The sequence below is a fragment of the Ictidomys tridecemlineatus genome, chromosome 8 (genome assembly GCF_052094955.1).
Source record: "Ictidomys tridecemlineatus isolate mIctTri1 chromosome 8, mIctTri1.hap1, whole genome shotgun sequence".
Lineage (NCBI taxonomy): Eukaryota > Metazoa > Chordata > Mammalia > Rodentia > Sciuridae > Ictidomys > Ictidomys tridecemlineatus.
In genome coordinates this window covers 90,144,801-90,216,889 of record NC_135484.1, presented here as the reverse complement: position 1 = coordinate 90,216,889, position 72,089 = coordinate 90,144,801, and the positions used below count along the sequence as shown (strand labels likewise).

Here is a 72,089-nt window from a genome sequence, read left to right as displayed (position 1 = left end):
CAAATATAATATAAACCTAAAGTCTTAGAAAGCAAGGGGTAAGTTATTGTTAATTTAAGAATGAATTTTTTTTCTGAGAATAAAAATAATTATTCAACAGTTATGAAAACACCTTGAAAATGCTCAACTTTAAAGTTAAAATGATCCATAATTTTCTCCTCTACATCCACAAAGTGTCACTTGTGTAAATCATTAGTGTATTCATTGGTAATTTATGTGTAAATTATAAAAATTAATAGGTTTTTAAAGAAAATTAACTTCACATAAATCATTATCAAATGAATATTACTCAAAAGCCACTAAAAAATTATTTCATAGTGTGCCAAAATAAAATAATGATGCAATTAAGAGGTTGTCCTCCATGTTTTAAAAGACAATGAAGAAATCAATTTGTTCTAAGGTGATCTAAAAGAAAAATTTGTTCAGAATATAATTTGTTTTCCTATTAATAGAAAGCAGTGCATCTTATTCTCCAGTTTTCCTTCAAGTTTTCAAAAAAAAGGGAAAGTGAATTTGAAACACAAATGCTTAAAAATTAATATATTTTATATATGAATATAAATCATAGTGAATTATTTACATATTACAAATAACCATTTTTACAAAACTACCTAATTTTGAAATATTATAAAAATGAAAATTAGCAAGCACAAATGATGAAATGATGAAGAAAAATGGGACATGTTTAGGTATTTATCCATTCAAAAATAAATAATAGCTGATTCATATGACAGTTCCAGTAACAATCTTTTGAGGAATATCAATATTGCTTTTCAAAGTGGTTGTGTACAGTTCCATCAAGAATATATGAGTTTTCTTATATTTCCACTACCTCACCTATTGTGTTCTTGATGTTTTACCATTCTGAAATTTCAGTGGAGTTTATACTTTGCCTTTCCATGATTGCTAATGATTTTGAACATGTTTTCAAATTCTGACTATTTTCATTTATTCTATTGAGATATGTCTATTTAGATCATTTTGCATTTTTTAATTTTTTTTTAGAATTGAGTTTTTAAGTTTTGTTTAATCTTATGGATATAAATCTTCTGTTGGGTTAGTAGGTAATAAGGACTCTCTCCCATTCTGTAGGCTCTTTCTTCATGCTCTTATTTGTTTTCTTTGCTATGTGAAAGCTGTTTAATTTGAAACCATTTCACTTATTGATTTTGGTTTTATTTCTTGAGCTTTAGCTATTTTAAAATCAATGTACTATAAAGATATATGCATACCTGATCTCTTAGCAAATTCACAATAGTCAAGTTGCGGAACCAGACTAGGTGGCCATCAAAAGACAAACTGATGAAGAAAATGTGCTATATATATACAATGAAGTTTCACCCAGCCAACCCATAAAAGATAAAGTTACATCATTTGCTGGTAAAATGGATGGAACTGGAGAACATCATGCTAAGTAAAATAACTAGGACTCAGAAAGCCAAGGGCTGAATGTTTATTTTCTCTTATGTGGAAATTAGAGAAAAATAAGGAATTAAAAAGGTGGGGTGGTTCTCAGAATGGTGGGGGGCGATAGGGAAGAATAAATTTATTTTTTATGAGTACAGGAGAAGGGAGGGGAGGGGATTACTGCATGACTGATATGATTATACAACATGTATAATCAGAAAAATGAGAAATTATACCTCATTTATGTATGATATATCAAAGTGCATAAATGCATTCTACTGTCATGTATAACTAATTGATACAAATAAAAAATTATTTTAAAAATGGAGGATCTCAGGAACATCTAAAGGGGAACAGTGGAGTAAGGGCAGGAGATGGAGAGGAAGTGAGAAGGGATGGGAAATGGGAAGAACCACAGACTGAAATTGACCAAATTATGCATGTATGAATATATCACAATGAACTTCATATTTATGTATTCATATAATGCAACAATTGAAAATCATAACTAATAAGTAGAAGGAAGACCAGTAGAGAAGAGGAAGGGTGGGAGAGGGAGGACAGGAGAGAAAGCAAAAATACTGTAGATTTAAGTGAGTAAATTACATTATAAAATTTATAAACATATTAAAATAAGCCCTGCTATTATGTATAACTGTAATGCACTAATAAAAACACTAAAAATAACATAATATCTTTGTGCTTTGAACTAAATTCTATTCTAAACAGTGTATATACAGCAGCAAAACAATTGTTGAATTCTTGCTGTGGAAGCTTGTTTTAATGTGGAAAGAATCAGGTAATGAAAAAAATTTAAAATATGAAATATTTCCTAAGGTTAAATATGCCATTGGTAAATATACCAGACTGAGGGGAACAGAGAATTCTGAAAACAAGGAAGATTCCTTCAAAAGGTGGCTGAAGTAACGGGGGAAATGCAGCATTTGGATATCTGGCATAAACATGTTCTATTGGGAAGGTGGCTAATTCATACCTTCTTAGACTGGGGGATGCTTGAAGATTGCAATAAACACCAGAGGCCATTATAAGCTTATCAAAAAAAAAAACAAGAAAAAAATACTGGCTTGGACATCAGTCTTAGCCTTAGTGTGCATAAAAAAAGATAGGTGTTAATACACTAAAACTGTGCTGATTTTTTATTTGATAGTTACATAGTTCAGAATGTACATTATCACAGAGAGCAGCTCTAATATCAACTTGCTATCTACTTACTGATCCTGAAAGATTGAATCATTATTTACATATTTCTAATCTTGTTTTAAATACAATTAATAAATTGAGCAATATTTTAATAAATGATTGATGGAAAATATAATTTGAAAATAATTATAGCCAGGTGAGGTGGCACATGCCTGTAATCTCAACAGCTTGGGGAGCTGAGGCAGGAGGATCACAAGTTCAAAGGCAACCACAGCAAAAGCAAGGCACTAAGCAAATCAGTCTCTAAATAAAATACAAAATCTCTAAATAAAATACAAAACAGGGCTGGGGATTTTGCTCCGTGGTCAAGTGTCCCAAATTCAATTCCCAATACACACCTCAAAATAAATAAATGAATAAAAATAATTATGAAGAGAAAAAAGAAGGAAGTGTGGGTATGCATATACACACTTTTAAAAGAAGTATAAATAGAGACTCAATGGCATATTATTTGTAGTAGCATAAGTATTTAGTGTATATTTAGATTTGTTTATGTCATACCATCACTAATAAAATGGCCATTACTTAAAATCATCAGCAAAACTCATTTATAAAACAGGGAAATTTTCTTATAATTACAAAAAAATAATAAATAATTAAATATAATTTTAATAATCTTTTTTGCTATTTCATTTAATATGTAACAAGACCAAAACCTGGATTTATAATGCATATTTGAAATAAATAGTATATATCACAAATCAGCAGTTTGCCTTATTTAAAATATTTTTTTCCCAATACTCAATATGGAAGGAATTAACAAAAGCTTTTTTTTTTTTTTAATACACAAAGACACAAATGAAAAACAGTCTCTTAATCAAGCTAGATGCTTCATGGAATAATGGAAAGAACATCAATCAGTTTGTGATTAGGCATTTAAATGCTGTCTCCAACAGTAATATATATATATATATATGGTAATATGCTTGATTTTAACATCATTTGAAAAATTGCGATATTAAATATCTGTGATAATACGTATCATGATAAAATGATACAAATATTAGTAACAACACATGAACTATCAAGCATATGTCAAACACATAATATACTTTCAGTTAAGATTTGTTATTAGTATTTTACTGTGCACTAGTTATGCTATAAAAATAAGTCATATACTTAGCTTCCAATTATACACACATGGAACAAGTGATCAAAATTCTTTAGAGAAACCCCATCATCTATGATTATTATGGAAACAATTTTTGTCATGTTACTATGGGTCATATAGAAAATAATTTAGAGGATTTCTTGGTTTTCTTGATATCCAATATTAAAGTATAAGGAATATAGCACTTTTTAAAAATCCATATTTTACTGAATTTTTAACACTGGAGTGTTAGGAATTGTTCAATAAATGATAAATTAATAAATAAATTCAAATTGTAATAAACACATGTTTACCTGAGATATATGTTAAATATCTCTAAAGAATCTTTAAATGTTTAATTTATGATGTAATTTTCAAGTAAAAATTAAAATAATTCATTATTTTTTCCATCATATTTGGTCCAATGTAATGCAATATAGAATACATTGAACTTAGAGTCCTGTTTTTATTATAATTCTAAATTATTTCATAAATGTTTGCTTCTTTTGTGGCAAAAATGTCAAAAATAGAGTTGGTGTCTTCAAAACAAAAATATAAAGATTATCTTATGAGTTATTTCCAAGTTGCATAACATGATAGTGTATTATTTCTAATTAAATAGATATCTGCAATTTTTTCTAGTGCTCTTTCTTATATATTGAAAAGTTATTTTTTTCACATAAGTGGTATCAAAGTGATGACAACACTAAAAGGAAAGGAATTAAAACATTCTTCTCTTGAGTTAAAAAACAAATGAAGGGTATACCAGTTAATTTGCTTTTTAAATTAATTAGCAAATTTGAAAATTGTTTTAACTTTTCTAATACTCTCTGATACTTTTATTCTTTCATTAACTCTTTTTACATATACTTCATGCACGCAATACAGACATATACTCACAAATTTACACAAATCCTCTCACATACACTCTTGAGTCACCAAGACCAGAACTACTAATGATAGTGTCCTCCAAGGTAATTAGTTGTCTCTGATGATAAGAAAGTTGATACAAGTGTATGACTAAGATTCTAATATGGCTTATGTAATAATTACTTGTACTGCATATCTTTAGAGAGAAATTCGCTGTTTAATTTATATTTTATAGTAGTGATTTGGGTACCTGCCTTAAACACTACAGAGTACAGTATTATTCAAAACATCAGGAAACATTACTTATTGCTCAATACTTCCTTGTGTATAATCAATTACAATGAATTCTTTAAAATCAACTTATATGTGTCAGTCGCCTTTGTGTATCCTTATACTTGAATCTATTCTTTTTCCAAAGTAGCAGATTCTTAATAAGTAATTACTGAACGAAGAATACATCATTCTGCTCCTAGAAAACTTGCCTAACTTCTGTATTCTTCACCATGTATTTCATAAGCCTTTATTTATTATTATCTATCTCACTGCAGTCTGAGAACAGGATCAATGAAATTTTTTTAAACTAGTAAAAAAACAAAGTAATTAATATGTTTTTAAAAGTATATGCATTATGTAAAAGTTTCATTTCTTTTAACAATTTTGCAACATATATTTCAATTGTTAGCAAATCAAGTTTAAAACATATTGTTATGTTTCATATCCCATGTCTTTAAATAAAGAGACAGAAACAGATTTGACAAAGAAGACAATGAAATTCTCTCATGAAAGGCAGAGATTGGTGTGATGTGATCCTTAGCCAAAGAACGAAGCCAACCATCACAAGCTGAAACAAAACAAAGAATGGATTCTCCCCTGGAGCCTGCAGTGGATGTGTGGTCATGCTCACAGCTTAATTTGAGCCCAGTAAAATTGGTTTTGATTTTTGGGCTCAAAAATATTGGTAGAATAAATCTCTGTTTTTTATAAGGAATATACAAATTAACAGCAATGATAAATCACCCACTATGAAAGATACCCTGAATAACCAAGGAGACTAAATTAATTGGCCAGTTGTTTTTGCACCCAGAACTGGCAAAGTGGATGCAAAAATACAATAGCCATGGTGACAGATGGAAGCTACATATGGGACCAAAAGCATACATTCTCACTAATTCCAGGCTCATCAATTCTTTCTGACAATATCCATGAAAATTATTCTCTTGGTTGCTTTTTTGTTTACTCTCTATTGACACTACTATGTGTGTACATGCGTGAGTTTGTTAGAAGTGTGATTATGAATAACAGAAATGCTCGAGTGAAAATTTATCTGTTTCTTTTTTGTCTGCTATTATCAGAGTAATAATTGTCATCACTCACTTTTTTCATGTGCTATATATCTTTTTAAATAACATGATATTTTTGAAAATTCTTTCTGAAGGTCTAAATATTTTGTAGCAGAATTTGATTATCATTGGTAGCTAGCATCTTTGATTCACTGTTGCTTCCACTTCCTGGGCAGAACTCAGTCTAACACAGTCTACGTTCAGCATTATCCATCTCTCTTATAGGTGCAAACATATGCATCCAGGCAGGGACCAACACTTCTCTCAGGCATTATAACTATTCGTATCTCCTTCCTATAAGAAACAATAATAGTTTGCTTGTTTTGGTTTTGGTTTTCTGCTATAATCATAATTTCTCATCATTCTCTACTGGGAATGTGATACTCAGCTTAAAGTGTTAAACTGGGAGACTACCATAATATTCTTTGGTTCCCCTAATTATGAATTATACACAGTTCGAAAGTTCATTAAATTGTAATAGAATCAATATTTCTATTCCTCAAATTTCTTTAACCTCCAATGTGATAGGGCTGGTAGGTAGAAACTTTGGCAAATGATTAGGTCATAAAGCATGGGGCCTCATGAATGGGATTAGCATTTTACAAAGAAGATTCTGGAGAACTCCAGTATTCTTTAAGCCTTTGAAGACACAGGAAAAAAGTAGCCATATCAAACCAAGAAAGTGGACCTCCACCAGACACTGAGTATCTCACTGCTTAGTCCTTGAATTTCCCAGACTTCAGACTGTGAGTTTTAAATTTCTTTGAATATAAATTCCTAAGTGCACAATACTATATTATAGCAATTCTGAATTACTGAGCCAACATTGTTATTTTTCTTTTAGTGTTTACCAATTTTTATTTAAATGAATTCTAAAAAGAATCATGCATTGCTTAGTATTAGACACTTTCCTATTGCTATAACAAAATCCACAGGCTGGATAATTTATAATGAAAAAGGGGTTATTTAGCTCACAGTTCTGGGTGTCAAGTTCTGGATGCTAGGTTCTGCTTGGCTCTGGTGGGGACTTCATGGTACAGGACAACACAATGGCAGGAGTGTATGTGCAAGAGGTCAGATGGTGAGACATGAAGTCAGAGAGATTTCAGGGGTCACACTCACTTTTTTAACAACATATTGTTTAAAGGAACTAACTCAGTCTGTGAAACCATCACTGATCCCTTCTGAGATTGATGCCAGCTATAACCTAATTAACTTCTACATTACCTACCCCTTTAATGTCTCACCATTTTCCAATATTGCCATACTGGGACCAAGCATCCAACACAGGGATCTTTGGAAGACACACTCAAATCATATCCTAATCATACATCATAAAAATGTACAATGAAGCGGCCATGTTGAAGCATGTCTGTAATTCCAACAACTAGAAGGGTGAGACAAGCAAATCATAAGTTCCCGACCAGCCTTGGCCATTTAGTGAGAGCCCCAGTAATATAGTGAGACCCTGTCTCAAAATATACAAACTAACCAATAAAAAGGATTGAGGATGTAACTTTGTGGTAAAACATCCCTGAGTTCGATACCTAGTACCAAAAAAAAAAAAAAAAAAAAAAACTACATATAAATACAGTTTTCAGACTAGAGTTGATATATATTTACAACAGTTATCATGCTATACCAGGGATTATTACTTTCTCTTCTCTTAGACTTTGTTAAGGAAACAAACCCATAGAATCTATGCCTAACTTCTTTTAAATGAATTTTCTCCTAAAAAGGTTACTGATAGTGTATGAAAGTAGAATCAGTCAAGACTCAAATTGCCATTTTCCAGGTAATATCACACATGAATCTAAATAACTTAGAGTTTGATTTCTAATTAGCACAATCCCTATAAAGCATTATATATAAAAATAGTGTAAGTTTTGATTATATTATGAATGACTCACTAGAAGATAATTCTACGTGTAAAATATGAATATTTGACTGTCCAAATTAAATTATTTTACCTGTATTTTCAGGTTATCATTAATAATATCTTTATGAACTTGCTCCAAATCTTTTAGATAATTTGATCAGTTTTATCTTCAGTCTTCAACCTTGGAAGTAGTTTCTAAGCACATTCTTGAACTACTTTTGAGGTTAAATCATTATGTCATTAATATTTTAAAAAGACTAAATGGAAAGAGATGCTCATAAAGTCCAGACATCTTTGTCACTGATATAATAGGACAATGAGACAATTTCCCGCCTAAGAACCGGAAGATAGTTCTGTCTGTTCTCTGTTGGCTCATTTATCTCTGTTACATTGATGAATTCATTTTCATGACAATACTTGTTCTGAATAATGAAAAGCTGGAAGAGAGTCTGATGGTCAAGATGGAATATTTAAAATTTTCTTTCCAATTATGGCTAAGCATCGCTTTGCGATTCACCATTGAAATGATCCATCATTTTGGATGAACAAAAATTGTTACATGATATTTTTCAGCTATATTACAAGTCATTTACTGATTTAATCTTTTTTTAATCTTCAAGTCATTATATATTTTACAAACAAATGCATAGAATATTACATGTTTTTCATCTTTTAATTTGCTAATAATTTAAATATGTGCTAGAAACATGGCTTTTGAATGTTAATCTTTACAAAAATGAAATGTTTTTTTCTTACATGCTCGTGTCCACATATGTTCATGAGTTAAATGAATTCATTGGCTCTGTTCTTAGTCAGCATTGAGGCAGATTGTTTCTACAAGATTATTTAAAGTAGTCTCCTCTCTTCTGGAGATCTTGGTGGTGTCAAAAACTCCATTTTTAACAAGTTCTCTCCGTGAATATGATGACCAGTCAAACAGGATGCCAAGTCCTCTACAAAAGAAGGTTATATGTTTGCAGATGATTCTGTTCTATGACAGTTAAAATGCACATTATACTGTAAGAAATAATACTTTAAATTGTGTGACAAATTGTGTCAATTTTTATGACAACCTATGTTTAAATTTAGATTAATTGTGAGATAAGTTGAAACAACTTTCAGCTATAAGTTTTAGAAGACAAATAAGATTAATCTACTCTTCTAATTATTATAACAGAAAATAGTTGTTTTTTTGTTCTTGGTGGTGGTGGTGGTGCCAGAAATTTTTTCTAAGGCTTTACATATGCAAAGTCATTCCACTCTCATGAAAATATTATTAATTTGTCACAATCATTACATCTGCTTCAAGAATTATGTAAATGAGGCAGAGTGTGGCTAAATAATATGGCTAAGATCATAGAAATACAATAAATAAATCAGGGAACCAGGATTCAGACTTTAGTTCTCTAAACTCTAAATCCTTATGCTCTTTTGTGAAATGTTTGTGCATTAAAATGAAAAAATTCCAGTTATTTTAATTTTTTTTAAAGTCAATAAACTAAGGAGTAGAATGAGAAAAAAATGTAAGAGGAATATAGGGGATATAGAAAGATACTCTTTGGGAAATTCTATGGATACTCTAGTCTGAAACTCATTCACTTCTTAACAGTTTCACACAAAAGGGATTTCTTCAAACCTAAGCATAAACTTTCAGTATGTTAGATATTGCTAAATTAAGTTGATAATCAAAGTCATGTTAACTGAATGGATAAAAGACTTAAATGAATTTCTTGTCCTAGATATATAGATTTCTAAGTGAAATCTCATCAGACTATAAACCATCAGCCTATCTTCTTCCAGAGCCATTGCACAAGTTCCATATCTCCCCCAGCCTTTAAGACTCCCAACAGTTAATATTTCATTTATCACTGAGACTGGGCCAAAGGACAGGTAGCTAGCTGATCATCAAGTGGAGAGCATTCCCAATCACCTGGTTGCTAACAGCTTCGGTGTGGGGGTGGGGGGATGGAGGGAGAAATGCACTTACCAACACCAGCACTGCCTGTGACTCTCTTCCTTTCTTTTGGTCATGTAGGCATGAGAAGAAAAGAAACCCAAAATCTATAAGAGCCAGAATATCCCCACTCTCTTGAGCACCAGCCTTGGGTTCCCTCCTCTCCAGAAAAGTCTCTCTCTCTCTCTCTCTCTCTCTCTCTCTCTCTCTCTCTCTCTCTCTCTCTCTCTCTCTCTCTCTCTCTCCTATCCTTTGAATAAAACTTGTTTTCTTGCCTCCAAGTTTCTCTAGTATTTAATCTTCAACCAAGGAAACAGAGGACTTGATCCTGATTTTCAAGACTGGTTTCATTAAAGTGACAACTGCATGAATTAAGTTACTCAGAATTTTTTTTTCCTTCTAACAATATACATACAAAATATATATCTAACCATACTCATAAATTTCCTTTAATATTGAGTAAAAACAAAGGACAGGTAGTCAGTATAGATATATGATTAAGTTGGGTTGAGAAGATGGAGGATGGTTTAAAAAGAAACTAAAGGCTAATACCTCCAGAACACTTTCCTCTCCTCCTCATTTGTTGCCAGGGTCACCTACCTTCAGGGAATTATTCTTCCCAGCAAGAAACTGTTAATGAATACCACCAGGGTGCTCCCTTCCAGCCTTTGTAGGCAAATATGGAAAACAGGGAGAGATAGCTCCTCAACAGCTCTCTTCCTGACGTTTAACAGGTGGGAGGAGAAGAGGGGGCATGAGAAGAAAAGAAATCTGAAACCTGAAGAGGAACAGATATACCTCCTCCCATGGATACCAGTCCCAGATTCCCTTCTCTAAAGCCCCCGCCCCAAAAGTCTGTCTCTGTTCTACCCTTTAAATAAAACTTATTTTCTGTGCTTTCCTTGGTATTTCTCAGGTATTGAATCTTCAACACTAGGGGAATGGTACTCAATCCTGATTTTCAAAACTGATATCATCATTGCATCCTTCACATTTTTTCATACCACTGAATTTTTTTCCCTATTATTATTATTTAAAACAATACAAGGAAGTCATTATTTATTTAATCAATTTTTCAGTTCAGATAATTTTTTTTACCTTTTTGATGTTGAAAGAAAAATGGAAATAAGTCATAAGTCTAATTAGGGCTGTTTTATGGAAATATGTTAAATTATTTATATTTTTTCTTAAATTATGTAGATGCTAAATTAAGGTTTGCCAAATAAAGATTTGATGCTTAATTTTAATTCATTTTTATTTTTTAGTGGTAGTAGGGTCAATCAAGTTAAACTCAGTCAACATATATCTTCTTAAAAACAATCTCCTTGTTTTCACTCAAATTTAAATATTATATGTGCTTTAGTCAGTTTTTTGCTGCTGTGACAACAAGAAAAAATTTTGAGGAAAACTGTTAGAGTCTGTAAACAAGTCAAAATAACACCTGGCATTTTGCCAGGGTAATGTTAGAGTTCATAAACAAGTCTGCATGGTGCCTGGCAAAATGCCAGAGGGAGTGGTTTGAGAAGTAACAAAAGCGAGCCATTAAGTGTGGAGATTCCTTATTGGTTGACTGATGTATCTAGTTTATGCTAATTAAGATAAGCTGTGAAAAATGTATAAATACCTCTGTTGTCCTACAATAAACGGCTCCTACTCCTGCTGTATCAAGTTGTTCGTCACCCCACCCCCCCACCCCCACCCCCGCCCCATTTCAAAGGTCTCAGTCCATAGTCAGCTAATTCCTTCCTCAGAGCTCCAGGTAAGGCAGAACATCATGGTGCATTGGTGGAGGAAAGTGGCTCAAGATATAACACAGAAAGCAGAGAATAAGAGATCCACTCTCCTGGGACAGATACATGCAAAGGCACATCCCCAGTGACCCATCTCCTCTAGTCAAACCCTACCTGCCTACAGTTACCATCCACTTAATCCCTATTTAGTGGATTAACACACTGCTAAAAGTTAAGACTCCAGTAACTCAATCATTTCATCTCTAAGCTCTCTTACATGGTTTCACAGGTGAGGTTTTGGGAGACAGCTCATATCTAAAGCATAACAATATAATTGTAATTAGTTATTTAACTGAATTCACCAAGTAATTGGCAAACCATTTTAAAGATAGTTGAGTTATGCTGTAGCCAAATTCTTATGTTAAAACTAAGTGAACCAACCAAAGATGCATCCACAGTCTTGATAAATTTAAGAATATTCAATTTAGTGAATTAATTATAGTATTTTCCCAGCACACATGAAATAATGTATGCTAGAGTTTAGTAGTTAGGGTATTTGTAATTTTCTAGCAATATGGTTTATTCACGTATTTTCTTAAATTTATATAAGGCAAATCATAAATCAGTACCATGATCATTAATGACAATTGTTCTTGTTAATAACATGAGTACTATTGCCAAGATGTTAACAGAAATAAACTATCTACATCTTAGTGTCTTTTGGCCAATAAGCATATTTTAAAATTATTCAATGGTATGCCTCATCAAACCATTGCTTTATTTTTTCCTGCATAATTTTGACAGGATTGTTTGGAAAATCAATGCCTCAGAGCTGTGTTTGGATTTACTGCTGAATCCAATTACAGTGTATTATCATAAAAAGCATCAAAGTGAAAATTATTGATGGAGATTGTTTTGTGAGCATGCAACTGTTAATTCTAAATATAAATATTTTAATGGCACAATTTCTCACTATTATGGAAAAGAAAAAAGAAATAAAATTTCCAATATGAAACAATAAACCACTTAAATTTAAACAAAGTTCTCACTTAAAAAAATATATGCAAAGCATTTTATACACATTTCCACAGAAAAGAATGCTGCTTCAAATAGCTATGATTAATAATACTTGGCTAAAATTGTTTAAGAATACTATTATGCTAAGGCAATATTTTGGGTGGGGTTGCTTTTAAAATGAATGTCTCATCTACACTTATGATTTAAAGCAGAGTTTGGCACAAATGTACAGTTCTTGGGCCAAAGCTAGTTCCTCCCACTCATTTACTTTTAAACTATGGCTATTTGCTCCACAATAGCAGAGTTGATATTTGTGACAGAGACCATATGGCTAGCAAAGACTAAAGTATTTACTATTGGAATTTTGGAAAGGAAACAAAACAGTATATTAGTCCTTATATAAAAGATTAAATATAGATTTATAGATTTAAAAATATATTTAATATTTCAAGGAAGTCTTGATCCTTTAAATTATCTTAAACTCGTAAGAAGTATACAACTGAGATGTCAAAATTTTCATTATTAAAATTAATGAAGCGTATCATATATATTGTTTCTCTAAATTAGAAATTATTTTATACACAACGAATATTCACAATGGTTATTTATAGAAATGGTTAACTCCTCATGAACACTTCTTAGTTTTATTGGGAAGGTATATTTTGAAAAATACAAAGTAAAATAAAAAATAATTACTCGGATAAAATGGTTATGGAAAGAAATTGTGTTGGACTCAAATGCATGAATTCTAGGACCTGCTGGTTCACTAAAGGCAGTGTGCAGATATGAGAACAGAGTTCCAGAGATTCTAAGTCTAAATAAATCTCCATAATTTTCTCAAGTCTAGTTTTTTTGTAATGTAAAATGTACTGCATATCCCAGCTTCATCTTTGATTAACATTAGTGTAAATGGTGTCTCCTATGGGGAAGGTGGCATTAAGAGCTTTAGCAAAGGCAAGTTCACCGAAAAACTGTCTAATTTGTCACAAAATGTTTTGGCATAAGGAAGTTCCATTTCACATTTAAAAGACAAAGAGCAAAGTTCTGTGAGAATAGGTATGCACAATTTATCAAAGGAATCATTTTTTTTGTATTTTATTATTTTTATTATTTTAAATAATCTATCAGAAAGCAACACATAGCATTAGCACTATTTGCTTGAATTTTTTTGTTCTAATTTCAGCATAGAGCACTTTAAAGTACTTCCCCTCTGAGAGGCAATGGCATTTATTAAGTGTGTAAATTAATCCTGTAATGTAATTTCAGTCTTAGTCTTTGGAGTTAATTCAAACTCATTTTCTCTGGTTTGCTGTTTTGTAATTTGTCTGCTCTGTGTGTGTATGTGTGTGTGTGTGTGTGTGTGTGTGTGTGTGTTCTCTTTTTTTGGTTTTAAATATTAATCAATCTTTCTGCATTCTTGTAGACTAACTTATAGGGAAACATAAAGAGCCTTGACTTAAAGTAAGACGTTAATTTCTTTTAGAGGGTCAAACTGTTTTCTTTTTACCTCCAAGAATGCAAAACTAAAAATAAAGATTGTTAAGTGTAGATATGTCAGCCTTTTGCTGAATATACTCAGACTGTGGAACTTGCATAATATGGGCAAAGTCAATGGTGTTTTTGATCTTTCATTGTCTATATGATACAGCAGATATTATATGGCAATTGATTATCTCATAAAATAAAAAAAATATGTGATTCATAATGTTACATCTTTAATATTTTCTATTGTTCATTTATTAAATATTAAAATTTAAATTTATTTTTTTCTTCTTTGCTACAATAGCCTTAGCAAGACTGCACAAAGGATGCAAATGCTTATCTAATAGTACTAGCTAACAATCTTATTGATACACATTTTTCATCCAATATTTAAGAAGTCTTTTTGTCTCTCTCTTTCTCTCTCTCTCTCTCTCTCTCTCTGCAATATATATTTTGTATGATTAATCTGCTAAGTTCTGAAACAAGAGTTTCACAGTAGGCTACAGGGACCCTCAAAATCTGTTTGAATTTTTGAATTTTAAGCATCTTCCAAGCAGGTATTATCATAGTTATTTAAATGCTATAGAATTATTATTTTAGGAATAGACATTTTTATCTGTTCCTCATGTTTTTTTTAATTGAGTATGTGTTCCAAAAGAGAGCTCATGAAGTTTTGTATGTGGTTCTCATGTTCATATATCATTTAATTCATTTTAAGAATCTGACTGATTTGAGCCAATAACAGCAATATATTTGCTAAAGTTAGAAAATTAATGATTCCTTTAATCATGCTTCTCTAAATTGAACAAACCCAGCAGGGAAACATTAACATTCTATTTGATAATGACAATTTAGATAATTAGAGAATTTTAATTCAAGAGACAAATCATAGAAAAAAAAAATCCAGATTCTTAATTCTCCAAAAAAAGAAAAAGTTAAGGCTGGTTTAGCTGTTAGTTTGTGTTTATATTTTGCTTGTAGAAATAAAAGTAAAACTCCTTTGAATAAATATGTCCCTTTATTATTTCCTGTTTTCTAGGAAGAATCTCCCATAAGCAATGTGTATCCATAATGTTTCCAGGAAAAATTGCCATGAACACTGATTTCCTTCCATATTAATATTAATTAATTAATTAAAAGCTATAAGGACATAATCATATGCTTTATAATATTCATAATGATATAAATATTAGCATCATAATTTATAAAATTCTATTAATAAATTTAAGAAATTAATATACTCAAAGCACACATTAAGTAGCTGAATACCTGAGAAGAATAATGTTGAAAAGAAAAACAATTTAGGCTTTAATTTCTGCTGTGTTTTCATGTATATATTCAGCAATCTTCAAATCATAACAGTTGGAAGAAATTGGACTTGTAAATGGAAAATGAAAGATTCCTCTTCAATGTTTTTTTGACAGGTTAATCGGGCTGCTGAACTCATTATATATTCACAAGAAACTTGTGGTATCCAGGAGCAGGTATGCTAATTCATGTTTCTATTCACATGAAAGCACTGAGGTTACCAGAAGTTTTAGAGTTATGATTTTCAAAAAATGAATTTGATAAATGAGCAGATATTATTATCATAACTGGTCAAAAGTCTTTGAATTCAATTGAACTAAAATTGCTAAGCAATTTCTATGCACAAATTATTTTGCCAAGTATTGTGAAATATAAAATATGAGGAAATAATAATTCACATTTTTAGGAACTTATCAGCATAAATATCCAAAACTCAAGACAAGAATGGGATCAGATTGAAAACAAAAATTCCCTGGTCTGTGCATTTTATTTTGTATTTGGGGGGCTGAATAGTCCCAAAGTTTGAAATAAAAGCTTTAGCTGAGTCTTTATTTCCTTTCCTTTTTGTTTTATTACATAAGTCCCACTTTTTAATTGAAAGTTTTCAAAATTTTTTATAGTTTAATTGATTTTTTTCTATCAGGCTTATATTTTATAAATATATCACAAGATCCACATTTAAATACTATGTTTTAGAAGCTGGTAAATATTTTATAAAAATATAATTGATAATTTTGAACATCTTTGAAACTTAACATCCATTCTCCATTCTTATGGTAGAATCATTTTCCAGGACCAAGAGCAGCATCAATGATTCAACCATCAAATCTGGTACACTTCAGCATATAGATTGAGGTTGTAGATTTATTTCCAAGCTTGAACATCATGATTTTATCTTTTTCTACTTTATAACTTAAGATTTGTTATTGCTAACCATTTTATGCATTAAATGATTATTAGAATGATACATGATGATCAAACAACACCTTTATTGATGATAAACTGTATCATTAACTACATACACCAACTCACAAAGCTAAACACATGATTGAGTATAAGTGTTTCAATTTATACTGCCTTCTATATCCCTAAGGATGGCATTGCTTATGGGGAATAAAATCAGATGTAAGCCATGGATAAAATTTCACTACTCAATTGAAATACTATGTAAGTGTGGAATAGTCAATTATTTTTTAGCACCTTCAGCATTTACCCAACTCAAGAGTAGTTCCTTGGGGTAGGGTAGAGTTAAACTGCAAGGCTTGTAATGCTTGAGTCATTCCATTGTGTCTTGTTTAAATAACATTTTTTTCCCAGTTGTATTAAGACTGATATTTGTAGTCTAAATTTAAAATACATTGGGTTTTTCTTATGTACTAAGTAAACACTGAAAACATTAGACACTGCTTTCTGTATACCAATGCCTTACATTCTTTCAACTACTTTTAGTTACTATTTGGACTTTATTTTATGTATAGTGAAAGAAGATACAAAAAATTAATTTACTATTATGTGAGCAAAGTATGAATTTGATCACTCTTAAACCTCATTCTTTAAAAGCTCTCCATCGGGTCTGATATAATACAAATTGAAGGAGCAATGTAAATCATATGGGTAAATTTTTGGATATTTGAATTATTCACATGCTGATAGTGAACTTGGCTATTCAGGGAAGGCAAAGAACAGTGCAACAGAAGTCTCCAAGCCTAAAATCCTGACTTTGTATTATAAATAAATAAATTAAAAAAATAACTCATTCTGTAAATTCTGGTAAGGTTCTATTAAAGGTTATTTTTTTATTGATGTACATATATAATAATGGAATTCATTAAGCCATATCTGCATATGAACATAACATATTTTGATCAGTCTAATTCTCTTTTGCCTTTTCTTTCTTTCAGGAATCAGCATCATCTTGTGTTTTGATGTGATGGGATTAGAAAGTTATTCTCTTTCTGTTGTCTTCCTTCACAAACCCACAACCCTAGTCAAATCATGGAAAGACTTCACAGAAATTCATATTTAATATAATCTGTAAAGTACCTGAGCAGTACTTTATCCTGAAAACTATTAAGGTCATAAAAACAGAACATCTAAGAAAGTATCACACAGACAAGGAGTGTGGCAATGCCTACTACATAATGAGATTCTCTGGTATAGCCCTGTAATCCTAGTTGCTTGGGCTACTAAAACGGGAGGATTGCAAGTTCAAGTATAGCCTAGAAAACTTTGGGAGACCTTGTTTACCATGTGAACATTTTATGTAGAAATAAATATTAATCACATAATTAAGAATATTTTTAAGATTTGGGGAGTTTACTTGGATATTTTAAATTTTGAAGTGGATAATATATATGTCTGGAGTAATATCTTCTGTTAAAAATGGCAAATATTGGGCTGGCGGTCCAGTAAGTGGGAGGCTCCAGGTTTAATCCTCAGCATAGCAAAAACAAAACAACCCCAAAACATAATTGATTTCATTTTTGTTGAAATTCCTAAGTTTTCTAAAGTTATAATTTTTCACAGATCCTGTCAACTATTTTTCTACTCATTCTAAGTTGGAAATAAATGAAAAACCAGCCTCTACCTCAGAGCAAAGCCTGTCCAAGGAAAGGGGTGTGACCTTTGTCCTTGGAAAGACCCACAGAGCACTCCTAGGCACATATCCTTGTTTATCTACAAATAACAGAAGAGACCTGCTGAGCCAAGTGTCCCTGATTCAGTGAGGCTAGGTGGCGACCCATAGCAACCCCTTAGCAGCCACCAATCAGCATGAGGCCAGAAAAATACCTGGGATGCCAGATGACCCTCCCAGTAGTTTATAGCGGTTGATAACATGTTGGGAGACCATGTAGTTTAGCACCCCTCGTGTCTAAACCAATCAGTTTAAAGGAATCCCCCTCTTGCACTAACCAATCACCCCTATCCAACTTGTTCCCTCCAGTGAATGTGCTAATCATGTTTTAGAGTTGTTGTTTGATTTTCCCGCAGTGTGTGATGATTTGCTAAGAGATGCTATGATGCATGTGTGTGATGATTTGCTAAGAGATGCTATGATGCAAGTGGGGTCAATGCCTTCCCCAAAGAGTGTATAAAATTGCTGCAAACCCTGCTGTGTGCACACAGAGGACAGAGCTAGCACACAATAAATACCTCTTTGGTGCTTACATATATCTTGGTCTCTGGTAGTCTTTTGGGGCTCCCGAATTCGAGCATAACAATAACACCCATCATGCATTGAGCAAGTATCACAATGCATACTTAGAAAATATTCAAATCACCGAGTAAAAACATTAGGGGAAATTATCAGAAAATTGCTCATAATTCACAAAGCAATAGTTATTAATTAACTATTAGTTGCAGGATGTTTATTTGTAAACTTTTTTTATTTATTGCAAAGTTATGTCATACAAGTCAAAACACATTTATGAGATATTTTAGAATAATGTTATTATATTTATAAGGTTAAATTTGAATTATTTTAGAGGAAGGACAAAAGATAAAGGCAATGAATTATTAATGGTTAGTGAGCTCCTCTGAACTGACTGAGAGGCAACACATTTGAATCAGTGTAATGGAGTGGCTCAGGATGACAGTCTTATATATTCAGCCTTCGAAGATCAATCCTACAAAAGAAAGAAAGAAAGAAAGAAAGAAAGAAAGAAAGAAAGAAAGAAAGAAAGAAAGAAAGAAAGAAAGAAAGAAAGAAAGAGAGAGAGAGAGAAATAGAAAGAAAGAAAGAGAAAGAGAAAGAAAGAAAGAAAGAAAGAAAGAAAGAAAGAAAGAAAGAAAGAAAGAAGAAAAGAAAAGAAAAGAAAGAGGCAGAAGGGGAGAGAGACAAGAGAGAAAGATAAAAGGAAGAGATGAGGGAGTGACAGAGGATGGAAGGAAGAAGAAGAGAAAAGGAATATCATATGGTATCAAAGAAATTGGAGGCACACTAGGTCATCTCAGTGTAATAGTATACTTTTTATGAAAATTCAATCTTCATCATTAAAAAGACAAAAAGATAGGGAGAGATTGGAGGTATAGAATGCTTGATTAGCATTCACAGAGCCCTGGATTGGATCTCAAGAACTACTAAAAAAAGTGTGTGTGTCGGGGGTGACATAAGTGAGACTTCTAATAAATCTTAAATTATGCTACTAATTTGGTTATAAAAGACCAGATCGATTTACACCGATTTTCACCAGTTTTTAGTGTAAATTTTGTGCTATAACAAATAACCATAAATGGATTGCTTAAAAATAGACATGTTTTCTCACCATTTTGGAGGCTGTGAAACCCAAGCTCAAGATGCAGGACTACTGGATTCATGGTGAAGAACCTCTTCTGGGATTGCAAATAGCTGTATCCTTTATCCTGAAAAGTTAGAGTGGAGAAAGGAAAAAAGAAATAAAAACTCTCAGGTCTATTTTTTTATTTTGCTGGGGAAGGGGGAGGAGTTAGGGGGTAGGGGGGATGGGTGTGATTTGTACTGGGGATTGAACCCAAGGTTGCTCTACTCCTGAGCTAAATCTGCAGCCCTTTTTATTTTATTTTTTTGAGAAAATCAAGACACAGTTGTCTCCCTAAATTGTCCAGGTTGGACTAAATTTAATTGCTTCCAAAAGTCCCATCTCCAAAGACCATCCTACTAGAAATTAAAGCTTCAACATACAAATTTTGAAGCAGTAAAATATTTGGTCTGTAAGAATTGTGGATTTGTTATTTTTTTAAATAAACAATAACAGCAATTGTTGCTATCTGTTATAGAAGATATGCTGGAAAAGAAGAATCAATGTAATTCCTTTTATGGTAAACTGAATAAATACTAAGGCTGTTTCATTTTTAAATTTTTTAATTTATGTTTTATTTATTATCTGTATAGTTTAGTATTCAATTTCTCTAAAAATGTGGTAAATTATGATTGATAAATATAAATGTTCAATATTTTGGCTGAGATATGCATTATGTCTTTCAAGGAATTATTAAGTCTATAACATCTCAGTTAAAAAGCACATTAATTTTTTAAAACACAACAACAATAAATAATTCAGACACTTGAAGTGTTTAAAGTTCCACACACAAAAAAAAATTTGAGAACCTTTGTGTCTGTTTACCACTGTGTGGAAAAGATGACTGACCCCTTCCAGTTATAATTGCCAAGGCCAAATATGACAAACTAATTTGATTCCCCCATTTTTTTTTTGAGGCAATTGTTGAATGGGGTAGTTTTCCTAATTTCTCTTTCAGAGGATTCATCATTGATATATAGAAATGCATTTGTTTTATGGTATTAATTTTATATCCTACTACTTGTGATGAATTCATTTATTAATTCTAGAAATTTTCTTGTGGACTTTTTTGGATTCTCTAAGCATAGAATCCTGTCCTCAGCAAATAATAATAGTTTGAGATCTTCTTTATTTGGATCCTTTTAATTCTTTCTTCTGTGTAATTGCTTTGGCAAGAGTTTCAAGGACTATGTTGAGTAGAAGTAGTGAAAAAGGCCATCCCTGTCTTGTTCCAATTTTTAGAGGAAATGCTTTCATTTTTTTCTTCATTTAAACTGATATTGGCCTTAGATTTAGAAAGATAGCTTTAACAATGTAAATTGTAGAGGTGAAGACTTCTACAATGAAAGTCACAGAAAACTAAAGAAAGAAATTGAACAAAACCTTAGAAGATGGAAAGATCTCCCATGCTCCTGAGTAGACAAAATTAATATTGCCCAAATGGCCATACTACTATACAGATTCAATGCAATTCCACTTAAAATACCATCAGCATTCCTTATAGAAATATATAGGAAGTAGAAAAAGCAATCATGAAATTCATTTGGAAAAGTTAGAGATCTAGAATAGCTAAAGAAATCGTTAGCAAAAAGAGTGAAGCAGGAGGCATCACAATATCAGAACTTAAAACTTAAAACTACTAAGCTATAGTAACAAAACCCACATGGTATTGGCATCAAAATAGACATGCAGACCAATGATACAGAATAGAAGACAAAGAAAAGCCTACATAAATACAGTTGTCTATATTAGACAAAGACATCAAAAACATACATTGGAGAAAAGATAGCCTCTTCAACAAATGGTACTGGTAGAACTGGAAATTCATATGCAGCAAAGTGAAAATCTCTCACCATGCACAAAATCCAACTCAAAGTGGATCAAGGAGCTAGGAATTAGTCCAGAGACCTTGGACTTAATAGAGGAAAAAGTAGTCCTAAATCTTCATCACATCTGATTAGGCCCCAACTTCCTTAACAAAACTCCTAAAGTGCAAGCAATAAAATTAAGAATTAATAAATAGAATATGGACTCAAACTAAAAAGCTTTTTCTCAGCAAAACAAACAACCCCAATGAGGTGAAGAGAGAGCCTACATTTGGAAGCAAATTTTTGTCACATGCACATAAGAGAGAACACTAATCGGTAGGATATATAAAGAACTCAAAAAACTTAACACCAAAAAAACAAACAAATACAATCAGTAAATGGGCTAAAGACCTGAACAGACAATTCTCAGAAGAAGATAAACTTTCAATCAACAAATATATGAAAAAATGTTTAACATCTCTAGTAATTAGAGAAATGCAAATCAAAACTACTCTAAGATTTCATCTTATGCCAGTCAGAATGGCAGTTTTCAAAAATACAGACAATAATATATGTTAGTGAGGATGTGGGGGAAAAGATACACTTATACATTGCTGGTCAGGCTGCAGATTTGTGCAATCAATCTGGAAAGCAGAATGGAAAATCCTCAGAAAACTCAGGATGGAATTACCATTTGACCCAGCTATCCCACTCCTCAATCTATACCCAAAGGACTTAAAATCAGCATATTATAGTCATGCAGCCACATTAGTGTTTATAGCAGCTCAATTCACAATGGCTAAACTGTGGAAGCAACATAGATGTCCTCCAATAAATGAATGGATAAAAGTACTGTGAACTATTACTTAGCATTAAAAGAGAATAAAATTATGGCATTTGAATATAAATGGATAGAGTTGGAGATTTCATAATAAGTGAATTAAACCAATCTCAAAAAACAAAAGGCCAAATGTTCTCTGATAAGTGGATACTGATCCATAATTAGTGGGAGCAGGGGAAAAATGGAGGAACTTTGATTGGGCAAAAAGGAGAAAAGGGTGGGGAGGGGGAATGGGGCCAGAAAGATGGTAGAATGAGATGGATATCATTACCCTAGGTACATATATGACTGCACATATGGTGCGATGCTACATCATGTATAATCAGAGAAATGAAAAGTTGTGCTGTAATTGTATATAATGAATCAAAGTGCAGTCTGATGTCATATATACCTACTTAAAATGAATTAATTAATCAAAAAATATGACAGACTATGATTAATGCACATGTTTGTGACAGCTAAAGGTAATCAAATTCTAAGAAATAATGTTTCTCTCCATAGACATATTATTACCTCAATTAGCAACTGAATTTATATTAGTACCAGCTCTTACAAATAAATATAAAATTATAATAAGAACTGTTAAATTATTAAAATGAATTGTGAAAAAACAAACTTAATTGATAAAAAAAATTGGGGTGACTGTCCAGGATTAGGATCACTTTTTTAAAAAGCTATTAAGCCAAAATAATCTATCTTAAAATATTCTATGAAATGTGTACTTATTTCCCTTTAGAAAACAAGAATCTGATAATTGGCAGTGATCTCAGATACACCAATACATCTCATTCTTTGAAGATTCTCACTTAGAGCACCCTGGACACCTTGCTATTGGGTTCTGCTTTAATGCTTAGGGACACCATAATGGTATTGTGTTAAAGAGAGCTATTCTACTGGATTTTTGTAGTAGAGCACTTGCATAGCATGTTAGGAGGACCTGAACTGGATCTCCAGCACCACCATAAAAAATTAAAGAAATAAAAAACCAAACAAAACCCAGAAAGAAAGAAATATTCATTTCTCCTTTACAAATGTTTTTTTTATTGGTATTATTTACAAAAAACCTCTATCTATAATTTCATTTTACATTCATCACAATCAATAAAATATACATGTTGGCTATTACTTTCCTCTGTTTATAGATTGAAATATGGTTAAAATATATTGTGGCTTTTCCAAGGTGTCACATTCAATAATCAAAAGCTGAAACATAGGCCTAGCTTGTACCACAGCAGTAGAGTGCTTGCCTGGCACATGCCTAGCACATGTAAGGCCCTGGGTTTGATCCTCAGCACCACATTAAAATAAATAAATAAAGATACTGTGTCCATCTAGTACTTAAATAATATTAAATAAATAAACAAAGAAAGAAAGCTGAATAATAACCCCAACCATCTGATTTCTAATTAGAATTAATTTTATTCCACACTCTATGACCAAATTTTTTATTAATCTCTTCTGTTTTCCTTTCTTTTTAAAACAAAGAGACAGCATTTAAGGTCTTTTGCATATGAATCTCTTTTATTATCTGACAACATTCTTCCTGTTAGCTCTACAATGCATGTTTTCAAGGAGAACTGTGTATTATTCTTTTAATTATCTAAATATCCTGAGGTTAATTGATTATTCATCATTTTTGATACCCAGCTAAAAAAGGAAGACAATATATCAGACTTTCTCTAATGCTATGGGGTCAAGAGATGCATAGTATCTAAGGGTCTACACGAGTTGGTGATCCACGATTACCTTCCTGATATTGGACACTGCATTGCCATATATATATATATACAGCATCTAAAAGTCATATAACTTTACTTGTTCATATTCAGCAAAAAAATTTTAAAGTCTTTTGACAAGTACTATAGTAAAGAAAGTTTTTAATCAATTTTTCTACTTATAGATATTTTTTAATTTAAATGAATTCCTTTACATTTTTCCTTGTTAAACATGATCCTCTTGAATTCTATACATCAGTCTATTCTGTCAAGGACTTTCTGGATCTTAATTTTGTCATCCATCATATTATGTCTTTCTCCGGTTTCTGTCATGTACAAAATTGATAAATATAACTTCTTTATCTTGTTCCAAATTGCTTGAAATGTAATTCCACAAGACAAAGCTGTAAATTTTAGACTAGCATTTTAAGCCTTGGTTTTCTTATTTCTAAAATTATACAGTTGGCCTAGATGAAGTTAATGGCCTTCCCTTGGTCCAAAATCCAATGATTAGCAAAAAAAATAGACACATTGTGCTAAATAAACATATGTAGAAGAAATGTGTGTATGTTCACATATATATTAGATGCTGAAAATACCTAGTTTTTAGTTTTTTAATAATTTTACCATATTTTAGAAATATATTAGGAATGGTAGAAATTCAATTTTCATTCAATTATATTAAACAGTCCTCTCAAGAGAGGAAGAAAGGAAGAGAGTTTAAAGCTAAGGAATGATTGTGCTAAGCCTACATAATATGCACATGTGTACTCTTGTCTACTTACATAAAATACCAGAAGACAATTTGAAATAGCTCTATCTGTGAGTTCCTTTACTAAAACAATGTATATCATTTTCCACAATATCCCTGAATTCTATCATTGTACCTGATATTTACACTATTTTTTGCTTGATAACAAGTGAATTTACAGACTCATTGAAAACACATTCTTTAAAGTAATCCATAAATTGGATCCTTTTCCATACCCCAAAACTGTTATTTTCATATCTACCATAATCTAGCACTTTATTTAACACATAGTTTGGTAATAATTATTTCATAAAATAATCTGTATGTGTATCTAATGATATGCATCTGTTAAAGTTTTATATATATATATATATGAAAGCTTCAGTCTCAAAATGTCTTTACCTGAAAAATTGGTTGTAGGTATATGTCTGAATATGTTTCCTCAAGGAATCAAATATTCTACTAAAAATGTATTCTTATTAAAGTGATAAGTTATACTGAATAATATATAGTAATTATGGCTAAAATGAGTAATCTAGGTATACTTGTAAGATATTTTCTCATTTGATAAAATTCCAAGTATACTTACTCAGTGATTTATAATTAACTCTATAAATATGTATGCCATATAAAGAAGTATCAATTACATTGAATTTACACACATTTAAGGAAACTTGACTTAAAGATGTGAATTATTTTATACTTACCTATTTGTTGATTCAACAAACATTCATTTACCAGGTATTTAGGCTCTATTGTAGCTAGTTAAAAATAAATGGTTTGTGCATTTGCAAGGATAAGTCGAGAGACTTAAATATTAGAATATTGTTATGTTTTGAATATGAAGTGTTCTCCAAAGACTCATGTGTTCAATGCTTGGATTCTAATATAGCAATATTCAGAAATGGGGCTTTTAGGGAATAATTGGAACATGAGGACTCTGACCTCATCAGTGGATTAATCTATTGAAAACTCAAAGGTCTGAGAGTTGTTAGAAACAGTATGCAGTGGGGTATAATTGGAGGTAATAGGTCACTTGGGAGGTGTGCCTTAAGGGCCATAACTTGTCTCTGGTCCTCTCTCTCTCTCTCTCTCTCTCTCTCTCTCTCTCTCTCTCTCTCCCAAGTCCCATGAGGTAAAGAAATTTGTTCTGTCATGCCCTTCTGCCATGATATTCATCCTCAAAGCCAAAAAGCATCCTCAAGCCCAAAGCATTGGAAGCAGCTGACCATGAACTGAAACCTCTGAAACTGCCAGTCAAAATAAATCTTTAGGTGGGTTTCATGGTGCAAGTGTGTAATCTCAGCTGCTTGGGAGGCTGAGGCAGGAGGATTGGCAGTTCAAAGCATCCTCAGCAACTTAGCAAGGCCCTAAGCAACTCAGTGAAACCCTGTCTCTATGTAAAATATTAAAAATGTGTTTCATTGGTTAAGTGCCCCTGAGTTCAATCCAATTCATCAATCAATCTTTAGTCCTCCAAGCTCTTTATGTCAGGTATTTTAGTCATAGTGACTAAAAGTTGACAAATACAATTATATTTAATTATATCAATTTTTAAAAATGTATTTCCTGAGCATCTACTATACTTCTGAGGCTTTACCAACCTTTAAATATGTAAAGCACTTGTTTTATAGGACATTAAAGGCATTATAGTTTAGTAAACATAACTACTTTAACAAAACAATGTCTAATCTAAATGTCTACTTGGGTGTAAATTCCTAACATAATTGACTGCAGTGTATGTTATTACTAAATTTGAGCTGTGTATGTTAATCTTAATTTATCTTCACCTATCTACCTACCTACTTTTCTTACATTGTTGTTTCTTGAAGAATAAAACTACTATCAATGACAGTTTTAAACCAACATAAGATATAAGATGACTTACTAAACCACATATTTCTTATGTATAAACTGCTAGTTTCTTGTATGAATGCAAATTAAGAATAAAATATCTCTAGTAAGTGCCATCTATGAAGTAGTCACAGCTTATGTACTATTAATAAACTTCACAACACATGTTTTAAGGCATAGAAATGTTTTTCCAAGCATGTTAGAAATGTGCTTCAGGATTATATTTGCAAATTATAGATCCATTATTTATGAATACATCATAAAGTTACTTCTGAAAAAATATTGGCCTGTCTGAAGTTCTTCACAAACATTACTGTCTCTATTTGGCTAATTGTTTATTTTACTGAGGAGAAAATGGAATGCATAATACTTAATATCAAAATATTTTCTCATCACAAAGCATTTGCAGGAGTAGGACATTGGTAATAGTGTAATTTGTTCCTTTACTTTTTTTGTTTTTGAGGAGTGCTAAAATGATCTGGAGAGTGTATGAAATATATTTAATTCTTTTAGAAGGTCTAGGTTTTGTTTGAGAATAGATTTTTGCAGTCAACATTAAAAAACCTGCAAATGAAATGGAAATTTTAAATCAACTATTGGAGCCAAACTATAGAAGACACTGAATTCAAACTCCAACTTTCATGAAAAATGTAAGTTAAAGCTATTTTGATGCTGTCTGAATATTAAAATCTGGCCAATGTTTTGCTATTGCTTTTTACATAACCATCCAATTCCAAGACACCTACCCTGAATTTAATTTTCGTATTCAGTTTTCACTTTCTTTACCTACACTTCTTTATTAGCACCCGCTTTTCACCTACACTTTGCCACTTTAAAAATTCACCTGTCTTCATTCTCTATTAATTTCAGATTTCTTTCATCTCCTTTACTCATTTACATTAAATAAGAGCCTGTGCATAAGTATCTTTTCTGCCTTCAAATGTATTTTCCAGAGAAAGCAATTTCATGTACTTTCTTTTCTCTGATTATTGTAGATCATCTAATCCATAGGTCCATCAGTTTTTGGACTAGTTCTGGTGCCCATTTCTCTGTATCCTCTCTGCAGAGTAAAGTATCACATGGATTGTCGTCAGTTTAATTTTGTTCTGGAGCAATCTGTACTTTGAAAATTGAAAGAGAAACGTTATCCATTGTGAAACATGGGAAAAGGTGTTGCTCCCTAGAGCACCACCAAACATTTTGTTCTTTTTCTCATTCTGACAATGTTCTAAAATCAATGTAAGTACCTATGCCTGTGTCTTTCCTAACATTCTTTCTATAAAGCAGACTAAATTCAATACTGATAGATAGTATAAAAATATGACATCCTAATTTGTAAATAATGCATTTCAGTAAGTGAAGGTGCATGTAGCTGTTGCAATGATTTAGAAAAAGCTGTAGGAGAATGAGTCAACACACGGTGATGCGTGGGACACTGTCAGGGCAAATTCCAAAAGTCCCATGAGACTGAAATGGATGCCAAATACATCTTGCGATAAATTGTCTCATTCTGGAAATCAGCAGCATTGGATGTATCGGTGTACTGCCATCCACTTACATTTGGGATTTTATATTATCATGTTCATTTTGATAAATTGGATTGTTTCATAATTTTTACATGTTAATGATTAGGAGCTAAATCCCAGTTTTATGTTTGTTTATATTTGAATAGCATTATTATAAAAATAATTTATTTTATTTTTTTTTTAAATTTATTTATTTATTTATTTTTTTTATTGGTTGTTCAAAACATCACAGAGCTCAAGACATATCATCTTTCATACATTCTACTCAATTGGGTTTTGAACTCCCCAAATACATAATACAGACTCACTTCTGTTACATACTCACATTATAAAAATAATTTAGATCTTCATGGATGTTTTAAGTAATTTTTCTTTTTCTACAACAATATATTGTTGTCCTGAACAAATGAACAATTACAATCTTTCTTATCTAGAGAAGATCCTTTAAATGATTTGGACTGAATTTTGGGGGGTGAGATGGAAATAGCAAACACAACTGATAAATTCTTTGTCACAATTTATTCTCTGAAGTTTTTGACAACCTTATTGATTGCCATGGATCAGTAATTTCCAAAATCAGACTGTTCTTGCGTTCCATGCTGATCCTTGTTTCATACTTAGGCTCTTGTATTTCACTGACAGAACTGGAGCAAATCCAGCCACTCTTTTCACCCTGTTCTCCAAATGAAGTAGTTTCTGTTGCCTTCTTTTTCTATAGTTAAGTCACTTGTAAGTCCATGATAGAGTATGGTTCTCAAGATGCCAAAATAGGACACTAGAAATGATCTCTAAATCCTGACAGTATGGTTATCAATCAGCTAAATATTTTCTCCTGACACTTTTATCTAATGTATATAGAAGAAAAGTAAAATTTACATATCTGAGACTTTACGGTTTACTTTTCTGTAACATTGTTTTAGTTTTCTAAACCAATCATTTCTTTACTAACAAATCATTACAAACTTAGCACCATAAAGAAATATTCATCTATCATCTCAATTTCTGAGTTTTTACTAGTCTGGACATAGCACCACATATATGTATCGTTTACTGTGGATTTTTTATGACCCAAATAAGGATATTGGCAGCCTGTGCTCCTTTCTGGAGACTACTGAGATGAATCTCTATCCATGATCAATCAGGATGATCGCCAAATTTAGTCTCTTGAAATTGTAGGACCAAAGTTTTCATTCCTTTGAAGGCTGCAGAACAGAGGTCAGTTGTTGCTCTTAGAGGGTGGATACATTTTTTTCCATGCTCTATATGTGGCTTCCCTCCAGTGACTGTTAATCAGGGTGTCCTTCATTCAGATTTCTCCTTTTGATACATGTCTCTGATGGACTTATCTTCTTTCCTCTTCTGTTATAGGAGCTCATGGATTACATTTGGCTCCTTGGATAATGCAGAATTATCTCTCTATTTATTTTTTGTTTTTAGTTGTAGATGGACACAATACCTTTATTTAATTTATATAGGCAGTGCTGAAGATTGAACCCAGTTCCTCACACAAGCCAGGCAAGCACTCTACCACTGAGCCACAACCCTAGCCCTATCTCCTTATTTAAGGTAGCAGATTATTTGCCTTAATTATATCTACACAATTATCTTAACTAATTCTTAATTCTTCTACACAATTATCTACATTAGCTTTGACTAAATCTGGGGGACAAGCATCTTGGGAGTGGAATATACTAATAATTCTGCCTTCCATTACTCTTATGAGTCATGTGGTCAAAACTTTACATATAATATATATAATTATAGTTACTATGATGAATGCTTAAATTAATCTGTTTATTGTGTTTTCTTTACTGAATAATTATTGGACATTTACCTTGTTGGGCAAGGTAAATGTCCAATAAATGAATATAACCTCTCTGAGGCTCAGTTTGCTCAACTGTCCAATAAACGAAAATAAGGTAAAAAATGGGAGGCAAGAAGAGAGATGGGAATGAAAAGACACCAGGTATGTATCAGCTTCTGTCAAATCATACCATTTTTACGTGCTTAGTTCGTGCATAGCACCTTTTGGAGATTTCTTTGTAAAGTTATTGGCTCTGGCATTCAAGTGATCATAATAAAGACTTATTTACAATCTCTCGAGTTTACAGGCTATCATTTAATAAGCAGATGTATATTGAAAATTTAACATGTTATGAAAGGGAAGAATGGAGATAGACCTAATAGGGACTCATAGTCATTTTTATTAAATTAAACTTCTAATAAGGTCATTTACCTCTTTTAATTACTGAATGCATTTCTCTCTTTAAAATTCTTCCTAGTTATTAAATTCTCTTCCAGATCTTGTCCAACCTCTCTTTCCCATATCAGCTTTGTTGTCATCAATTCCTGATCCCCCAACATTTCACCATGCTGAACTCTTGTGACTCTCTGAATATATGCCTTAATGCTTCAAACTCTGTCAATCTGTAGATATCCTGAGCCAGTATTTTGATCATAAACTGACTTAACCCTTCAATGGATCCTATCGACTTTATTATTTTTTTCCATTTTCTATGTCCCATAGCTACTTACACATAACTATTATGTAGAAAAATAGTTTAAATAATCTTCCATATGTCTCCATCCACAATAATGAGTCACTCAAAAATAGAAAAAAAAACTTCACATTATTCTCGATCATTAGCCCAGAATACTAAAATTAGTCTAATAAAAGTTATTAATGAATTCTAAATTAAAAAGAAAAAAAGAAAAGGAGAATTAATGGGGAGATAGAAAGAGAAGAAAATGAAATGAAAATAAGAAAAAAATGGGAGGCAAGAAGAGAGATGGGAATGAAAAGACACCAGGTATGTATCAGCTTCTATCAAATCAGACCATTTTTACATGCTTAGTTCCTACAAAACACCTTTTGGAGATTTCTTTGTAAAACATCACAAGTGTATTTTAAAAAACAAATTTAAATTTATATAGTTTTTCAGTGAATATCACTGATGAAATTGTTTAATATTAGTGAATGTCTTTTTAAGATTGTTCTGCAACTGCAAATATTTTTTTTCTTTTACATTAGTAAAACTCCACTGTTTTCTGTACCTTTAAATCTGTATTGACTAATAATTATTCTTAATGTATTCACTCTGAATTCACTAAGAAACCAAATTTCCAAAGAAACTTTTGCAGAATCATTGACATAATTTAGTGTATCATTTTGAATAATTTAAATAGCAATAAATTGTAGCTTTTTTGCTACATCATTTTCTGACTTTTGTTATATACTGGTTTGTGAAACAATTAAAAACTGAGGGGAGTAATTGGAAGAGGACCTGTCTTTGATCTTTAGGGATCTATTTCCACTTGATTCTGCCATTAGTTGGACATTTTCTTGGACACCATGATTTATGATGTCTGATTAATAATCACCTCAGAACTGCCCACATTTGCCTGCAAATAGTGCTCTGTTGCACTTCCCTTCCTCTTTCTATTTCCAAGCTATTTTCAATATTAGAAAAATCAGTTAAATTAAAAAAAAAAGATTTTACATATACATCAGCTCTGCTTTTATCAAACAAACAAAAAAAGCAGAGTATTTTATGCCTCTTTAATAGGTTAGATTATATGCATTTTACACATATCCTGGGTTTTCTATTACAATCAAACACCAAGTTTTGATAGACCTGAATCTCTCCTCTTCTTAGTTTGCACTAGAGTTAATGACAATCATATGCAGACTTGAATTTCCTTATATTTGAGTAAATCAAAAGTAATTAACGTCTAGAAGGTGAAAAAAAAGATTTGTTCTATGGAGAAAATAAAAGAAAACTGCTAAAGATTAAGGTATTCTGTTTGGCTTACTTTCTGTAGAACAACCAATACCCTGATTTTCCAATGACTTTACTTTTTAAATACATTTAGTACTTTTATATTCAATCCATTTTTTTTTCATTCAGTGGCAGTTAATTATAATGCATATTTTCTTTTGCATTCATCTTTAGACAAAAATTCCATTGCTTGTTGAAAAAAAAAACTTAAAACATTCTTTTAAAAAATTGCCTGATGTTTGTTGTGTGATGATCTCAGAAAAATGAATATAATAAGAAATAAGCCAATATGTGATTCAATATAATATGGTGTCAACCTCAATTGTTAATTTTTTTTACATTTATTCTTGGTGGTGGCAAGTAACCTTAACATGAACAATCTTACATCCTCATTTCTGTCCAACTACAACCCATAGCACCACTTCTACCTCCACTTCACCCCAAACTCAATCCCCATCTACATGTCAGAGAACAGTAGACATGCTCTCAGGGCATACTAAATTAAACAGAAATTAGAGTCAAATTTCATTAGGTTAGAAGTATGAATGTGGAGACTTCCTCCTGGAAAGGGCAAAACTAAAATCAAGTACTGATGATCCATAGGACTTCCTCTATTGAAAGGAAACAAAGATGAATTTTGTTGGAAGAAATAGGACACCAAGCTAGTAATGATAGTTCTGAAAGTTCAATGTTATCTCCATGCTTATGATGCAGGCCACAAGCTGACTTGCATGGGCCATGTTATTACTGGATGACACTAAATCTTCAGGTAATTGATCTTTATTGAGGCACTTACCATCTGTTTAGGGCCTCCCTGATTCCAGGCCTGGAACCTCTTAATGACCAATTCTCAATGACAGTTAATGTAATCCACTCTTGGAACCTCTGTGGTCAGACAGATATGTGTGTTAAAAGAGACAATTCTGGTGTCGGTAACTAGGATTCTAGTAGCAGAGGCCAAAGTATGGCTTACAATACTGTCTGTGAAGGCTGTGGGAAGATGATATTGATGGAAAGTTCCCAGAAGATCAAGGTGAGCTGCATTCTATGCAGGAGAAATGCCCAGAGGAATCTGACACAAGTCAATTATTCCTCTTGGTACTATGAACAACAATGAAGAATAGTCACTTTTAACATTTGGGAAGACATGGGACTTTTGATGATCTCTGGAAGGTGAAAAAATAATTATTCTGTAGAAAATAAAAGAAAGTGACTAAAGACTAAGATATTGTGCTTGGTTTCCTTTGTGTAGAACAAACAGTAGTGTTGTGTTGCATGAGAATTATTTAACACTGCTTGTTTCCTTGTCCATTTCTAAGATGTTATTTTGTTTCCCTGGGTCTGGCATTCTTCAAATCTTAATGCCATTCAAGAGAAGAATTGCTTTCAGAAAGAAGGATGAGTAGGGTCTTTGAATGTGTATGTGTGTATGTGTGTGCACATGTCAGAATCATAGTGTATTGCATTGCATTGCTTTTGTCTTCATTACAATTTTCTCTTTTTTACTGATTAATCAGAAAGATTGGTTTTGTGATACCTTTTGTGTGTTGTCAGAGTGATAAGATGAAGCAATACAATAATAGGTTTCAGATTCTCACATTTCGTAAAGATCCAAAAAGAATCTTATAAATAGGGGAATCTTTTTTATTTATGTTTTGGTACTGGGGAATAATCCCAGTTGTTCAATCTGAGCTACATCCCCAATTCTCCTTATTTATATATTTGCTTAGAAACAAAGTCTCTCAAAGTTGCTGAGGCTAGCATCAGACTTGTGATCCTCTTTCCTCAGCTTCCAGATTGCTGTTATTATAGGTCTACACCACCACACCTGGCCTGAAGAGGATATTCTTAAACTTAAGGACTACAGAGGAGAATCTAGAGAATCCATTTAATCTAAAATTAAATGGAAAATATTACACTATTTTTATCACTTAGCCCTAATTTCATTTTATGATTTCTTTTAATTATTTATGTAGAAATAAAGCTCAAGAGAATTAAGTTTGGAGACATTGTTTCTGAGAGAAAATCACATGTTTTATATTATTTAAACCTGTTGCCAAAAACCCAATCTTTATGATTATAATTCTATCAAATAAGCATAGTTATTAGATGCACTTCTCTATCAACATTTCTCGTGTATGAATTATATATCATTATAAATGCATAATGCAGTATAATATGATTTATTTTCTTATTCCTTTTTATATTTTTATTCTTTTCTTTTTTATTGATTTTTTAAAAAAATAAGTAATAGCAGAATGCATTACAATTCTTATTACACACATACAGAACAATTTTTCATATCTCTGATTGTATATAAAGTATGTTGACACCAATTCGTGTCTTCATGCATGTACTTTGGATAATGATGTCTATCATATTCCACCATCCTTGCTAATCCCCTGCTCCCTCCCACCCCTCTGCCCTATCTAGTATTCATTTATTTTTTTAACAATACTCTGAGAAAGGATTTACAGATACCTTAGAGAGTCAGAGAGAGCTATTGACACCAAAGTCTAAGACCCTTGACTGAAATGACTTTCTAAATTGTCATCATTCTACAGAGAACTCTTGATCTGGGAAGATCTTGAGCTATGAGGGCTTTGGAGGCCTGTGCAGCATCTTGGAAGACACCAACTTCTGAGAAGATAGTTGCTGAAATTAGCACCACCACCCAATGTAACTAGTTATTTGATGTCAGGGTCAAAAAGTCTTATATGTCCTTGGAAAGACTCAAAATCAACACAGTGCACTGTGTCAAGAAGCATGTCTAAGGACACAGTTTGGCTATCTCAGGTACCAGTGGGATGGGCTGTGGGAATATTACAGATAAATTTTCTCAGTATTTTCACAGCTTTGTAAAAACCAAAATCTTGTTATGCCTTGGGTTGAAATTGTCCAACAACGTCTTTGTTGAACATTCCTATTACGGTGGTGCTATGGGAACACAGGATACAACACATGTTGATTTCAACAAAAATTTTACAAAAATTTTTCAGCCTCCTTGTATTTGGGAAATAAGGTACAGATTGCAAAACATAATATCTCTAAAAGGAAATCTGGATGACATTTTGTATCATAAATATTTTATTTTCTATTTGTATAAATGTTGTCCTTTATTTAATATATATTTTTTAATTCAACAAAAATAAATTTCTCCAAAACATAGGATGTTAAAACTTTAAGCTTTCAATCTTGCTAGGTTTGGGTGTATGTGTGTGCTTGTGTGTGTGTGTGTTTCTGTGTATGTTTGCTTGCGCATGCACACATGCTTGTGCAAGTATGGGCATTTTTTATTAAGTAAACAATTTATTTCCTACTTTAGGTGACTCATGCTGGCCAAATTTAAGTGCTACCTATTGGTTTTGCAAAAGATTAATAAATTCCCTGGCTCTTTCATTCTTTACCCTGCAGGAGAGACATGCTTCTCTTTTTCCATCTGTGGTCATTCTCTACTGTGCAATAACTGAAAATCAAGAGGCTCTTTGATTCTCCTCCCTCAGGTGCTCAGAATCACTTTCCTAAAGCTGTTATTACATTGAAGGACGTGAATGTTAGTACATTTACTCAGAATTTGCTTTAAGCATTTCCAGTGAACAGATATGAATAAGGCTTTAATTTTCAACCATCTGTTTTCCTTCTACAGTGTAAGTTGAGAAATATATTCTGAGTTTTAGTTGCTATTTTCTTTTCTGGGTTAGATTTTTTCCTTGTTTTTCAAAAATCATGGATGCTGAAAATTCTTCCAATGTCAGTAAAAACTAAAAAGTGTCAACAAAATTACCAGTGAGGAAATGAATGTTTTTATTAATTATGAACTTTGACAAGTATAATATTCATTGTTTCTCATTTTAGATGCATTAATATGCATCATTTAATGAAATTTGATCAAACTTTTTTTTCTCAGAAACTATATATGCTTTAAAAAATGAACCAATTATTGGATCTAAGTTTCTTCTTATGTGAAAGGTTGACCTCAGAAGTACTTTCTTGAGAGCATTATCTTCATTTATTATTACAACTTTATATGCTTCTTAGTTTGCTGCTTCTTTTCCCTCTAAGACTAAAAATGAGCCATGAGCTTTCTGACTGTATAATTAGACAATAAAACCTATAAAAGCATTCAATTAACATTTTAATGTGCTTCCAAGTTTTGTGTGTGTTTATTAGATGTATCTTATAAATGTAAAGTTTTATTTGACAACTAACAGTCAAAGAAATTTAGACCAGGTCACATTTCTTCAAACTGGAAAACTTTGGTAGCAGTTTTGGAAATAGGAAGGGGAAAATAATCTCATTTTGTATATGAGACTGCTATTTGAACCCGTTTACCCTTGTTCATGAGATTGCTATTCCAGGAGTGCAAACTTCACTCATACCTTGATTGATATACTACAAAAGAATAATAATGAGAAAATTCGTGGTCCTATGTGGTAAATTTTGATGTGGTTATAATTGGAAAGTAATGCTGTTTCCAATGTAACTTATATATCTTAAATATATTTAAGCATGTTCTACTGCTTTCAGTAAATAAATAACTGGAAATCTAAATAAAATTAATAGATAACAATTTAAATCCAAAGTTGTTTGGTATACACAAAGTTGTTTGGTAAGGTTTATGAATTATTGTTTTATTTGAAGTATACAGTTAAATTGATTGGTACATTTTTAACCTGTCAAGGGTCTTTCTCATTGACCTAAGCAATCTTCTTCATGTGATTTTTTTCTAAGACAGTGAAGAATTTGACATATTTTTAAAGAATTTTGTTATTTTAAAATGTTCCTTTTCATCCCATGTTCTGTTTTCATTCTCCAAAGACAGACCACATAAAATTTCATATTTATAGACAATATATTTAGCATGTGGGGTCATCTGGAAGATTTATTACCAGACTCATTAATTGGAAAAATATCATGAATACATTGAAACTCAATTCTGTTTTTCACTCCAATTCATGGAAATATTATTTACAATACATCTGTTTTAAGAACCAACACTATGGCTTGAAATTTTGTCTATTCAATCCTTCTATTTAATTAATAATAAGAACTGTATAAAAATGACAAACCAAGAAACAGGGTATCAAGTAAGTAAGACTTATAAAAGAAAACAAGCGATATCAAAATGGGCCAACCACATGCTTCTTGTTAAAACTTCCAATTCCTCCAGGAATTCATAAAGCCTTGTTTACATGGTGCAGACATTACTTCTAGAACATTGCAGTTTCCTCAAAGCAAGATAAGCAAACAATCACGGAAACAGCAAACAAACAAATGAACAACCACCGAAACAGCAATTACAGCCATTTCAGGCATTATGTACTCTGTCCACACCCTTTGGAGAAAATGCTTGATATCTGAATACACTGCATTATTACCTATCTGGCCACAGAGAGTAAGCAATTAGAACAGATTTAACACAGGTCTAGTAATGCTGGTGCACAGAGAACAAGGGAAAAAGGGTTCAAATGGCAGTTGGGGAGAGTCACTGATAAAGGCAGGAGTGGACCTGTAAGTTTTCTAGAAAGAATATTGGTTTATTCCTTGGCACATATGTAAAGGATGCTGACTAATGGCCTATGATAAAATTTAAGGGTATTTTCCAATATCTCAAAATAGTAAGTATTTTTACAATACATATTCAAGAAATTCAAGAAAAATGTCTTAAAAACTTGAGGGCATGGACTGAATCAAAGTTTAGAATTAATTTTTTAGTAGCAAGTGAAGTAACAAGGATGTACTGGAGACTATATTTTTACTTATTTAAAACTTCTCTCAGCTGTCTTTTTTTTGATAAAAAGAAGCATTCTGCTGTCATATATATACCTAATTAGAACAAATATATGTATGTATACATACATATATTTGTTGTTGTTGTTCAGTTTTAAAACAAGAAAAATACACAATCATTAATTTCATTCTGATTCGATGGACTGACAGGCTGGAGAATGGTATCCCTTTCTTTTAAAGTGGTTCTCTTTTCTTAGTCCTCATTGAATCTAGTGTAAGGTACAGTGCTGCTCTTGAGTCAGGGCAGTTCCTTAGGTTATAGTTAAATCTCCTTTCTGTGCAAACTGTCAATAATGAAGGCTGTATTTTTGAAATCTATATGATTCTTTTTTTTTTTTTTTTGGTCAGCTGTCTGGAGGGAGGTATCCCCTCCCCCATGGTAGTAGCCATGTGCCTAATGATGATGCAATTTATTTCTGTCTTCTTTTCCTACCTCATTTATTATTCAAAAAATCCACTGTTGCTATACTTTAGCTGATTGCTATTTCTCTGAGTTGGAATTCAGGACTTCTCTCTCTCCTCCCCTTTTTCATCATGAAGCTACCCAGCAGTAGATTTAATTCATTGGGAAGCAGACAGTATACAATGGTGCTACTTACCCTCTATTTTCCCCCTATCATCTCAGTTTTTATAGCCAGATTCTCTATTTCCTTCACTCTGGCAACTGATTACAAATATGTCAGAGATTCTCAATCTATGATTCATTTCATTAATTTCCAAAAAGTTTTACCTTTTTATCTCTCATAGTTGGAAGATTTTTTAAAAACCTTTTCGTACAGTTCGATATTAATTCTTTGGCTGTATCCAATCTATGGTTTTAGGCCAACTATTTATTTTGGAAAAAAGTCCATATTTTACTTCTTGAAATTTTATTTATTTATTTCATACCTTCTAAAAATATATTTTTATCTTTAAACTTTTGGGAGATTTTAAGTCTATTAGTGTGTATTCTACATGCTTTTAATGGATCTATCTTCATTGAGTCTTTGATGATCACAGTGCTGAAATATATTGTGAACCTTGTCATATTTATTCATAGCAAAATCCATGAAAATTTTCCTTAAAACACCTGTGGAATGGATTTGAGGTTATTTTTTTTTATGATTCCTTAGAGAGAACAACTAAGAAACCTGTCCTGTCATGATATCCTATTTCATAGTTTACAAAGGGAAGGGCATTACACATTGTCTCAGGTAGCGATTTGAGTTCTGTTCTAGGGAAAAACTTTGTCTTCATCTCCTTTATTACTTGAGAGTTCCTGGTTCACAGATCAAAGGTAACCATGAATTACTGTAAACACAAATAGATAAGAGTTGCTCCCAGATGTGGTTTCTATTAAGTAAACTCAGAAAGAAAAGATTGTGATTAAATAATTAACTATTATCATGATTTATAAAGAAATATTTGAGTTTTATGTTCCTTTGTTTATATCATGAAGGCGTTTTTAAAAATTTTATTTGTACTTTTTATATATACATGATAGTAGAGTGTATTTTGACATATTTATAAAAACACAGAGTATATCTTTTTCAAATTAGGATCCCAATCTTTTGATTATACATTATATAGAGATTCATTGTGGTGTATTTATATATGCACATAGGAAACTTTGTCAGATATTTATAAAATTTCTTTTTCAGCAAGTATTGTTTCTCAGATTTTGAGTCTTCTCTACAACTTTGACAAATATTTATTATTTAATGGGTGAAATGATTAACAGCATGTCTAGCATTATAACTGAGAGGTTGCTTTGTAAGAGAAGCAGATTTTATGTGATGAAGGTTTTTCTTCCTTGTATTAATGCAATTTAAACTATAGAAGCAACAGCGAGACCCACTGAATGCAGAGCACGTGTGGAATTGCATTAAAACTTGAAAACATTAGAGGATAAATGACATATAATTTGACAAACTATTTATGTAGTTACTTAATATATGTTTATTTTTAGTAGAGAGATGGGAAATTCAAGTTTAAATTCAAAATTTTATATAACGAGTTCAATAACTTCTCATATTCACTAGGTTTGTAACAAATTTGAACTTGTACTTAAACATATATTAATCTGTGTAGCAAGATAACTGCTGAGTAAGATCCTTAAGTGTTCATCTTCCCATACATATATCTAGTTGAGCATTGATTCATGTATCAAACTGATAGACAACAGGTAGACATGAGCAGTGGGAACATGGCAAAGAAGTAATTAGTTCTACAAAACCAAGCCCAAATGATAACTAGCAACAGGTTTTTAAGGAAGTCATCCTGGCCATGCTCTGATTTAAGATAATAAACTATAACAAACAGCATATTTTACATGAATTTGTCTACTTCAGTTTCCATCTCAAATTAAGAGGAAGATAAATAGATGGCTCTGACCAGAGATTGAAAACTCAACAGTCCCCAAATCAGTGAAAAGTTTCAGATAAAATTTACTGGTGCATGCCAGGATGACCAAAGGTTTCCTTTAGGTCCTTGACATAATATTTAATCTTATTGTAATTATAAATTTCCATCCTGATGAAACTGCCTCTTCACCCCAATAAAGGCTGGGGTACAAAAAGTGAGTTGTTCCTGAGAAAACCTACTTTCTCCTTGGTAAATTCTGTTTTAAACCCTTTTTTGTCTTCTAATACATTTTGCTATGTTTTTACTACACTTCATGTCTTGCATGAAATCTTCTCTAGCAGGAACACAAAAGCTAAGCACAACCTCTTCTAACAAAACTACCTGCACAAGAAATAAGGAAATCACAGGATGCCCATAGTGCCTGATTCTTATAGCAACACACACACACAAAAGACATATTAAAGAAGGCAATAAAAAAAGCATCACCCAAACCACAACTCCCCAAACTGCAGATAACACAGTATGGAGAAAATCATGTTTGGGTGAAGGAGCAGGAATTAAATCTAGGCCACAATCCTGAACCAAGTACCATGAATACTAGGATGAAGCCCAGTGTTAACAGACACTCACAGTCCATCCCAAGGTCAATATCCATGGATTGAGCTTCTGGAACTGGGTTGGAGAAGAGGTAAAGAGGAGGCCTCCATCACTCTACCCTCAAACTTGGATGGCAGAGCAGGAAGCAAGGTTCTAACCACTGGAGAGCTTTGAAAAAAAAAAAAAACTTGTCTAGGACCTTCTATGAAGAGTATCACCAGGCCCACCAAGATGAGAGTGAAAACTAGGCAGAGACAAACATTGCTATACTCAGGCCATAATCACAGAGGTGATTCTCAACCTACTTTAGCATCAGACAAAGACCTCTCTGCACAGTGTACAAACTTGAGTTACGACCTTTTTTTAGAGGTAACAAAAAGAGGGCCTGGAGAATTCTTGAGAATGTGCAGAACCTTGTAGCTGTGAGACTCAGGAGTAAGATAGTCTAGCATCTTTATAGACGAATGAGTAGCACCTTCAGGACCCATTTTCCGACCTTGGGCAACACAGTTGTTGCCAGGCCTGTGCTCACAGATGAAGCTCTGGACCTGCTTTACCATCAGGTATATCATCTTTCTACCAGGATTCTTGGAAAAAAATCTGTGTTTCCACATGTATCACTACTAGCTGTAGCAGTATCCTTGGGGTGCCACTGATATTGTGTGGGTATATACAGCTCTGAGATTGAGATGTGATACACCTTAGCGAAACTTAAGTGGCCTAACATCTGTCTACAACAACATTATCTAAACCATAGTTAGCATAGAGTGGAGTAAAACTCTATTCATAAGGACAGGCTTATAAGCATAGGACTTTGACCTAGAATTTAGTGTTGAGATGGTGAAATTTAACTTTCCCATCTTCAGGTCTTCCTGCAGACAGAGAATCTGGAGCATCCTTAGTATAAGTGGAAGATGTATGGTCCTATGTTATCAGACTTCTCTCCTGGCTATCATCATCTATGAGTGAGTGCAGTAGTATTAGGAATAATTACTCATCAACAGTAAGAAGCATATAGCTATGTGGACCTTGGTCCTACCCAAGTGCTGTGCTGGTATTGATGAGTTGTGCTGGGCTTAGGCTATGACATAGCTTGGTAGTGTTGGTAGCCACAGGCATTGGATAGAAGTCCATTCATTAGGATTCTTCCCAGAGCTGGGACTATAGGCCAGTGATTGTGAATGATACACATGTGCTTCCATCCCAAAGAGAGACTAAAAGTACTTTCTCTGTTCTTTCTGGACAAGGAACCAGCTGTGGTTTTGAGATAAGGTGGAGGCTTAGATCACCCTCTAGTGATGAAATATGAAAATATACTAACACTGACTTCACCCAAACCTGAACTGGGCACATTCAGTGCTTGAACACTAGAAGTGATTACAGGTGGAGATAAAATTATCAGCCTGCTTAAAGTTTGTGGATCAATAGGCACAGATTAAACCATAATAAGGAAACTGGAATAAATATCTAACACTGTAATGTTCAGATAATACTGCATACCAACAATCATCCAGAGTTTTCAGGAAAATATGACCTCATATAATAGTCAGAATAAGGTACCAGAAAATGACCAGGAAATAATAAGTAAGAGGTAATATATGGAGAATTTAAAAAGGTGTTTTAGGAATATTTAACAAGATTGTAGAAAACAGAAAGAAATAACTCAATACTCTAGCACAGACGCTTAATAAATAAATAGAATTAGCAGTAAAATGAACTGGACTATGGGAAGAGTTCAGTGGTACAGCATTTGCCTAGCATGCATGAGGACATGGGGTCAATCCCCAGCACTACAAAAGAAAAAAAAAGGAATAAAATATCAAACTGACAGAAATCATTAAGCTGAAAAATATACTAGGCAAAATTTAAAATATAATAGAAGGCATCAATAGCAGGATAAATCAAACTGAAGATAGAATTGGTAAGCACAAAGACAAGTATTTGAAAGTACATAGTTGAAGAATAAGGAGAATTTCTGGCAATTTATCAGATTTTTGTACAGTCTATCTATCTATCTATCTATCTATCTATCTATCTATCTATCTATCTATCTCCTTTTCTAAAGTAAATATTTAGGTTATTGGGGATTAAGAGAATCTTCAGAATACCAAAGGTTAGAAAGTTTTTCATAAAAATAATAGTAGTAAACTTTCAAAATCTGTAGAAAGAATCAAATATCTAAGGACAGAAAGTTTGATGATTACCATTTGTACTTAACCAATTATACCCTAAGACATGTTATATTATTTCTCAAATACAAAAGATAAAGAAAAGATTCTCAAGGCAACAAAAGAAAAGAACAAATAGTACAAGAATGTCCAATTTGCCTGACCCTAGATTCTCAGCAAAAATTTGTAGGCTAAGAGAGGGTAGCTTGAGAGTTTCACAATAATTAGGGCAATAAAAATGTCAACTGAATATATTGTATCCAGCAAAGCTATTTTTTTCAGAAATGAAGATGAGATAAAGACATTTTCAGATAAACAAAACTCAAAAAAGAGAGTTCTTCAAAATGAAAGAGAAAGACATTATCCAGAAATCATACCATTGGCTTCTTTCAGTCTTAGTCAGCTTTTTGTCACTCTAACCAAAATACTGGACATGAACAACTCAGAGGAGTAAAAATTTATTTATCACTCACAGTTTCAGAGGTCTCAGTCCTTAGTCAGTTGACTTCATTGCTCTGTGCCCAGGTAAGGCAGTGCATCTTGGGGGAAAGCCCAGGAAACAAAAGCTGCTTAGTTCATAGCTGGGTCAGGAAGCAGGGAGGAAGGAAGGACATGGGGGAATGATGCACCCTTCCAGGAAATATTCTCAGTGACTCACCTCCAGGTAAGCTCCATTTGCCTACAGATACCACCCAGTCAGTCCTTTCAAACTAGGATGAACTGTTGTAACTCTCACAATCTAATCATTTCACCTCTAAATATTTCTACATTAACATGAGTTTTGGGTGGACATCTCTTACCCAAATCATGACAATAGCCAAAAGAGAAGAAATCAGAATGTCAAACATGTATCTGTTCTCATATTTATTGAAGCCTTGTTCATAATATCAAAGAAACATAATAAATTTAAGGTTCCATCATCTGTATGAATGAATAAATTGTGACATATGTGTGTGTGTATATATATGTGTGTGTGTGTGTGGTGTGTGTGTTTACACACATACACATATATGTACATCCACACATATGTATATAAAATATATTTCATAATACATATGTAATGGAATATTATATTTCTATAAAATAAATGAGATCCTGACATCTGTAATAGATTGATAGAACCAGAGATTATAAAGTTAAGTGAAATAATTCAGGTACAGAATTACAAAATACTACGTGTTCTATATGTGGAATCTGATGTCTTGTAAAAGTGGAAAGTAATACAATGGTTGTTTTGGTTCAATTATAAGATGTCCTCCTAAAAGCTTATATGTGAGACAATGAGAAAACTCTATGGTTATGAGGGCCTTAACTTAATCAGAGCACTAATCTTTTGATAGGGATTTTATTGGTGATAACTGTATGCAAGTGGGATATGGCTGGAGAAGATGGGCATTGGGACATGTATTTGAGGTACATATTTGTCTGTGATGAGAAGAATCCATCTTCTTCCTGATCAAGTCCTGAGCCACTTTCCTCCACCATACTTTTCTGCCATGTAGTTCTGCCTCAACCAGAGCCCCAAGGAGTAGAGCTGGCTGTTATGGTCTGAGACCACTCAAACCATGAGCCCCCAAATAAACTCCTTTTTCCTCTAAAATTGTTCTCATTGGATCTTTTAGTCACAGCAGTGAAAAGCTATCTAAAAGAAAAATTGGAACAAGGAGTGGGGTTATTGATATGAGGAACCTGACCATATGGTTCAGAATATTTTTGGAATTTGTGGGAGGATTTTGAGATGGTTAGTTGTGAAAACTGGAAATGTTTTAGATTGTTGTGAGGAGAGCTTAAATGGCAAATTTTGTGGAAGCTAAGAAGACCAGAATTCTGACAGGACTGGGCAAAAAGATAAGGCTATCATGAGGTTTCAGAAGAGGAAAATTCTATTGGAACTTTGACTACAGGCCTTTCATGTCACATTTGGGCTAAGGGGTTGTGTGCATTTTTGCCTGTGTTCTGAGACTTTCTGTGAGGCTGAATTGAAATGTGATGGACTTCTTAATTTGGACTTCTTAATTTAGTACAGCATAGTAGTCAGCAGTGTCATGGATATCAGTGGCAACTTTTAGCCAAGTTTATTGTGATTATAAGAAGCAGAAAACAGAGCAGATAAATTTGGGGGAAAAAAGTTGAAAGATGTGAGTAAAAACTCAGGTAAGGAAGGTGCAATTGTTAAAGACATTACAGCCACTGAAGAAGTGCTGTGGACTTTGCCCAGAGACAATATAAAAGATGGCTTGAAGGCATCTCAGGAATTAGCAAGAACACATCCATCTCAGGCTCAAGGGAGTAAAAAAAAAAATTTAAATAAGAGATCAGTAGGACACTCTGCCTGTACTGTTTTTTTCCTGGATACTTGACTACTGTTTGAGATGTTAGTAGATCTTGGCAGCAACCACATGGTGCTGATTCTGTAGGATTGTAGGATGATAAATTAGGAGGTCATAGAAAGTTCCACCAGGATTTCAAAGGAAGGCCTAGGAGGCCAGGGAAATTGCAGCAGGTTTGGTATCCCTGTGTACAGTCTCTGGGAGGGTACTCCATAAAGATGTGAGGATTGAGAAACATTTTTCAAAAAAGCTTCTACCTCAAAGCCTGTCCAAGGAAGGGGGTGTAACCTTTGTCCTTAGAAAACCCACAGAGATCTCCTAGGCACATACTCACCCTGTTGAGTTATTTGTCTGCAAATAATGGGAGAAATCTATGGCACCAGGTGTCCCTGACTCAGTTAGGCTGGTGAGGACTCATAGCAACCCCCTAGCAACCATCAATCAGCATGAGATAGGGAAAATACCTGGGATGATACATGACCCTCTCAGTAGTTTATGGTGGCTGATAACATATTGAGAAGCCATGTAGTTCAGCAGGGACTCCCCTCGTGGCTTAAACCAATCAATTCAAATGAATCCCCCTCTTGTACTAACCAATCATCCTTATCCAACCTGTTCCCACCAGTGAATGCGCTAATCATGTTTTAGAGTTTTTTATGATTTTCCCATGGTATGTGATGATTTTATAAGAGATGCTATGATGTATGCGAAGTCCCTGCCTTCCCCAAAGAGTGTATAAACTGCTGCAAACCCTGGGCTCGGGGCCTCTCAGCATCACCAGTTGCCTTGTGCGTGAAGGACCTAGCTAGTTCGATATAAAATTCTCTTTGCTGCTTACATTGATCTTGGTCTCTGGTGGTCTTTGGGGGGTCCCAAATTCGAGCATAACAAGGATGAAGCCTAAGCTTCAGTGGAGACTCCCCAAGATTAAAAAATGTCAAAATCATGGAACATCTGCCCAGAAAAGCTGCATAAATTGAGAAAAGACAAGCTAACAGAGAGGTCATGTGGGCTGCAACCAGCAAAGCCATTGGGTGGAACTATAAAAGATTTTTGGAGAGTCCATCAAGATTCCCTGTGTTCCAAATGCTGGACACAGAACCACAGGATTTTTTGCCCACCTGAACTTCAATCTTGCTTTGGTCCCATCCCTTATTTCTATGCCCTTATTTTTCTCAAGGGAAATGTTTACTCTGTATCTTCATATGTTGGCTACTTGCAAATTGCTTTTGATTTTGACAGGAACTCATGACACAATACATGAGTCTCCAAGAAGACTTTGGAGTTGAAGTTTGGGGTAATGTTTGACCTCTTGAGACTATGGATACTCTTGTAAATGGATATTGTGAGATTATAATGAGCTTTTGGGGACCAGGGACAGAATGGTATGTTTTAGTTATTAGATGTCGCCCAAAGCTCATGTGTGAGACAATACAAGAACATTCAGAGGTGAATTTATTGAAATATAAAAATTTCTAATATAATCAGTGAATAAATCCCCTAGTGAATATAATCTAAGTGGAGCCTGAAAGCAGGTAGGCTGTGGCTGGAGAGAAAGGCACTGGGGAAATGCCTTTGGGTTATATATTTTGTCTGTGGTGAGATGAGTTTCAATCTCTCTTTCTCTTTCACTGTGCTTTCTGATCAAGTTTTGAGCCACTTTCCTTCACCAAACTTTTCTGCCATGATGTTCTGCCTCACCAAGACCCATAAGGAATGGATCTAGCTATATGCAGACTGAGGCCTCTGAAACCAGGAGCCCCAACATATTTTTTTCTTTTAAAATAGTCCTTGTTCTTTTAGTCATAGCAGCCAAAAAGCTGACTAAAACAGTATTATACAATATTTGAAATTTTCTGAAGGAGAATATGTTAGGTATTCTTGCATTCAACCATAAAGTGTAACTATATGAGGTGATAGAAATGTTCATCAGCTTGATTGTAGAAATTATTTCAGAACATATGTGTATATTGAAAAGTCACAGTGTGTATTTTAAATATATATTTGTTTTATTCATAATTATTTCTCAGTATAGTTGGAAAAAAACATAATGATAAACATAATTTAATGAATTGAATATACATTTTGAATTGGTTATGAAGCAAATAGTAATGCAGCAAATTATGGTTGTGATTTATAGTTAAAATAAATAATCTCTCTGAACTAAAATCCTGTTTATATGACATTTATTATCTGTTTATTTTGACAGTTACATAAGTAAGGAAAATTTAATTAAGTTATTTTCCTTACTTTATTCATCTGAAAAAGGAATGTGCAGATAGTATTCTGTAATTTTGCTTTTATTTTCATTATTCTACAATTACATTATGATAATTAACTCTGTTTATTAGAGTTCTTTATTTTTCTAAAAACTAAACAATAGAATTAATGCTTTCCGTACCTCTGTTTTTCATATTCACTTAAGCCTAACTAGTTTGGTTAGTAATATGATTCTAAGTATATATGCTACCTTGTGATTTTGATATATTTACATTTTTCATAATTTATTTATTCATTTCATGATTATTTCTAAGTGAGCATTGCTTAGTAGACACCAATCTTTTGGCACCTTGATCCTGTCTCCAGCCTTTGAAACCATAAAAAATAAATATTTGCTCTTTATAAAATACCCAATCTAAGGTATTTTGTTACAGAAAACAAAGTAAGATAATTCATTCTGTTTTGTTACTCAACTAGTGCAGTGCTGAATACTGAAATTGGTTAAAAAATGGTTAGATTTGAATAATTTACTCATAACACTGCTAATGGAAAATGGAACTCTGGAAACCCATTGTTTGCAATAGCAAAATATTTATGCAAATCATCTTTAGTATTTTAGTGAGATAAAGTGTCTATAGCAGGTGACACTATTGGATATCAAGTTATCATTATGTTTTAATGGGAATTTATGGCTAAGAATGGGACAGGAAAAGCTGGATTATGGGATTAGTGACAAAGAATTTTGGAAAGATGGGACACAACATGTCAGAAACTGTCATGCAAGTGAATAATATTTAATTCCTTCTCTAGTAAATGAAGTTTACATCAGTCAGATGAAAAAAATGATCAATATTGCGGATATCAGTCTGTCTTAACTTCCTGCTATGCTAGTGATTGACCAGTGGGCTCATGAATCCATTAATTAGCTAACTAATAAAAAATTAAGATATTAATATTTTGTATAGGCTCAACAAACATGAGTTTCCCTTTAGCATATCTAATAAGACTTCTTCCAGTGCTATATTCCCAACTTGTGAATATAAAAGACAAACATTGTCCTGCTCTGGTAGTATTCTCTCATGATCCAGCCATCCCTACATGATTTGTTGTTTACATTGAAGTATTCTCATCAGAGAGTAAGCACCAATTCATAATATGAATATGGTTCCCCACCTGCAGTGAAACAACATAAGTTTAAGGTAGAGTATTTCTGAAATCTGGAGGACTCACTGGACCAGCTACCATTACTTCTATGTCCTTAGGCAAATGTTAATGGAACATCACAGCGACAAAATACCAAAAAGACCACTTATGGTTCCAATGTTTCAGGAACAAATTTTTGTTATCACATAGGCTCAAGAATCATGTCCAACTGAGGTGTTAATTGAAACCGAAGGAAATATAGAATTGACAGTGGAATACCATTTCTTGTACCAAAAACTGATTCATATCCACTTGCAGAAACAAGAACTGTAGTGACTGTATATTACCCTTTCTTTGTTATGTATATATTTCATGATAATTTTACTTTTTCTGTGTTCTTTGCATCAATGTTACATTGGTGATGATTATACCTTCCTTTTCAGAACTTAAATTACAGAATATCAAGTTAAAAATGAAATTGGTAAGAAAAAGAATAAATATCACTCAGATGTGAGAACTTTAGGTCTTCTATTTTTTGAAGGATCAGAAAGTCTTTATTTAGAAGAAGGATAAATATATAATTTAGGCAGAGGCAAGATGGTGCTGTTTCTATGGCAGCTGGAAAGAGAATTATGAACAAAAAGGAAGGGAAGAACTGTGAATATTCAAAGCTATGAATTGTGTTGAATATTTCCCCCCGCCCTGCTAAATTCTGTCCTGCACCTCAGAAGCTGGAGACTGAAAATTAGTTTTTCTAGAATCCACTTCCTATCAGGTTTCTAGCTAGAGTTCTTCAATTGGAAGCCTATGTGTGTAGCGCTGGAGTTTTGCTTCTGGTTTTTAAACATTCTCTTGAGGATCAGCTTTGGGACATGGGAGGCAAGTTCTGTGATGCCTGCACTTCTAGTCCTTACACATTATGTAAATAACCAGGGTTTGGCAAAATTTATCCTGAATGTTACCTGAAGGAATATCTCTGTCACTGTTTCTCTAAATAGAAGTTTCCAGCTATCTAAAGAATAAATGTAAGAGTGACTCCAAATAAAACCCAGATTTTGTTAGTTTCTATTTTCTTTAATATTCATTCTGTTTCTATTGTGTGTTTACTGAAGAAAACATTACCAGGAATTCTGATCATAGAAATCACAAAAACATATTAGAATAGAAAAATTTTCCTAGCTTAAGTTAAAATCAAAACCCATGAAAATTAAGGGGTTTATCCAAGTGGAAATTTACTTTGGGTTGACTGGCACTAGAATCTATTATTCATGATTTCTAGTGCAGCCTCCTTTCAAAGTTAAAACTTACTTCGTGATGAAATAAACAACAACAAAAAAATCATTAATCTTTAATGAATAATGTACCAGTATTTTTGGCACTAGAAAAAAAAATAAGATGTGTGTGCTTTAAGTGAGGTAGACAGAAAGGACATTTATCAGCCTATTGTACAGGGAACATTTTGTATAGGCTCAACAATGCAAAAGATAACAGTCTTCTGGTTTTTAAACATTCTCCTGAGGATCACCTTTGTGAAGACTGTTATTCTTTATTTCTCATTCCTAACTCCTTATACAGAATCAAAGATCAATGATGCACTTAGAAATTGAACCTGATATAGAAAGAAAGATTGAGTAAGAGGATAATAATGGACCTAAAAATGCAAAAGCATTTAACTTTTAATAAATGTTTCTTAAATGATGCAGCTGGAGGCACGGTAGAACTTGTTCATCACATAATTTTACTCACTTGATTTTGCTTATTAATTTTGCCTGTATACTGTTATCATAAGGGAATCATTTGTAAAATATTTCTTTTAGATTGGCACATGTCACCTTGAATACCAAGAGAATGAAGACAATGACAATATTATGTCATACTTTAGTTTATATTTAAAATTCACTTTTACTTCCTTATGTTGACCCAAGTGGACATTTTGTTTTCTTTCTCAGAAAGATTTATTTCACCTTTTTTTTTCTAAATACATTTATTGTTGTGACCAGTGCAAAATGAAAATATTGGTCCTCAGGAAAAAGACATTAAAAGTTTCTCAGCAGAGAAAAAACCATTTCAGGTACCCTTCAAGAGTAATAAAGCCCTGTACAACTGTGTAGGTCACATGTGTATGATGTCAGCTCTACTACAGCTTACCAGAATGTTATTGGTTCCAGGTAATCTTCCTGAAAGGTCATAAATAGCACTAAGGAGAAATTGTGGCCCACTGAATCTGGGAAGGCCTTATGATAGCCTTACTTGTTCTGAAACACTGTTTAAATGAAACAAAGTGAGGTGGAAATTGCTAACTTCACACCTCTTCTTTTGATTTTGCAAACAATATTTCTGAAAAAAACTTCACTATTAGTTTTTCACTGATCAAATTGTGTAAGCAATGAATTACTGACAGTTACAACAAGGGAGAGGAATATTTGACTTACTGGTTTTCCATGTAGAGAAATCCTTTTTACCTTTCATCAAATTCTCCTCTAGATTTGTGTCATATTGAAGTATAGTATATACTACATGTATATACTATATAGTATATGTGGGACAATACTGGTAAAGTATAATGAGATAAAAGAAGACCTTTTGTCTTAAGGCCATACCTGATTCAAACATTTTTGTGATTTTTCCCAAATATTACTAAGAAACTTTTTATCAGATTCTGATATTTATATGATTTTCCCTTGTATGATTTTGTACATTTTAAGAAGCTGAATTTTAAACAACAATTTTTTCTTTTCTATTTCCTTTCATTGTGGCCTCATCAAGTTCAACATCTGATTAACCAAACTCATTATCAGATCTTCTAAGTTCTTTCTGGCTTGAAAGTAGCTTTTAGAATTTTGTAGTTTATTTATTTATTTTTTTCATCAAGGAATATTAGTGAATATTTTGAAATGTTATTTAAAACTCATACTTTTTTCCAAATTAGAGAAACACTGATTAGCAAATTTCATCCTGTATGACTTTATAAGAAATTGAAGAAAAATTTAAAAGTCAAAATTAAAACTATGTTTTGTTCTTTTTTTGCTACAGAAAAAACAACAAAAAAAAGGTAATGTAGACCTCAGTAGGGGAAAAAATGTATGGACACATGAGGAATTACTTATTTTCAGTCACCTGAAATGATATTATTAAGTTCCTAAAAAAATTTCAGTAATAGAATGTAATCTGGTTTTCACTATTAAATATCAATATTAAACATAGGATATAATAAGTAAGAATAGCTGGGCCTTTTGCTTTTAATCATCTGTAATAATTTTGTACATATTCTTAATTCAATAGAATTGACAGATATTTACTTTGATAGGATGAAGAACTAGTTTATGAGTTATAAATGTTAAAGCTTACATTTGAGGGGTATATTATTGGCAACTCAGTCTTCATTAATTTGTTTCTAATTGAATTTTGACTATATAAGTTTATTATTTCCAAATGTATTGAGTCAAGATGTAAAAGCTTAAATTTCTATTCTTTCATTACCTTCAGGATAAGTTTTCTGCCTGATTTTCTATGGAAAGTGACTCAGAAAAAAATAAAGATTAAAAATGTTTAAAAAGGATGTACTTGTTAATTGTGAATATAATTATTGTTCAAATTTAAACAAGGCATATGACTTAGTTATTTAAAATTATTTTTCTCAAAATTCAATATTTATAATTGTAAAATATCTTATTTAATACATAGTTTATTGTACTGTATGGCAAATACTGAAGCAAGGGTGAGCAAAATATGATCCTTGATCTCAAGGAGGTAAAAAAAAATGAGTGTCACTATGCATTCTCTTTATTAAAAATTCATTAAATATTTTATTTACAATAGAAGCTGGGTGAGATAACATAAGAAAAAGAAAGACCACATGTATTTTAGTTTAAATAATAACTTATAAACATTTCTGGACCCTTGTTCCCTCTGCTTTTGATTACCTCAAAATAAATAGAACACCATATTAATACCAATATATTCAAAATGCTGCTGGTTCCTGGCTTCAGCTGCTTTCGTGTTACTTCCAGAATGCACTCTTGAACTTCACCTAATTATTTTTTTAACATTCTTTAAAGTTATCTTATGTGTACACACAAATAAAATGACCTGTTCCAGTTGCAGAATGGTGCAGAACATGGTTTTAATCTCTTGCTCTGATCCTTCATTTCATTCTGTTGTCCAGGAAGTCTGACCCTTTCACTGCAAGTTCTGTTGTTTTTTTTTAAATGCTAATGGATGTATAAAGGTGGTGCTTCTCCACACACATAACTCTAATACTTCTAAAAGTACCAGATTGTTGCTGCACTTTTTTGGCACGTTCAATATGTCAGAGCTCTGCAGGGCTTGCTGAAAAGTAGACCAAAGATTATAGTCCAACATATGGCAATGAAGCACAGCAATCAAAAGGGTGCAATGTGATAAAAGCCACTTCATGTTCTACTTTTAACTCTTTCTCCTTTAGGTTTTGTTATGAGCCTTAGGGCCAGACTTAGCATGTATGAAAAGGGAACAATCCATCTTTTCTCTTTCCCTTTTCCTGCATTCAGACCTTTAAACTCTTATATGATTACTTTACTGAAATGTTCATTATATATGTCATGTATGTGTGGATTTGTTTTGTGATCTGAGTTTATACTACATAGTTAGTTTGGTCTAAAAATGATTGGAGACAGGTGCCATGGCATGACTGTAATCCTAGGTATTTGTGAGGCTGACGGGGGAGGATCACTTTGAGTCTATACATTTATTAGACTGGGCAAAATAGTGAAATACTGTCTCAAATAAATAAATGAATGAGTAAATGAAATTGTTTAAGGAGGTTATATTTTGCTTTGTATTGGTACTGATATTTTATTCTATTATATGTGATTAACTATTGATAGCAAGCTACTATTATTAAATATTTTACTTTGCTTAAATTTAAACACACAAACAGAATTTAAGCCCTTCAAAGTTCAGTGTAGCTGAATCATCTTCAAAAATTACAAGTAACAATAAAAGTGGTGCTACATGATTATATTTAATTAATTTATACTAACTTCAATATTTATAATTCTAAAAGTTTTATTGAACACATACTAAAGTCCACATTATGATGAAGATAGAAATAAAAATGAATAAAATATGATGCTAGATCTCAAGGAGATAAAAAATGAATGTCACATCAATAATTCCCAGAATTATACTTTACTTAAAAGATAACAGTTAAATAATTCAACAGTATAAGGAAGAGCAACAGGTGGAAAGATGGAAAATTTAATTTTTACACCCTTAGAGTGAGAACATAGTTCTATATTCTACTCGATTAAGAGAACACAACTCTGAATAACAAAATCAAATCAGTATTCTGAATACTGTGCTAAGTTGTTAGTTTTTTTCCTTCCCTCAGTGTAAAATTGGTTAGATTTTATAATGTTAAGTGAATCTCTATGTCTCCAAATTATACAGCAAAATATACTATGACATCCTTGTGAAATAGTTTGAAGGATTTGAAGTGAATGAACATAAATAAGGGAACTGAAAAGAGGATGAAAAGGGTAATCATTACGGATTAAGGTTGTCGTCAATCTGGAAAATGAACTCTAGTGGACAGTCCAAGTTCCTGCCTTAGTGTCTTCTTAACCAGCAATTTTTAGGTAGAACTTGCTGAAGGTAATCATGATATATAAAGTGATTTATGAGTGACATGTAGTTTAAAAATGTAATAAGTATATAGAAATAGAGAATCAGCATAAAAGAAAATTTTGACAGGCTGAGGCAATAGTCCAAACTGCATAGATGACATATAATATAGCTGAATGAACAGTCTTTATTTCCAGTATAGACATGTTTCTAAAACACCAAGTACAAACAAACCTCAGGGATTGATTTAATTGGAAAAAAATAAGAACATAAATTGATTATCAAACAACATAGTTTGGTAGTTCTAATTGAAATTATTGCAATGGCCTTCTTTATAGATGTGTTGGACAGATAACACCTGGAATTTCGTGTTCAGTTCTGAGCATAACAACGTAATGGAACTTGCACTGAACTTGTCTTAAGGTAGGTCGTGTGAATATCAAAGAGAAGGAAGACAAGAAAAGAAAAAAAATAGTTATTGATTTTTTGGTTATGAATATATTTTCTTAAAAACTTTCTTCCATTTACACTTTACAAATATCCTATAAAATAGGTAATATATTTGAAATAAACATATTTAAGTAACTGTCCAAGGTTATAGACTTGGTAAGGGCCAAACCTAACTTTGAACCTACATGAACCTGATTGTCAATGATTGTGCCTTTGACACTATAATGCTGCATCATCTTTCTTTTGTTAAATTAATTTTCTTGAGCATCATATTTGCATAAATTTAATAAAAAATTGAAGGCTAATAAGGTGCCTATCATTGTGGATATTCTCTACTTTGAAGACTCATAATCTCACTTTGGTTCCTGACCTGAAAGTATGTAAATCCTAAAATTAAAGAAGTATAACTTACCGGTACTCAATTCCCCTTTGAGTAAATTTCTATGTTTGTTTTTAGATGCTTTGTTTTGCTTCATTTTGGATTTTACTCTCACACACTCATAAAGCCAGGATCAAATGTGCTGCTTATATGTAAGGCACATTATGTACCGGCTTCTGGGATGCTTTACTTATAGCACAGAATTTGAAATTAGCTCAAGAAGCACATACTTCCAGCAAATGTTCGGCTTTTCAGTTGCTGCTTCACACTCTGCCAAAGGAAGACGACTCAAGAAACCAGGAGTGTGATGTTTTATGTCCTCACCACTTTAGTGTCTACACTGTACAGGAGCCTTTAAACATGAACAATGTTTGTAGGGTTTGAGCTAGTCCATTCTTTAGATTATTGCCTGTTCTTACAATGAGGAGAGATTAAGAAGTGGACTAAAGTTCCAGATGCATAGTGTATTTGGCATTCAGCATCAATTCTCACAGTTAACAACTTCATCTTCCTGACTCCTTTTAGATTAGTTATGTGAATGTCAATTGAATTTTATAACTAAATGTGCTGATATAGGTTTGAAAAATAAAACTTAGATGAAAACAGCATTCCTGCTGATTTTTATCTTTTTTTTTTTTCTGTCAAGCAAAGTTGCAAAAATGTGGGCTTTTCTGTTCCACCATTCCTAATCTGAGCTCCAGCATGTAGATATTGAGGGGAGAATCAATAATCTCTTCCTTCAGCTTTGGGCCCTTGATTCAAGGGCCATAAAGCACACAGAGTTTTAACTAATGGTTCCTGTGGCAACTTCCTAAATGCCCCTCCTTTCCTTATAGAATAGAAGGCGTAGAGCCTCTAGCCAGATAGATCTGTTCTATTCTGAAAATTAATTCCAGAGATATAGTCTTCCTCAGCGCTTCAACAATTTTTACACATCTCATTTTATCTATTTAAGAATTTTGCTTCTAAAATAATAGTTTCTGTTTTATTTAGAGAGTGATAAAGGAAAAATTTCTGGATACATCTTGCTTAATGCCACCAAATTCTATCTTTTGGGCAGTCAAATCTGATGGAAGAAAAGAAATAACCATTCCCAGTGACTATGTCACAAATGATGCTAAAAGGATATAATGATACACAGACGAAGGAACTGTTAGATCTGCCTGCAGGATCACAGAAGGCATTATAGTAAGTCAGACATTTGAATATGAAACTGAAAAAGAAAAAAAAAAGATATCAGAATGACACGTGAAAGTGGAATATTTTAGCTAAAATAAAAGAGGAGAATAAATGCATGGCAGGTTGAAAGTTCATGATATATTTTGAGAAACACAAATTTGCTTTTGTTAATGAGAACTAGATAAACGTTTGGAAATTGCGGAGACAAGACTGAAAGGGACAACTGCATAGCCCCCTTCTATTTCTTGATCTTCATTCTGAGCCAGAATGCAAAGTAATTTAATGTTACTAATGAAGCACCAGAGGAGGGGTTAAAGCAAGACAATACTTTTTTTCACAGAAAATATGTTGTTATTTATAGTTCCTTAAGTATTAAAGCATCTATAAAATTAAAGAATAAGTATTTTTATAGCTATGGACATAAATATAGAAATAGTAGGTAAATTTTAAGAATACCAATTGTGGTAATTTAAGATATTTTTCTAACTTCTTTGTTTTTTCTCTGTATTTGGGATATGTTATGGTTAGATATGAAGTGTCCCCTGAAAGTTCATGTGTAAAATAACACACAAATGATTAGAGATGAAATAATTGGGTTATAAAAAGCTTAACTTAATCAGTGTATTAATCCACTGATAGATTAACTGTGTGATAATTGTAGTGTGTGGTTTGAGGACATAGGTCACTGAGGTTCTACCTTTGGGGTTTATGTTTTGTCTCTGGTGAGCAAAGCTGCTCACCTGCTTCCAGATTACCATATTCTAAATTGTTTTTTTTCTTTCACATCTTTCTGCCATGATGCTTCAAGTTGGACCTATAGAAGAGCTCTAGAGTCAGCTGTCTCTGGACTGAGACATCTGAAATTGTGAGCCAAATAAAACTTTTCCTCCTCTTGTTCTCATCAAGTTTTTGGTTATGGGAGCCAAGAATCTGACTACAAATGGTTATGAATACATATTCTTAGCTGTGTCCTTGTACTCTTTCCACTTAAAGTAAGTGGACACATTTGGTGTTCAACTTGTCTATTTGATTTCCTTCAGAAAAATATGTGACTTAAAGGATCAAGGTGGAAATTCCAAAGAAAGATTCAAACAAATATCGTTTGGTTTATCTTCTGAGATTTCTCTTATCAGCCATGAGAAGAATTTCTTGTGTAGTTGATTCTTTCAATGATACTGCGAAAAGATTGAGCAAATCTGACTTACACCCAAATTCTGAAGCCATGCCCTTTGAAATCCAATAAAGCCATAGTTTATCTGCATAACAGTAAGAAAAATTAAAAAAAGGTTTTTTTATTGTTTGTTACTAGGATTTTGAGAATTTTTTGAAACAAAAAAACCTGACTCATTCTCCAGGAAAGCCTTTTAGCAATCCATTTTCTCTTAAATGAACAGAAAAACTTTGGAGGAATTGTCTCTAAGTATTTTAAATAGAGATGAACATTTATTATTCTTCAGCCCCAATGCTATATTCATATCCCTGTTATGCACCTTCTGCTTGGAAAACCCTAAAAGCCACTTAACACTTCCCATTACATGAAGTATGCATCAGTTAGCAGGAAGAATGACCTGCTACAAAATTGTTTGATTATTGTACCTCTTGTTTGAAATATTTTAGTGCTTCCATGTGTACTTATAAGGAAACCCATGCTTTATATAATACCTGCATGGCTCCCTCCTGCTTCTTCATCTCCATTCTGTGCTGTGCTTTTCTACTACTCTTGAACCACAAGAAACATTTTTATATTAACAACATGCCAATCTCATCCTCATATGGTGTCACTGGAATTCCCTTCTGCCAGGTAGAGTTTTCCCCTGGCTCTTTTCATTGTTGGTCCTTTATCATCTTTACATGGTCAGTTTAAATATATCTTCCTCCAAGAAACTTTGCTATTTATGCTGTCACTATTTCTTAAAAGTGTTTCTCTAAAGTAGTATTTGGTTATTTTCTGAATTTTCTCTCTATACATGTACATTTGATGAATGCAAGAATCATTTTTTGTGTTATTGGTTATATCAGGAAATTTTATATTTACTTAGTAAAAAGGAATAAAAGAGTAAATCACTAAATCTGTATATTGTTAGAGAAATAATAGGGCAAGTCTTATTATCAGATAGGATTTAATAACATGAATTTTATGATCAATTTAAAAAAAATCTCTCAAGTGCATATTTTATGAACATTTTACTAGAAGTAATTGGAAGAGTATCTCAGTTCATTCTTTCTGTCTTATAAATATGGTTAACCTTAATCTAACTTGAGCAAACAAAAAGTGGAATTTCCACTAAAAGGTAATGGTACTCCTTTAGTATTACTGAGATCCCCAAATTATATTAAAAAGAAATCTATAAAATAATACTTCCTAAATTGTGGCATTTATATTGTATAACAATAGGAATTCACTTCCATATTCCAGTTGACATTTTCTTCTTGAGTGTGGGTTACACTGCATTGTTATTAATTACTTACTAGTCTCTAGAGATGTGCTTGTCATTAAATAAACAAGTTTGTCTGAAACACAAAGTGTTATGAAAATTAAAAGAAAGGCATTTGGCCCTGATTGCAGATGACATAAAAATCCTAAAGACTACACAACACATGCACATGCACATGCACATAAACACAACTGTTGGAACTATTTAAAACAATTCTGGATACAAAATGAATATAAAAATTTGGAGACTTTTTCTGATAATAGAGAAATATCTGAAAAATAAATTAGAAGACAACTTCTATTTATAATACCTGCAAAGTTAAAATAACTAGGAATACATTTAACCAAGGAGGTGAAAATTCTCTACAATGAAAATTATGAAATATTGATGAAAGTTGTTGAAGGTAATATCTGAAAAGTTTGGATGTGTATTGATAAAATGGCTATTTGACCCAAAGTAATTTATGGTTTTAACATAATTCCTGTAAAAATACCAAAAACACTCTTCATAGAAAAGGAAAAGAGAAAACAAACTTCTGAATTTTATATGAAACCACAAAAGACTCCCAGTAGCCATAAGGTTCAATAACCAGAATATATAAAGAACTCATAGAATTATATTGCAAAAAAAATCAGATAACAAAATGAATAAAAGTTTGGAGTAGACAGTTCTCAAAGGATGACATACAAATGATCAACAGATAAATGAAAAAGTGCTCAAATAAGTAGGGAAATGAAAATGGAAGTTTCCATGATACATCACCTCATCCCAGTTTGTCATTATAAAAACCAATATGGGGCTCCTCAAAATATTAGAAATAGAACTTTCATCTAAACCAGAAATCCCACCATGGGGTATATATTCAAAGGAAATGAAATCTGTATGTGAAAAAGACATTTGTATTCCTATGTTTCTTGGACTAGTATTTATACTAGCTAAGATGTGGAATCAACATGTGTGCACATTAGCTTATGAATGAATGAAAAAAAAAGTGGTACTATACAGAATAGAATATTATTCAGTCATAAAAATAATTATATTCTATCATTTGTGGAACTTATGTGTGAATCTGAAAGATAGTATGTTAAGTGAAATGAAAGAAGCAGAGACAGAAAAATGGAAACAGCTGTCTGTGGACTGAGACACCTAAAACCATATTCCCCACCAAAAAATATTTCCTCGTCTAAAATTATTCTTCTCAGGTTGTATTAGTCAGGGTTCTCTAGAGGAAAAGAATGGACAGAAAGTATAATTATAAAAAGTGGATTTATCAGGTTGCCTTACATGACCAGAAGTTGGATTGTACACAGTGGCCATCTGCATACTAGAGAGCTGGAAAAATCAGTAGTTATGTAATCCAAGAGGCTGAAACCCCAGAAAAAGAGGGATCAAGAATGCTACCTTAGTCCAAAACTGAATGTTTCTGGAGAATCACTAGCAAAATCTGTTTGCAAGATTGAGAAAGCAAGAGTCAAATGTCGTCAAATGATCCTGGCAGCTATCAAAGACCTGTTCAAGAAAATTTGAGTTAGCATCTGCTGCTGTTTCTTTGTTCTTCCAGCTTTTATTACATCCAAGCCACCATCCTATTGGACAGTGCTGCCCATGCTTAAGGAGGGTCTCCACTTCAGCTGGACATCTCACATGACAATCATTCCTAAACACACCCTCACTGACACACCCAGAAGCCTCAAAGTCATCAACATCTCTTACTTCAATCAAGCTGACAATTGAACTTAAATATTACACAAGTCTTTCAGTCATATCAGAGAAAAAAATGACTAAAACAAACAGAAAGAAAGTGGTGGCATATGCTACTACATGGATGAAATGATAAGCTAAATAGAAGATGCTGGTTACAGAATAATTCAATATATAATAATATTCTATTTATGTATTCATCATTGAATATTTATAATTTAAATGAATCTTAAGTAATGCCAAAAATTAAAAATTGTACGCACTTATGAAGTATTATTTGATTGCATGTATATGGTGTGTGATGTGTAATTCAGGTTAAGCGTATTTATCTTCTCAAATATTTATTATTACATTTTGGTTGAAAGCATACAAAATTTTTTCCTCTAGCTATCTGAAATATATAGTATGTTATTGTTATTGATGCCAAGCATAAACATACAATAAATCCCTACTCTATTTATATTAAACATCCAGAAAAACAAACAGATATAGGTAGAAAGCAGTTTACAGACAGGCATAAGCTGGTGAATTGTAGTTTTAATTTTCTTTTGGTGATGACAAAATATTTCAAAATTAGATAAGGGATAGTATTGGAAAATAATCCCTATATTATGCATTTCAATATGGTGCATTTTTTACTGTGTGAATGAAATATCAACAAGAGTATGATGAAAAGGGATATCCTCACATTAGGAAAAAAATTCACTTACACTTATCCATGATGGCTGATGTCTCTGAATAATCTTCTGGGTACTATGGAGAACATGAGGACTATTTGGTTGTTGATATATCCAGCAGCATATCAATAAATTTGTCACTCGATTTCTCTTTATGGAAATATTATATGTTTTGTTAGTTCTGAATGTTTGCTTACTTCAGTCAGTTTCTTTCTATAAAATAAGTAGATAATACACTGATATCATTGATATTACTAAATACAATCTCCTCTGGCAAATAGTCAAATAATAATTCCAGATAACAAGACACAGTTATTTATGGAAAGGATAATCATTTGACTTGTATCTCTGAAATTGTCAAAAACATGTTTTAATTGACACTTTATTTAGCCTGTGAGAATTTGAGAGTAAAGGTTAAGTTTATGCATTGTTTCTTTATTAGCTTCTTACAAAGATGCTAATACATCATAGTACTCAAAATGTATTTGTTAAATATGTAATCAAATATAAACATATCAATTTGAATTCCAGTAATCAAAGAATAATATATTAAAGTTGTTATAGAATGGAAAAGTATCACTTTTTTGCCTTAGAGAACATTATAATACATATAATCAGCAGATACACTGATTTTTAATGAATATATGCACATAAATATTAATTTGCACATAAATATCTATATATATGATTGCATAGTATTTACTCAATATAATCACATATTTCTTTTTAAACTTATACATAAGTTATTTCTACATTTTCTGAATTTCATTTGTGTGTAGATGGAATTTTTACATTTCTACAATGTCTTCCAATTTCATCTGGAAAGCTAAAACTGTCACCTATATTTGATCAACTCTGGAATTTGAACTTAGAGATACAACTCATTACTGTATACGTAGGGACACTTTTTCTAGAACATATTCCTTATTGTGGATAGCTTGTGACTTTGATTATTAGAGAAAAAATATTAATAATAAAATGTTGTAAAGGCAAATGGATAGGAGCATGTTTCATGATATTGCCTCTTTCCCAGAGCGACACTGGGTTTCTCTCCAAGAGTCAATGGAGTGTAAAAGTCTCAGAGACAGCTTTAAAAATAAACCTATTGTGACAATTTCTGTTTGTGATACCATGCTATGCTTCTGTAGGATGTTACCCCCTTGAAGAAGACTGAATAAAGTGTAAGTGGAATTCTGTCTATACTATTTTCATATTTGAATGTTCATTTATAATTATATTAAAACAAAAATTTTATAAAATGAATCAACATTATGGAAGAAATTCTTGTATTGTCATTGAGCATTAAATAATGTGTATTCTAGTTCTAACAACTAGTAAAATGATAAATTTGTTTAACTCTTTCCAGCTCAATATTTTAAAACATATTTCATCTAAAGAGATATTCTTACAACATTTATAGCAATTATAACATACTTTTCTAAACACTGCCTGAGAAGTTATCTAGCTTAAATAAGCAGTTTTAATTGCAGAATTTTCATCATTATTTATAGGTTTTTCTTATTCTTTTTACTGTAATCTGATTATTATACATTCTGAAACTTAAGATGCATATGGTTTTTCTCAGGAAAAGCTGAAGCTTCATTTTTTAATCTATTCAGAAAAGGGGTAACTCAATTTCTTATAAGTCCCCAATGCTTAAATAAGGTAGTTCTTCCTTGTAGTCTGGTTTTACACTCTTGTATGTCAGAAGGGTATGATGTCAATAACGAGTGAGGGGCTGGGGATGTGGCTCAAGCGGTAATGCGCTCGCCTGGCTTCTATCCTCAGCACCACATACAAATAAAATAAAGATGTTGTGTCCACAGAAAACTGAAAAATAAATATTAAAAAATTCTCTCTCTCTCTCTCTTAAAAAAAAAATAAATAAATAACTAGAGTGATGCCCAATAGGAGATTATAGGTATTTCCAAGTCCATTAAGGTATAAATTGATTTTCAAAACAGGTAAAAATAAATGTTTCCATTTAGACCTTTCTCTTTATGTAGCCTTTAACAAGAAATAGTAAAAGTTTTCCTTAAAATCAATGAATATGATTAAGTATCCGAAAAAATACAGAGCTAAATTAATAGAATATTATTTATATTATTTAATGCACACAGTGAAATATATACCTGAGAAAAAGAGTTTCAGTGTATAAATATGAGTAAGTGAATTAAGCTATGTAAAGAAAGACAAGCACTACATGATCTTACTTTTATGCGGAAAGTATGAAAAGTTGATGTCTTAATAGTTGAGAGCACATTGGTGATAATCAAAGGCTTGAAGGAAGAGGAGAAAGGATGGAGAGAGGTTGGTGCTAAGTAATGATCTGATAGGAGCAGGAAGTTCTGGGGTGCTACTACACAGTAAAGTGACAAAAAAATAACAAAATGAATATTTTCCAATTCCTGAAAGAAAGTATACTGGATGTTTTCTCCATAAAGAAATAATAAATGTTTGAGGAGACACATTTGCCTAATTGACTTAAATATTAAGTGATGCATATATGTATTGAAACATTACATAGTACCCAATTAATATGTACAATTTTATTATTTTATACACTAATTAAAAACTTAATTTGAATTTTCAAAAAGAGATGATGAAAGAAAATAAAGATATGTTCTAAAAGTTTTTATGTATAATGTATGCTAACAGCTAATAAATATTAATTCACGAATTAATAATAACATTTATTATTAATAATCAAGAAATATTAGTTATTTCCCCCCTTCAATTCAATTTAATTTATGTTTTTGAGTGTGTATCCCTCTGGTCTATCGGGAAAAAATAAACCTTGAGGGGCTCCTCCTTTTTCAGGATTTGCTCTCATGAGCATGGGGAGGGCGTGAATCACACCTTTCCTTTGATTCTACATCTCTTAAAGCACACATTATTACAAAGCTAACATTTGTTTATATTATTATATCTATGTATCTGTCTATCTCTGTGGGTATTGTTATGACAGGGATTATTCTTACCTATTTTTGTTTTTCTTCTTTTCTTATTTTGATACCAGAGATTGAATCCAGGAATGCTTCATCACTGAGCCACATCCCCAGCCCTTTTTTATATTTTATTTGAGACAGGGTCTCGCTAAATTGCTTAGGTCCTTGCTAAATTGCTGAGGCCACCTCAGCCCCTTGAACTGCTAAAATTACAGGCCTGCACCACCACACCCAACTCCTAGCTAAATTTTCATTTATAATCTAATTATAATTGATAAATCTTTGGTCAAATTACATCATATAACAAAAATAACATAAGGATTCCCAATGAAGGAAGAAGAAGAAATAATTTGATAATGAACACAGAGTCTTTTAAAGTACTGAGTAACTGAACAGTTTTGGTGTGCAGATATTTTCAAAAAAATTAAATGTTTGATACAGAGGAATGATACTATTTGAACACATATAGGGGACATCATTATATTTGAAATTTAAAATGTAATGCAGCAATTTTTTTTTTTTTGGCAGTGGAAGGTATACTGGGAATCGAACTCAGGGCACTCAGCCACTGAGTCACATCCCCAGCACTATTTTGTATTTTATTTAGATACAGGGTCTCACTGAGTTGCTTAGTACCTCAGTGTTGCTGAGGCTGACTTTGAAATCAGGATCCTCCTGTCTCAGCCTCCTGAGCTGCTGGGATTACAGGCATCCGCCACAACACCCAGCTGTAACAATGTTTTTATCCAATAATGAAAAGCAAGCTACCTGACGTAATTTACCTAACTAAAACCTGGGTTAGAAAGGGTTGAGAAAGAATAAGAAAACAAATAACCTAATCAATAAATGGGCTAATGAACTGAACAGACACTTAACAGAAGAAGAAATACAATCGATCAATAAACATGAAAAAATGTTCAGTATCTCTAGCAATTAGAGAAATTCAAATCAAACCTAAACTAAGATTTCTTCTCACTCCTGTCAGAATGGCAATCCCACAGGAAACAATAAATGTTGTGAAGGATTCGGGGAAAAAGGTACACTCACCCATTGCTGGTGGGACTGAAACTTGGTGCAATCACTATGGAAAGCAGTTTGGAGATTCCTCAGAAAACTGGGAATGGCACAGCTATCCCACACCTTGGTTTATACTCAAAGGACTTAAAATCAACATACTACAGCAATGCAGCCATGTCAATGTTCATAGTAGCTCAACTCACAGTAGCTAAACTATGGAACTAACCTATGTGTCCTTCAATAGATGAATAGATAAAGAAAATGTGGTATATATATTCAATGTAATATTACTCAGCTTTAAAGAAGAATGAAATTATGGCTTTTGCCGGTAAATGGATGGAGTTAGAGAATATAATGCTAAGCAAAAAAAGCCAATCCCCCCAAAACAAAGATGTTTTCTCTAATATGGGGATGCTAATTCACAATAAGGTGTGGTGGGAAGATTAGGTAGAAGAAAGGGAGGGGCTAGAGGAAGAGATGTGAGGATAGGAAAAATAGTAATATAAAACCTACATTATTACTTTATGTATATATGTGACTGCATGACCAATGTGATTCTACAATCTGTACACTCACAAGAAAGAGAAATTATATCAAAGTGCATAAATGTATACTACTGTCATGTATGACTAATTAAAACAAATTTAAAATTTTTAAGAAAGATATAATGCTTCTAAAAATAGATTTTTTTCTTTTTAAATGTATTTTTTATTATTATATTTCCACATTATAGTGAGGTTTATTTTGACATAATCATACATACATACATGGGATATAATTCATTCCACTTCTGTTCCAAGTGCTTCTTTTTTTCATTTTCATTCTCCAACCTTTTTATTGTTATACATTTTTATTTATACATAGAGTGTGGATTCATTTTGACATAATTTAAAAAGCATGGAATATAATTTGCTCAAATTTGGTTTTCAGTATTTTTTCTTTCTCTCCCTTGTTCTCTATCCCTGTTTCCTTCCCGCTACTCTACTATTCTTTTTCTTACTTACTTTCCATTTTTTTTCATTTTAGTTAGTTTCTCATGGATATGCATGATGTTGAGATTTGCTGTGGAATAATAATGTATGTACATAGGAAAGATAGGTTAGGTTCATTCCTCTGGTCTTCCCTTCTCTTGTCCATTTTCCCTCTCCCTCATTCCCCTTCATGTAGCCCACCAGACTTCCTTCTTTTTTGATGGCATCTCCTACCCTTTTCCCATTCTCTCTATTCTCTTTCTCTCTCTTTTTTCCATCCTAATTTTGGACTTACTACCATATATCAGAGACAACATTCGACCTTTACTTTTCTGAGTCTCGTTTATTTCATTTATCATGATAGTCTCCAGTTCAATGCAGGTACCTACAAATGTCAGGATTTTTTTCTTTTTATGTCTGTGTGATAGTCATCTGTGTATATATACCATATTTTCTTTATCCATTGATCTGTTGAAAGGGCACCAAGTTTGGTTCCATAGCTTGGCTATTGTAAATTTTGACACTATACATATTTATGTGTCTGTGTCACTCTAGTGTGATGATTTTACATCTTTTGGATACATACTGAGGAATAGGATAGCTGAATCTCATGGTGGTCCCATTGCTACCCCCTTTTTTTGTGTAATCTCCATACTGATTTCCAGATTGATTACACTAATCTGCAGTTTCATCAACAATGTATGAGTGTACCTTTCCATCATATCCTCACCAACAATTATTAATATTTGAGTCCTTGATAATAGCTCTTCTGAGTAGTGTGAGATGACATCTCTAAGTAGTTTTGATTTGCATTTTCCCAATTGCTAGAAATGTTGAACATGTTTTTGAGTAATCATTGACCAATTGTATTTATTTTTTTGAGAAGTATCTGTTTAGGATTTTTGCCCACTTATTAATTGGGTTATTTGTTATTTGGGTATGAAGTTATTTGAATTATGAATATATTCTAAATATAATGCCCTATCTGAGGAACAGGTGGCAAAGAACTTCTGTGATTCTGTAGGTTCTTTCTTTCTGTAATTAATTGTTTCTTTCTCTGTGAAGAAGCTTGCTAATATGATGCAACCTTACTGATTTTTGGTTTTATTTCTTACACTTTTGGAGTCTTGTTAAAGAAGTCAGTTCCTAGGCCAACACGCTAGTGTGTCGGACAATATATTTTTTTATAGTGGCAGACTTTCAGTTCTAACTGATAGGTATTTAACACATTTGCAGTTGACTTTTGTGGAGGGTGAGAACTAGAGGTCAAGTTTTATTCTTCTACATGTATATTCCCAGTTTTCTCAGCACCATTTACTAAAGTCTATATCTTTTTTCCAATAAATGTTTTTGGCATCTTTGTCTAGTATCAGATAATTGTATTAATGTGGGTTTATTTCTGTGTGTTCTATCCTATTCCATTCGTCCTAGGGTCTGTTTTGTTGCCTGTAACATGCTGTTTTGTTACTAGAGATCTGTGGTGACAGCTCCAGTGTTTCTATTTTTGCTTCTGAGTACTTTAGCTATTCTGTCTCTTATTCTTTAATAAATTTCAGAATTCCTTTTAAAGTTCTGTGATGAATGTCTTGGTCATTTTATGGTGATTGTATTGAATCTGTATAATGCTCTTGGTAGTATGGTCATTTCAATAATATTGATGCTGCCTATGTACGAACACGTGATGTCTTTCCATTTTCTCAGGTCTTTTTCAACTTTGTTCTGCAGTGTTCTATAGTTTTTCTTGTAGAAGTCCTTGATATATTTCATTAAATTAATTCCCAAGTATTTTTTGAAGTTATTGTGAATGAAGTACTTTATTTTTTTTCAGAAGGTTTTTTTCTATAGTATAGGAAAGCAATTAATTTATATGTGAATTTATATGTGTGGATCTTGTATCTTGCTCTTTTACTAAAATTGTTTATCAGCTCTAGAAGTCTCCTGATAAAGTGCTTTTGTCTTCTAAATATAGAATAATCTCCCATATTCTTGAATAGGCAGAATTAATATTGTCAAAATGGTCATAGTACCCAAAGTGCTATACAGATTTAATGCAATTCCTATGACATTCTTCATAGAAATAGAAAAAGCAATCATAACATCTATTTGGAAAAATGAAAAGCTGAAAATAACCAAAGCAATCCTTAGTGAGAAAAGTGATGAAGGGGGCATCACAATACCAGAACTTAAATTATTCTACAGAGTTATAGAGTAACAAAAGCAGCATGATATTGGCACTAAAACAGATGTGAAGACCAATGGTATAAAATAGAAGGCACAGAGATAAACCCATGTAAATACAGTTATTTCATATTAGACAAAGGTGCCAGAAATATACATTGGAGAAAAGATACCTCTTCAACAAATGGTGCTAGGAAAACTGAAAATTCACATGTAGCAAAATGAAACTAAACCTCTATCTCTCATCCTGCACAAAACTCAACTTAAAGTGGATCAAGGTCCTAGGCATTATTAGACCAGAGAGCCTGTGCTTACTAGAAGTAAAAATAGGCCCAAATCTATATCATGTTGGCTTAGGAATCAAATTCCTCAACAAGACTTCTAAAGCAAAAGATGCAAAATCAAGAATCAATTGAAGTGATTCTATCAAAATAAAAGCTACTTCACAGAAAAGAAAACAAAGGAAACATGAATGTGAACAGAGAGTCTACAGAATTGGAGAAAATCTTTGCTACCTACACCTCAGAGCCTTAATATCCAGGATATATAAAAAACTCAAAAAATGTAACACCAAAGAAGCAAATAACCCAATCAATAAATGGGCATAGGAACTGAACAGTCACTTCACAAAGAAATATGACTGGACAAAAATATATGAAAAAATGTTCAACATCTCTAGCATTTAGAGAACTGCAAATAAAAACTACAAGGAGATTCAATCTCACACCAGTCAGAATGGCAATTATCAAGAACACAAAAAACAAATCTTATATACACTCATACATTGCTGGTGAAACTTCAAATTGATGCAACCACTCTGGAAAGCAGTATGGGGATTCCTCGGAAATCTTGAAATGAAATCACTCTTTGACCCAGCTACCCAGTTCTGAGTATATGCCCCAAGGACTTAAAATCAGCATACTATCCTGATGCTGCCAAATTAGTGTTTATAGAAGCTAAATTCACAATAGTAAGCTATATAGAAGCTCAATTCACAGTAGCTAGGCTATGAAATTGATCAATATGCCCTTCAACAGATGAATGAATGAAGAAAATGTGGCACATGTACCCAAGGCAATGTTACACAGTGATAAAGAAGAATGAGTTTATGGCATTTGCTGGTAAATGGTTGGAAGTGGAGACTATCATGCTAAGCAAAATAAGACAATCCCAAATATTCAAAGCCCAAATATTCTCTCTGATATGTGAATGCTCACTCACAATAAGTGGAGTGTGGGGAAAGGGAGGAATAGAAGTTCATTGGGGGCCACCCGGGCTAATGACAGGCATCTCCCAGGCGACCAGCTCCGCATCAAGATGGCGGAAGATAAAGACAAGGAAGGGTCTCATTGAGTTGCTTAGGGCCTTGCTAAATTGCTAAGGCTGGCTTTGAACTCGAGATCCTCCTGCCTCAGCCTCCCCAGATGCCGGGATTACAGAGTTAGCACTAGCAGAATTTCACCAAAAAAATCAAAGAAGCATTTGAAGTGTTTGACCATGAGTCCAAAAATACAGTGGATGTGAGAGAAATTGGGACAATTATCAGGTCATTAGGATGCTGCCCTAGTGAAGGAGAGCTACATGATTTGCTTGCAGAGGAGGGATGTGAAGTTTGGTGGATGTCTGTTAGTCTTCCCCTTTCAAAGAGATTTGTAGAAGAATTAGAACCCACTGGATATATTAGATATGAAAAATTTCTTCCAGTGATGACCAAAGTACTTCTGGAAAGAAGGTACAGACCAATTCCAGAAGATGTCCTTCTTCAAGCTTTTGAGGTTTTAGATTCTGCTAAATGTGGGTTTCTTACTAAGGAAGAACTCATCAAACATATGACTGAAGAAGGTGACCCTATCTCCCAAGAAGAAATGGAAGAAATGTTGTCTGCTGCAATCCATCCACACTCAAATTCAATTAATTACAAGGAGTATATAACAATGATGTTGATAGATGAAAATTAAATGTTTTAAAACCTTAATTTCTAATTGAAAAGATAATTTGGAAATGGCTTGTCCTTGTTAATTTTGCATTTTATTTTGTAATTCTGTTATCTGATATCAATGCCTGTGACATGATTATTTCAACATATTTTGTTTTCAAAAGATGATCATAACAAAAATTATTTTTTAGTACTGGGAATGGAATCCACTGAGCTTCATCCCTAACTCTTTTTACATTTTTCATTTTGAGACAGGGACTCACCAACAGGCTGGCCTCAAACTTGCAATTGTCCTACCTCAGACTCCTGAGTAGCTGGGATCATAGGTGTGCCCTGCTCACCTGGATGATCATAACAATTTTAAACAGACTTATGGGATGACATACAGCTAATTACTTAAAAACTAATCTTAAAACAATTTAACATTAAAATAGATTATTGTTTATTTTCTACAATAAACATGTTACCTTTTAATTAACTAAACTGAGAAAATTAATAATAACTATAATGAGCCAAGGTTTGGCACGTAAAGATCTTGAGAGAGGGCAGAATGACCACAAATTGAAAATGAGTGTCAGTGTGATGAAGGCTTCTTTTTAAAGAACAATAAACACTTCATTAATCTGGAAAAAAAAAACAACAAGAAGTTCACTGGATTAGACAAAGGAAAATGAAAGCAAGGGAGAATAGGTGGGAATAAGAAAGTAGAATGAACTGAACATAACCTTCCTATGTTCTTATATGAATACATGACCACTGTAACTCCACATCATGTACAACCAAAAAAAAAAAAACAGGAAATTATACTATACGTACGTATGTCAAAATACATTCCACCATTTTCTATAACTGAAAAGAACAAATAAAAACTTAAAATAAATAAATATAGGATTATGCATATATCAGCAAGTGGAGATAATTTAAGCTCTTATTTTTCTTTTGTATTTTCTTGACTTTCTTCTCTGGCCTGAATGCTCTGGCTAGAGTTTTGAGGACTGTGTTGAATAAGAGTGACGAGAGTATGCATTCTTGACTTGTTCATATCTTGAGGGAAATGCTTTCAGTTTTTCTCCATTAAGTATGATTTTGGCATTAGTTTGTCATACACAGTTGTAAGTAAGTTCCTTCTATCTCTATTTTCTCCACTGTTTGAAACATAAGTGGGTGTTCCACTTTGTTAAATGCTTTTTCTGCATCTATTGAGATAGTCATTCTATGAAACCAACATCACCTTGATGACAAAACCAGACAGAGACACATCAAGGAAAGAAAACTTCAGGTTGATATCCTTAGTGATCACAGATGCAAAATTTTTGGATAAAATATTGGCAAACTGCATGCAAAACATATTAAAAAGATATTGCACCATGATCAATTTGGCTTCATTCCAAAGATGCAAGGTTGATTCAACATATGCCAATTGATAAATGTAAATCCACCACATTAATAGACTTGAGGACAAGAACCACAGTAAAGGTGTCCCACCGGTCCCTACTTTCTGACAGAGAGCAAAGAAAAATGGCCTTCTTCACCCTTCTAAAGGGGAAACAGGTTTTGAAGGGAGATTTTGGGGGAGCTGCAGGGGGGAGGGAGCAAAGCTGTGACAAGACTTCCAGATGCTGCTTCTTGTCTCCGGACAAAAGGAATTTTTCACATTATTTTTCTTTGATGCATAGGTGTCTCTCAGAAAGCCCAGTCAAGTCTTAGCAATTTAGGAAGCTTCTTTTCCTGCTAAAGAATGGGTGTCTGACCAGCGCTTTTCCTCTTCAGGCTTATAACTGGAAATGCTGCCTGTATCTCCTTCCTTTGGCCTGACAGCCTCCCTCCCCGCCTGTCTTCTCCTTCTTCTTCCAGAGTCTGATTAAAAAAGAGACAAGAAGGGCCAGCCCCATCTGTCCTCAATATTCCCTGAATTGGGTACATCAAAGACCAGTGTGTGACTGGTGCATTGACTAGCCCTCCTGCAAAAATTAACCTAATTCATCCCTGTTCTTCATCTTATTACAACAGAAATACTCTTCCCCCTTCTCAAACAAGATTGTCATTTGTTTCTTCTGGAGGGAGAAGTAAGGGGATTTTAATGTGCTGTCAAAATTTTAGTAGTCAGAACATTCGATCCCAAAATAAATCTCTCCTCCTTTGCAGGTGGTGAGCTCCTGACCTGCCATCTCTCC

At 32.7% G+C, this 72,089-nt stretch overlaps 1 protein-coding gene across 1 annotated transcript; it reads left to right on the top strand.

The window, feature by feature from the left end:
* Positions 1 to 41,043: 41,043 nt before the first annotated feature.
* LOC101956061 (dynein regulatory complex protein 8) lies at positions 41,044 to 69,937 on the top strand. Its single transcript, XM_078018517.1, has 2 exons — positions 41,044 to 41,142; positions 69,434 to 69,937. Exons 1-2 carry the CDS (start codon positions 41,044 to 41,046, stop codon positions 69,935 to 69,937), a joined length of 603 nt encoding a protein of 200 aa, XP_077874643.1.
* Positions 69,938 to 72,089: the final 2,152 nt, after the last annotated feature.

What these genes read in the sequence shown, in the direction of transcription:
- LOC101956061 (XM_078018517.1), top strand. Translation starts at nt 41,044, where the DNA reads ATGAGTAGCACCTTCAGGACCCATTTTCCGACCTTGGGCAACACAGTT. An exon ending in TGGACCTGCTTTACCATCAG is followed by an intron (nt 41,143 to 69,433) that starts GTATATCATCTT and finishes TAGCACTAGCAG; the next exon opens with AATTTCACCAAAAAAATCAA.